At 47.2% G+C, this 70,649-nt stretch overlaps 3 protein-coding genes and 2 long non-coding RNA genes across 12 annotated transcripts in view; 2 read left to right on the forward strand and 3 right to left on the reverse strand.

The window, feature by feature from the left end:
• Positions 1–862: 862 nt before the first annotated feature.
• Positions 863–17,397, reverse strand: LOC103544322 (phospholipase A and acyltransferase 4-like). Of its 3 annotated transcripts, none has more exons than XM_008511164.2 (5): positions 16,839–17,397; positions 13,912–14,020; positions 11,589–11,857; positions 3,308–3,457; positions 863–2,795 (listed from the first exon to the last, which is right to left on the reverse strand). In XM_008511164.2, the coding sequence occupies exons 1-5, from the start codon at positions 16,845–16,847 to the stop codon at positions 2,649–2,651; spliced, it is 684 nt and encodes a 227-aa protein (XP_008509386.2). In that variant the 5' UTR covers positions 16,848–17,397; the 3' UTR covers positions 863–2,648. The 3 variants fall into 3 exon arrangements, with proteins under 3 accessions (XP_008509386.2, XP_070421314.1, XP_070421315.1); XM_070565213.1 differs by having other exon boundaries at positions 3,308–3,541; XM_070565214.1 differs by lacking the exon at positions 3,308–3,457.
• A 12,707-nt stretch (positions 17,398–30,104) lies between these two features.
• Positions 30,105–34,850, forward strand: LOC103544513 (phospholipase A and acyltransferase 2-like). The gene is made up of 2 exons (XM_008511343.2): positions 30,105–30,425; positions 34,743–34,850. Exons 1-2 carry the CDS (start codon positions 30,120–30,122, stop codon positions 34,848–34,850), a joined length of 414 nt encoding a protein of 137 aa, XP_008509565.1. The 5' UTR covers positions 30,105–30,119.
• Positions 34,851–37,202: 2,352 nt separating this feature from the next.
• On the reverse strand, positions 37,203–39,664 carry LOC103544512 (uncharacterized). Its single transcript, XR_011524280.1, has 3 exons — positions 39,609–39,664; positions 38,292–38,330; positions 37,203–37,941 (listed from the first exon to the last, which is right to left on the reverse strand). It is a non-coding gene; the product is annotated as an uncharacterized lncRNA (long non-coding RNA).
• Positions 39,665–61,224: 21,560 nt separating this feature from the next.
• Positions 61,225–70,649, forward strand: part of LOC103544629 (phospholipase A and acyltransferase 4-like) — a 21,535-nt gene continuing 12,110 nt past the window's right edge. For 4 of the 6 annotated variants that reach the window (XM_070565219.1, XM_070565220.1, XM_070565215.1 and 1 more), the window contains exons 1-4: positions 61,225–61,278; positions 64,611–64,719; positions 66,456–66,724; positions 68,979–69,087. In XM_070565219.1, coding sequence (XP_070421320.1) covers positions 61,237–61,278; positions 64,611–64,719; positions 66,456–66,724; positions 68,979–69,087 — 529 coding nt within the window. In that variant the 5' untranslated portion in view covers positions 61,225–61,236. Of the gene's footprint in view, positions 61,279–61,464; positions 61,638–61,974; positions 62,104–64,610; positions 64,720–66,455; positions 66,725–68,978; positions 69,088–70,649 lie in introns of those variants that run through there. The other 2 variants (XM_070565217.1, XM_070565218.1) reach the window with 2 other exon arrangements.
• The window catches only part of LOC139074477 (uncharacterized), an 11,106-nt gene continuing 4,832 nt past the window's right edge, over positions 64,376–70,649 (reverse strand). Inside the window, exons 2-4 of the long non-coding RNA XR_011524114.1 lie at positions 70,146–70,222; positions 65,728–65,804; positions 64,376–65,026 (exon numbers count right to left, since the gene is read on the reverse strand). This is a non-coding gene — a long non-coding RNA (uncharacterized lncRNA). The remainder of the gene's footprint in view (positions 65,027–65,727; positions 65,805–70,145; positions 70,223–70,649) is intronic.

Below are 70,649 nucleotides of genomic sequence, written 5' to 3' on the forward strand. Positions count from 1 at the left end.
AGGCATCGAGGGAAGAGGTAGTGCCAGTCATCGAGGTTGCACTGTTCCCCAGGTGAGCAAGTGCCGGGGGTTGTCAGGGGGTCTAACTCTGAGATGACCACCTGATGCAATACCCAGCACTTGGTGGAGCCTCACCTTGGACCTTTATTCACCGGGTATCGACTGAGTGCCTACTGCATGCCAAGCACTGTTGTAGGCACTTGGGGATGCACCTGTGAAGAAGGCTGATAAGAATAGGTGCCATTGTGGATCTTATCTTCTTGTCCAGGAGACCGACAAAAATATAGTGAGATGGACACTATATGAGATGGTCAAAGCTGTGAAAAATGGAGAAGGGAATGGGGATGCGGGTGGTGGGGAGGTGCAGGTTCAGATAGTGTGTTTGGAGATGGCCTCACTGAGTAGGTGACTTTTGGGTAATGAACTCAAGGAGGCAGGGAATGAACCCTTGGCAAATATGTAGAAAGGTGTCCTGGGCAGGGAAGCAGCTATTGTCATGGCCCTGAGGCTGCACGTGTCTGCCAGGGTATCTGGAGCCGGGGAGTGGGTCACAGGAGATGACAGCCGAGAGCTGACAAGAACCTGATGTACATGGGGCTACAGGCCATTGTAATGGTGTTGATTTTTACTCTGAATTAAGTGGGAGCCACTGGAGGGTTGGAGCACAGCAGTGACATGATCTGACTTATGTAGTTTTTGTAGACTCACCGGTTCCCGTGTTGAGAATAGTCTGCGGGGTCAAGGGTCGAGGCGGGAAAAGCAGTTTGCAGTCTTCCAGGCAACAAGAAATGATTCGATTCTTGACACATTTTGAAGGTAGAGTGTATTGCTATGGCTTCTGTAACAAATACCGCAGACAAGGTGGCTTAACCAAAAGAATTTTATTTGGTCATGATTCTAGAGGCTAGAAATTCTAGAGGGATGGGTTGTTCTGAGGCCTCTCTCCTTGGCTTGTAGATGACTGCCTTCTCCCTATGTCTTCACAAGATTGGTCCTCTGTGTGTGTCTGTGTCCTAATCTCTTCTTCTTTTAAGGACACCAGTTGGATTAGGACCCATCCATGTGACCTCATTTTAACTTAATTACCTCTTAGGGACCCTGTCTCCAAATACAGTCATATTCTGAGGTACTGGGGGTTAGGACTTCAATATATGAATGGGGGGCACAATTCAACCTATAACACTTCCTTTATGTTGTAGCAGTATAATCCAGGTTTGTCTTGTCCATTGATCCTACTGGTAGGTATTAAACCTAGAGAAATGGAAAGCTATGTTCATACAGAGACTTGTACATAAATGTTTTTAATAGCTCTATTCATAATTGGCAGAAACTGGGAACACACTGAATGTTCTTCAGTGGGTCAATACATAAACAAATTGTGGGACAATGGAACACCATTGATTAATAAACAGGAACGGGTCACTGATACACACAGCAACTTAGATGAATCTCAAAAGAATAATGCTGAGTGAAAGAAACCAGTTTCAGAAGGCCACGTTCTATATGACGTCATTTACACACCATTCCCAAACAGACAGAACTGGAGTAATGGAGAAGAGATTGGTGGGTCACCTGGGCTCAGGGAGGGGGTGGAGGAGGTGTGACAACAAGGGATGACTAAGGGCGTTTTTGGGGTGAAGGAGTTCTTACACATCCTGATAGTGGTGGTGGTTACACAAATCTACATATATGTTAAAAGTAGAATTTTACCCACTCCAAAAGGTCAATTTTATTGTGTTAATAAAAAAACAAAATATACAGTAAGGATAACCACCAGAGGTGTAAAACCCTATCTATAACTTACAAATCAGTCTAAAAAAAAAAAAGCGAGGATGATAAAGAGATCTCATCAATCCAACAGCAAGCAAGAAAGCTGAAAATATAAGCTGAAAAAATAGCATGGTAAATAGAAAATACACAATAAGACGGTGTAAATAAACCTAAAGATACCAGGAATCGCAGTAATACAACTGTGACTGGGCACCCGCCCTCCCCCCAGGGAACATTGCCAGCGTCCCTTGCACACAGTGTGGCTGTGCGACTGCGTGCTCACCCCTGAGAGCGAGTGTAAACAGTGTGTGTCAATCCCAGGCCCAGGCTTAGGAAATCAGGGGCCTTGTCCACATTCCCTGTTTGCATTCCAGTGGCTGAAACCTAGACATGGCTGCCACTGAGCATCAGCCTGGGAGATGATGCTGATGCTCTGGGAGTGGCGGGACGATGACCAGGATGACCCTGAATGTCCATGGGGAGCAGAGCTGCCTCACAGACCTGGACCATTTTCTCCCAAACTGTTAGATGAGAGTGAAATAAATGTCTAAATTCTTTAGGCCACTGTATTTTGAGTGTCTTTGTTGGACTACAAAACCAGCCTCCTGCTCCAGGTCCTGAAGGGACATGAGACACATCTCAGGCTCCTGGTGGAGGGAGGGGCAGAGTTTGAGGAGCCTTCACATTCTGGTGCCTCCCTTCTGCTGTGGGGCCCAAAGCCCCTGCAGACACAGGCTCATGGCCCCAGAAGCGAGCCAGGCGTGACATGGTGGTGACAGGTGGACAGTCTAATGAGAGGAGGAGAGGCAGGCCATACTGTGTAGCTCCAGGCATAGGCTGGCCTTCTTCTTCCCTGGTCAGGCCCTCTGGATCCCTCCTCAATGGTGGACACAGTAGAGCTGCACGCTGCCACTGATCCGGAGCTCCCGCAGCCGCTCCAGGGTTGGCTGGTCCAGGCTGGTGGTCCCTATGCCCTGTCCCTTGAGCGCCAGCTTCAGCCCTCCCTCCTGGCACAGGAGCAGCACCTGGAAAACGAGGCCATGACGCGCTGCAGGCTTCCAGATAGACCCTCTATCACCTGCCTGATGCCCCACCCAGCGAGCCCCTCCTTCCCTCAGAGGACACAAGGACTGGACCCATGTGGTGCAAAAGAGCAGGACTAGAGGCCCAGCTTGTCACCAGCCCACTGGGACCTTTCACAAGGATCTTCCCAGCCCTGGGCCTCAGTTTCACCATCTGTGACAGGGGTTGCTTCCCCTGGAGGAGTGATTCTCAACCCTGGCTGCACGTTGGAGTCATCAGAGAGCTTTTTAATAATGCTGTTGCCAGGGCCACCTGTTTAATTAAATCTGGGTTTCTGGGTGTGGACTCCCTGGTGCCACCATGGAGGGTTGAGAGCCATGGCATGGGTGTTCTCTCCCCCAGTGGGTTCTGGCTTCCCCACCTCCCCAGTGACTCCCAGTATCCTGGATAGGAATGCTGCTTTGCACTCCACCCCTGAGGGGCGAAGGGACGAGGCCACTTGGTTCTGACCGACCTCGAAGAATCGCTGGGGGTAGAAGAGGAAGGGGGCCGAGATGAGCTCCTCCGTCCCCAGGGCGAGATCCAGGCCCAAGTCCTGTCTGCGAAGGAAGCCCTGAGTGTCACAGGAACATGGGCGGCCTTGTCCCACAGGCTCAGTGTGAAACTGTGGAAGGGCCGAGAAGGGACTCAGCTTCCATAGCCGCCAGGCCATGTCTCCCGGACTCCACTGGGCTGTGGCTGCTGGGCCCTGACGGAAGGATGGAGGTGGGACAAGGGCTGGAAGATTTGGCAGATTCCCTCGCAGAAACAGGCAAGCGCTTGGACACCTAACCGCTCAGAGGGGTGGCAACCGCTGATGGAGTCTTAGGATGAATCCCCATGTTATCACTTCTGGCTGGAGGACCACTGGGGAGCAAATTACCTTGCCTGAGCCTCAGTTTCCACTCCTCAAAATAGCGATAATTATGATAATAGTACTAGCTAACATCTGTTGAGTGCTAACTTTGTGCCAGGTATTGTCTTAAGTATTTTGCAAATAGTCTAAATGTTAGAGCAAGTCTGCCTGCGTTCAACCTGGCTCTGCTACTTTCCAGTCCTTTGACCTGGAGCAAGTCACTTACTGTTTCTGTGCCTCAGTTTCCTCATCTGTAATATGGGGATAACAACAGTACTGTACCTACCTTGTGGGGTTGCTGTGAGAATTAAATGAGTTAACAGGAGTAAGAGACTTAGAACAGCACCTGGGATATAGTAAGCACTCAAATCAAATCATACCTACTTTAAAATATATATTACTATAGGAAGAAAAAGAAATAAAAGGGATCCAAATTGGAAAGGTAGAAGTGTAACTCTCATTATTTGTGGATGATATGATTCTATATATAGAAAACCCTAAAGAATCCACCAAAAAACTATTAGACATAATCAACAAATAGAGTAAAGTAAACAAGATACAAAATCAACATACAATAATCAGTGGCATTTCTATACACTAATAACGAACTAGCAAAAAGAGAATTCAAGAACATACTCCTATTTACAATCACAACAAAAAGAATAAAATGCTTAGGAATAAACTGAGGAGGTGAAAGACCTATACATTGGAAACTATAGACATTAATGAAAGAAATGGAAGAAGTCATAAAGAAATGGAGAGATATTCCATGCTCGTGATTTGGAAGAATAAGCACAGTTAAAATGATCATATTACCTAAAGCCATCTACAAATTCGATGCAATCTCAATCAGAATCCCATCAGCATTCTTCATAGAAATAGAACAAAGAATCCTAAAATTCATATGGAACAACAAAAGACCCCGAAGAGCCAAAACAATCCTAACGAAAAAAGAACAAAGCTGGAGGCATCACAATCCCTGAATTCAAATTATACTACAAAGCTATAGTGACCAAAACAGCATGGTACTGGCACAAGAACAGACATACAGATCGATGGAACAGAATTGAGAGACCACAAATAAAATCACACATCTATGGACAGCTAATCTTTGACAAAGGAGCCAAGAATATGAAACAAGAAAGGAAAGTCTCTTCAATAAATGGTGTTGGGAAAACTGGACAGCTACATGGCAAAGAACAAAAGTAGACCATTATCTTACATCACACACAAAAATTAGCTAAAATAGATTAAAGAGTTGAGTTAGGCTTGAAAGCCTAAAACTCCTAGAAGAAAAGCTAGGGAGTACACTCTTTGACATCAGTCTTAGCCGTATCTTTTCGAATATCACATCTACTCAGGCAAGGGAAACGAAAGAAAAAGTAAACAAATGGGACTATATCAGATTAAAAAGCTTCTGTAAAGCAAAGAAAACCATCAATGAAAGACAGCCCACCAACTGGGAGAAAATATTTGCAAATCATATATCTGATGAGGAGTTAATTTCCAAAATATATAAAGAATTCGTACAACTCAACAATGAAAAAATAACCCAATCAAAATATGCTCTGCATATGAATAGACATTTTTCCAGAGAACATATTCAGATGGCCAACATGCACACAAAAACATATCCAACATCACTAATTGTCAGGGAAATACAAACCAAAAACTGCTGTGAGGTATCACCTCACAACCTTTAGGATGGCTATAATTACCAAGACAAGAAATAACAAATGTTGGAGAGATTATGGAGAAAAGGGAACGCTCATACACTGCTGGTGGGAACGCAAACTGGTGCAGCCACTGTGGAAAACAGTATGGAGAGTCCTCAAAAAACTAAAAATAGAAATACTAGACAATCCAGCTTTTAGGTGCTGTGACTAAATCTTGCATGAAAGGTTCACTCAGAGCAGGATTCTGTTGCAGGAACAGTCAGCCTCAGGTAACCAGAAATGCAGACCAGAGGGTGGGCACCGGCACATTTAGGGATCAAGCTTCAGGTGCCGCCCCTAAAGAACATTCTGCAGGCTTCTCTCTCACACTCTGCTCCTATACGGGTGGGGAGGGTCTAAGATATTTTAGCCTCCCGTGAACAGCACCCACTTCACCAACAAGAGATCATTTCTAGCCCTGGTTATGCTGGTCATCAAGTCCTTAATTTTTCCAAGGACAAACTATCTTCAACATTCAGTGTGCTAATCTGAAAAACATCCAGTGATCAGAGATACAGAGATTGTGGTAACTGCCTCTTTCAGACACAGTGCCAGCCTGCTGTCCTGGGTATGGTTTCCTGAGTAGAAGCTGGCCATACCTGGGAGTCTTTGGGGGAACCCAGCCTCTATCCCTCTTGTTTCTGAGGCAGCAGGAGAATGTGCCTAGGGACTGAGCATGACTCCTTTCTGGAAAAGTCTAAAGGAAAGAGGCCGACTAGGGCTGCCCACAGAAAGCAAAGCAGACAGGGAGGGTGTAGAGAGCAGTCTGATGGTGCCAACATCTGCCTTGAGGGGTGGGCATGGAAGAAAGGCAGAGGGGATCTTCCACCTCCAATCCCATCCAGCCCCTCCCCGAGGCGTGCATGGAGCCCTCTGCCTCCCTGATCACCATGAAGCTCCCAGAGAAGGACTGACGCTCCTGCTGTGTAGGATGGAGGGGGCTCCCAGGAAAACTGGGGAGGGCTACGTCTTCATGTTCCCCACCTCCCACTTCAACATTCCTCTTTCCTGACCCCTGAAGTTTCCCCCATTCCCACCCTGACCACTTATTTCAAAGAACCAACCCACCACAGTCACACCCACCTCCCCACCACACACACCCTCACACACAAACACACACCAAGACTTACCCGTCCAAAGTCCCATTTCTTCCATGTCCTACCAGTGATCTAAAAGCCATGATAGGACTCATTTTTACTAAAATTCCAGTACCTTAAGAAGCGATTGAATGCAAATGTTGTCTGGGAAGGCAAATGTTAAAACCTGAATTCAATACGGCAAATTTCAGGCACCAGGTGGGCAGATAGAAACAGACTGGGGTTAGGAGGCCGTCCCCCCAAAACCTGCAGAGAGACTGATGGGAGTGGCCGGTGCTGACTGTGGCAGGTCTCCAGGTGACTCGGCCACAAGGAGCTTGGACACTGGCCCTTTCTCTGCCTCAGGAGGGACTGCTGAGGGGTACAACTGCTCTCAGCACTGCTGTCACCCTGGTAGATGGCTCCCCAAGCACCTGACCCCCACCCAGGGCAGCACAAGGGCGCTCCCCTGGAGGACATCTCCATGGGGTCTCCAGTCAGCTGGCAGCCTGAGAGCTCATTTGTATCGTTCATGTCCCTGTGGTCCCAGATCCCAACCATCTTCAGAACATGGTGATTCTGCTGGATGCACACAGAGGAAAATGCCTAGCCATTCATGAGGGCAGCATTGGGGACTTCCCTGTGTCCTGCCAGCTGTCCTACAGCTCCAAGATGGGGACCGAGATGCTGTCCTAGAAAAGTAACAGAATGATGTTGAAAGAGGAATCAGAGTCATACTATACAGGCCTCAGGATTCTTGCTTCTCCAGCACCAGTCACAGTTTTCTTAAACTTTTTTGAGCTGAAATACAGTCTGTGGAATATATGCATGTTCTCTAAAGCAATTTACAGTCCTAAAAAAAAGGTTTTGCTGACACCAAGGGATGTCCAGTTGTAGCGCAACCATTTTCTGAGCTTATCACAAGAAAGTAAAGTATGCTTTTATTAATTATATATATTTTTCACATTTTAGAGAAATCCTGTTCACAGAAGTCAGTGCAGACAGCAGGGGCCTGCAACTGGCCCCGTGTATTTGTAAACTTCACAGCAGCACACTTCTGGCGGGTATTCACATTCACAGGGAAGGTCACAACTTTTTTTTCATATGCAAGTTTTTCTCCCAATCACAGAGAGTTGTATTTTCTATGTATTAGATAATGAAATTGTTAATTAAGTAAACAACTTTTTATTGAGCACTATGGTAAGCCAGGCATTGTGAATAATGGGGTCCCAGTGTAACAAATTCCAACAGTGCCAGCTCTTGGGGTCCCTGCAGGTCTAATGGGGAGAGGGAGATTTTTAAAGAACCACATGGTCAGTGTTCAATGGCAGCTGTGAGAATTGCCATGAAGGGCAGGTACGTGGACACCCGAGAATCATAAGGGGGATGTGACCTGGTAGCATAGGCCAAGCTCCCCCTGGGAGGGCCTGGACACTTCCCCTGTCTATCGCGCTGGAGCAATTGATCCTGGACAGGTCATGAGGCCCAGGAGGCGAGCCTTAGACAGCAGGAAGGGAGAAAGGCTCTCTCTCAGCTTTCTGCTTACTGGGCCTGGACTCTGCACAGAGCAGCGGGGCCCTCTGACCAAAGGTAGCCCTGGGGCAAGGCAGGCATGGACCTTCTGGAACTTCAATATGGAGGCAGACATTTCAACCTGGGGATTTGAGCAAGGTCCCCTTTGGTAGAAGCAATTTCAAGTTACTCTCTTTGTTCTTCAACCTTCTGAAAGCCCTGAACCTCCAGGGGAGTCTTGTGAATAGTTCCAGCCTCGTCTCTACTGTGCTGGGGGCATTAAGGGGCCCACCAGCACTGCATGCTTGGGAAGGTACCGCTCAGGGGAGGGTGAATCTGTAATCCTCAAGGCAGAGTGGTAGGGGCTGTGGTGACCACGGGGGAGGATGCCCAGAGGGAGTGGCCATTCAGTAGGGTCACTGGTGGCAAAGGCTGGGTGAAGACGCACAAGAATATGTGGACCCAACACTTCTGAGACCACACCCGGGGCATGCTGGGAAGTAGCAGAGGGACATTTTGAGGTGGCCAATTTTTTTTGGAAAGACTTTATTGTTTAGAGCAGTTTTATATTCTTAGCAAAATTGAAAGAAAGTTACAGAGATTTCCCATAGGCCTCCTGCCCCCCTACATGCATCACCTCCCCCATGATCAACATCCTACAGCAGAGGATGCATTTTTGTTACAAATGGTGAACTAATAATGACTCAGCATAGTCACCCAAAGGCCATAGTTGACCTTAGGGTTCACTCTGGGTGCTGTACCTTCTGTGGGTTGGGACAGATGTATGATGACATGTAGCCCCCACTTTGCATAATACAGAGTATTCACAGCCCGAAAGACCGAGGGGGCTAATTTTCAGCATTCAACCCAGGGGCAGCTTGAGCCGTGGCCATCTGCTCATGGAAAGCTACATAATTGCATCTGGTAGTCACAGCTGGGTAAGGATTAGACATTCGAGCTAAAAAAGAAAAACACTATCTAAAAACAGGGCTGAGGGAAGGAGGTCAGTGGAAACGTGCTGGGAGATGTTTATGTGTTGTCAGGGGATTCGAGCACCACGTGTTGTGACAAACCGGGACATAATTAAGCTTTTTTCACCCCGAGAGTAAAATGAAAGCTTTATAGTTACAACAATGGTCAGTGTGCACGGAATGATATAGACAATCCACTGAGTACCTGCCAGGTACCAGACATCGTGCAGGGGTCTGCTACACATCATCTTATTTGATCCTCACAATGTCACCATGAAGTGGATCATGACCCACATCTCAAAGAAGGAAGAACTGAGGCTCTGAGAGTCAAGAGCTCCCCTCAAGGTCACACAGCTAGACATTGCTGGAAGTACCAACAGGCGCTGAGTCAATGTTACGCTCTTCCTTTCTGGGTCAGAAGTCTACAAAAACACAGTGAAAGTCCTTTCTGAAGGGACAGATAGATACATGTATCAATTCTTCAGTCTTGGTACAATTAGCCCATCCTCCAGCCAGTGAGAGAGGAAAAGCGAGGGAGGGAACTACATGCTGCCCAAGTGTGAGGGTCAGGCAGACAGAGTTGCTGTGGGAGGCCCTCTCCTCTGGCCTCCACAGCGGCTTCTAATGCAGGATTCTGTGGCTCCTTCAGGCTGTCATTGGTTTTGATATCGTTTCTTCAAAAGAGAATATCCAATGACACCCAGGATTCCCAGTCCCAGGGTCACCTCTCCTCCAATCACCACCTGTTCCACCTGGAAGTGAGCAGCCCGTGTTCAGAGTCCACAGCAAGTCCAGGCACTTCTCCCTCCCTCCCCAGGGCCTGGAATCCACGCTCATTCTCCCGTCCTCCCTCGGGCCTGGCCTCTCAGCTTCCGTCTGAGCTGGCCAGCCCGGAGTCCTCTCCCAGGGAGGGAGCCGGCTGTGTCCCAGAGGCCCCATTTCCTGGGCAACGGGAAGTCGTGACCACTTAGTGGTGGGCTTGTCTGGGCTTGTTCTGACAGCCTGCAGGATGGGCTGATGGACTCCTTTTGTGTTAGCTTCTGGGTGAGGACATTCGTCCCTGACTTGGGATGGGTAGGGAGCAGGCTTTGTTCTTGGTTTTCTGGAGCCACTGCTCCGGGGGTGAGACTGGGGACTTGTTTGTGGTCTGGGTTCTGCCTGGGCTACTCCCCTGCGAGGGAGGGGCTGTGGGGGAAGCTGAGGGGAGGTTTCGGGAAGCCGTGGCACTTTAGTTCACTGTGCACTCTGTACTGTCCACAAGTGCAGCCTGGAAACTTCCATCTCCAGCCCCACCTCAGCCCTGAACTCCAGACTCAAGTGTCCAACTGCTACACTATCTGCACCTAGATGTCTAACTGGGGATAAATAAATGATGAGCAATAAGATATGCTGGAGTCTATGAGGAAGCCATTCAGTGTAAAACTAGTCAGTCCTGACCTTGTTTTTCCAGAAAGGGCTGACATGGACAGTCAAGCATGCATTGTACACCTGCTTTAAACAGTTATAATGTCCCCAAGCCAAGAATGATGCCCTTAAAGATAGCAATGTTGCCTCCTCCATATCAACATTTCTTTATAGATAAGCATTTCTTCCCAGAAACTAAGGATTAGTTACTGACCTGTCATGCTCATCTCATGACCCCAGACCTGCTGACCACTGACCTGCTGTGCCAGCAAAGCATCTTGTGCTGGTAGTAAAAGGCATCTTCCTGTCATATTTGATGTATGTTCCTTGTCCCAAGATGGCATATAACCACTCTGTACACCCCATTGCTTCGGAGTGCTTCCTTCCTTGGTGAAGGTTGCTTTCTCCCAGGTCATCATCCTCCAAACTGGCTCATGTCATAAACTCACTCCAGCTTTGTTTTATACATTGATTATGAATTATTTGCTCTGGCCTCCTCAAACATCCCATTACTGTGTCCAAACTCTTGATTTCTCCCCCTAAACCTGCTCCTCCCGCCCTCATGCTCATCTCTTGCAGGGTCGCCCATCTACCCAACCACTTGGGCCAGGAGCCCTGGAGGTGCTGTAGTGTGGCAGGAACGAACAAAGACTCTAGACAGGGATGGCTGGGGTTTGAATCCTGCTGCTGCCACTTATTAGCTATGTGTTTTGGGATAATGAATCTGGAAGACTATGAAAGTGTCGAGAGTAGAAGCTGTGCTCCAGATCTGACATAAAAATGTTCCTGAGCTCTTACATAGGCCCCCTGACCTTGAGTATCCATTGCCTGAGTGCTTTTGGGGGACTTAGGAGACCCGCCGTGGTCCTGGGTTGGCCCAGACAACTCTGGGGGCTTCAGTAGCTGCCTGTCAGGGTGGACCTTAGAGCTGAAGGGTCCCAGAAGGTCAGAGGTGGCCAGGACTCCAGAGACCCTCCAACTAACTCTTCCTTCTGCACTTGCGGAAACTGAGGCCCAGAGAGGAAGTAAGCTGTCCAGAAACACTCTGGCTTAGAAGCAGATCCCAGATTTGAGCTCAGACATCCTTGCTCCCAGCCAGCGGGTCCCTGAGAGCCCATTTTGCATCCTTCACAGTGATTCTCCCCTCTGGCTGCACAGCCGCTGACCCCCACCCCAAGCAGACTTCCAGGAGGGACAGGGACCACCCCAAAGAGGGCCTTACCTGCCTGCTGCTGGCTGCGCCGTATCTCAGATTGGTGACAAAGTGCTCACAGTTCCTGCTCAGAACACTGTACTCTATCTCCTCACCAACCATCTCCTTCGCAGCACCGATGATCTTGTTCACAGGCTGTGGTCTGTATTTGTGGTCCAAGTAGTTATTGACCCGATAGCGGCAGCCCCCGGCTACATCCCTCAGCGGCTCCTGTTTCACCACCGCCCTGCTGCTCAGAATGGAGAAGATGCTGGAGGAGCCAGCCCCAGGGTACTCACCTGGAATCAGAGAGAGTGTCACCCAGAGCTGTAAGTGAAGGTTAGGCAGTGAGAGAGAGGGGGGCAGGACGAGAAAGAAAGATGAAGGGAATCCACTATTGAGCTTTCCATGTTTGTCGTTTCACAAATGTGACTGGAGGAGTCACAGATTTTTCTCTTTTAACTCAACGAGCTTTGAGTATTTTTCAACTCAATGACTGATGGGATTGTCATGGCTGCCGTCGCATTCCATTAAATGAATGTACATCTACTTGACCAATCCCCTGTTACTGAACATTCAGGTTGTTCACAAAATTAGCCATTATTCTCAATGACAGTAAATCATATTTGTTCTTTGTTTACCTTTATGTACTTGCGAATTTCAGAAAAACATCACTTTTGTGTCAGTACCCACTGTGTTTCAGACACTATGCTGGGAAACTTTTCACATATTACCTAATGTCATTTCCTTTTTCACTTTCAAAATAAATATTATCATCTCCATTTTACGAACAATATTGGACCCAGACAGACATTTTCAGACTTTTCTGTGCTGTGGAAAGTCCCAGAACCTGAGTGTGAAGCTGCCTCTCTCAAGCTCCAAAGGGCAGGCTCCTTCCACGGCGCTGAGCTGAGCCTTAGGGAATCCCTCACATGAGTGTCTTCTCTCCTAGGACCGGGCATCGCTCTGGGCACATGGAGAGGGCCACAGAAGAGCCATCAGTTCATGGAATCCAAATTCCATCCTAGGGTGAGTTCAGGTTTTATTTTTTTTTTATTTTTATTTTTTTTATAGATTTTATTTTTTCCTTTTTCTCCCCAAAGCCCCCCGGTATATAGTTGTATATTCTTTGTTGTGGGTCCTTCTAGTTGTGGCATGTGGGATGCTGCCTCAGCGTGGCCTGACGAGCAGTGTCATGTCCGCGCCCAGGATTCGAACCAACGAAACACTGGGCCGCCTGCAGCGGAGCGCACGAACTTAACCGCTCGGCCACGGGGCCAGCCCCCAGGTTTTATTTTTTTAAGAGGGAGAGTCACTAATGAGGTCACTAATTAAGCATGTTTATTTTAAGTTTCTAATCTAAAGTCTGATATTTGCACTTAGAAGCAATGTCCTTAAAAAACAACTGTCCACACCCTGGAAGTTAGACACAAAAAGGATCAAACATCCTCCCTGTGATGCTTTCTCTGGCAGGCCCCCCTCAGGGTCATCTGGATGAAGTGGACTTGTTTTACCATTTACCATCAATTCAGATATTTTTACAATTCTACCAAGGTAGATGACAACCTGTAGAAAACCGATAAGAGGCAAATATATTATTCAGATCATCACGACAATGATTTTTGTCCAGTTAGAATGCAGACACTTAGTGGAGAAGAGAACATCAAAGTTTGTGGTACCACTGCTCTGTAGGACACAAACAATTTGCATCTAATTTGACAGGCTTATTCCAGCTTTTTTTTTCTTTCATTGACTATACATACATCTGTTCCCTGCATTCTCCTTCCAACTGACTTTATCATCTTTCTGCTTCCGTTATCAATGAGTTAAATAAATAGTTCAATGTACTCACTATGTGCTTGTATGAGAAATTTTTTTTATGTGTAAACCTCTGAGAGCTGCTTCTCTTCAGGAATGTTAAGTAAATACTCTCAAGACACCTTGTCTGTGAAACCAGATGAGTACAAATGACACAGCACTGAGAAACATGCCTCTTTCTTTAAGACCATAGACCTTAAAGTTTCTTTAAGAGAAACTTTAAGACCATGGACCTTCAGAAACTTTGCTGGTTAAAGTCATATGAGAGTCTGCATACCAAAGAAAACTGGTCAGCTGGACAGATCCGAAGGCTGAAGGCCCCCAGCTTCACTGGATGAGTCCACAAACCTCTTTTCCTGCTTCTGTCAGGACCTATGGGACCCCCTGTGATGACTCAACAGGACATGGATGTGGGGTCTGCTCAAGTGCTGCTCAGGGAAAATCCAACTCAGGGTTCCCCTGCTCAGCTCTTTCTTCCCATTGATCTCGTGACATTAACAAATATTTTGAAAGTTATATTTTCAACAGTCCTTACTTGGAGGAGCTAGATGGATCACATCACCACCTCCCACGTAAATGGCCCAGTGCTCGTAGCCAATGCGGAAAATCTCAATCAGGTCTCCAGGTTCAGGTTCCACACAAAACTGCAACAGAAAAACCCGAGATGGTGTTGACAGGCATCTAGGCAACAGCAGATTCCTCACTGGTGAGCTGCAGCTCAGACCAGGGACGTTCTTGCTGTTATTCATCACCTGGTGAGAGCCTAGGGTGGCGGGAGGAGCTCCTGGTCCCTCTGAGGTCCTCAGCCTGCTGTCAATTTTAGAGGTTCCCCCACAACCAGGAACTGGAAGCCTGGAAAAAATGACCTTGTGAAGTGGGAGAGTGGGGATCTGTCCAGTGTGTGTATATTATGCATGTGTGTCTTGTGCGATGTGTGTGTGTGTGTGCACACACACTTATATATGTGCATGTAATGCCTATATGTAGGTTTGTTGTGTGTATGTGTGTGGTGTATGTGTGTGTTATGTGTGCATGTTAGCATACTGAGGATGCAGACATGTACATGCAGGTACATTGTAACTGTGCTCCTGAGAGTGTTGACATGACAGTCTGCATGTGGCAGCCCCAAGCACATCCCCAGCAAAGTCGGGCAGGTGAGTCCTCAGTTTCCCTATCCTTCCCAGATGGACCCTCAAGTCCTCATCGTGCCTCCTGTCCCTGGCTGTGCATGGCTGCACCAGGCACCTCCTTCTCCTCAGACTCCGTTTCCTTCATCCTCAGGACACCCATCATTGGAGATACCCACCTGAGAGACACCAACTGACATCATCCTAACGGGACCTGAGCCTTTGGGGGGACCGTGAGGGGCCACCCAGCTTCCAGCACTGAGGGGGCTGCTGCACGCACACAGCCGGCCTCTGTGGGCCCTTCTCCTACAGTAACTGCAACATCCACCACTCCTCCAAGGGAAACTGAGGATCAGAGAGGTGAAGGGACTTGTGTGAGAACAGTCAGCTGGGAAGCAGCCGAGCTGGGTCTTCTCCGCCGCGTCTCCCCCGGGTCTGACTCATCCCTGCCTTCCTCCCCTTCCACAGCCCTTCCCCTCCTCACTGTCCTGGCCCAGGGCACTGCAGCTTCGTGACTGGAGAATTTTTTAGGTTCTCTCCCTCTCTGTGCCTGATCTCAGGGAATGACAAAACTCCTGCATCCCTCATTGCAGGCTGCCCCATCTGAGACCAGGGGTCAGCTGACCTTGATGTCTTCCTCACGCCAATACCAACAACCAACGCTGACCCGGGAGGTTTCTCCTGAACTCACTTCCTCGTCCACCTTCCACCCACTGACGTGGTTCAGTGCAGCCCTGTCCCTGCCTCTGGGGAACTCTGGGAATTGCCCAGATTCTAGGTACTGGGAACTCTAGGAATTCAGGGAACTCCCCCACAGTTATCCAGACTGGCCCCTCTCCCCCTGTCCCTCCCTGCCACTCCACATCCGGTCTCCCCAGGACCCACTGTGGCCCTCCCAGAGGGCCCATCTGGCCACGACTTTCCACTGGCCCCAGGGCACAGGGCACGACTTTGGGCAGCTCCCAGCCCCTTCATGACCAGCGCCCCCTCATCCCTCCTCACCCTCCCTGTGATCTGTGCTCCCCCCAGGCTGACTGAGTCACTTCCTGTCCCTCACCCCAGAGCTTGCTCTTGTCTCTGATGCTCTGCAAATGAGGTATTTCTGTCCCCAAACACCTCCCCCACCCCCACCCACCCGCCCCTGCACTGAACGTCTCTCCTCCCATCAGACATCAGTCTTCTGGGAAACTACCCAGAAAACCCCAGCCTGGCTTGGCGGCCGCTCTCTGGGTCCCCGGCCCCGGCACCTCCACCCCTCGCTGTATGGACTGTGCGCCTGTCTGCACACCCTCTAAGCTTTGAGCTCCATTCAAGCCGGATCCTGTATACTTGTCATTTCCCGCCTCCCTGCATCTCTGGGATCCAGCGATGGGTCTGGCTTGGAATGGGGGCCAAGGAAATGTATGTGGAAGAGGCCTGGAGGGTCACTGGGACAGGTCTCCCGCCCAGCACCTCCTCCATCTCAGCCAGGCGGGACAGGTCCAGAGACCGTCTTCAGTTTGGAATCACAAAGAGATTTTTCACTCTGAAGCTAACTGGCTAAGGCAAGGCCCGGGCTCCGTCCACAGCAGCTGGTGGGAGATGAACTGTGAGCTTGGGCCCTGCCTGTAGGGAGACGGGTTCCCAGGCAACAGAGCCCTGATTCTGTTCTGGCAGCAAGAAAGCCCTTCCTCAGAGCCCGGTTATACCCAGGGTGGTCTGCCCTCTAGAGTGTTCAGTGTGACCTCCAAGATTTCCCCCGTTTCTAATAATAGCCTGAGTCAGCTGGTTCCTTTTCAGCTGCACACCACTGAGCTCTGCCTGCCCCTCCCTGGAATTTTCCTCAATCTGGACATAAGGGCTGATAAGAAGGGAGGTTTCAGACTCGACATGCTAAAATTAGAATGCAGTTAACAAGGGAGGACAAATTCCATGGAGGAAAGAGGCGAGAGAAAGGACTGGAGCTGAGAAGGCCCCACACTCCAGCCAGCAGCTGAGCAGACAAGGTGGGAGGTTCACTCACTTCCCAGTTCCAAGGTCCCCTTATGGCCAACACCCCCCAACTCAGGCAGCCACAGCTCCCAGACACCCACAGCTCCTCCTACACAGGGCTCCCAGCTGCCCACACACACTGTGCCAGACACAGAGGAGAGGCTTACAGTGCTAGAAGGCTTCTCAGTCCACAGGAAAAGGGACTTTTAAATCACAAATACAATTTTGCACAAAAGCCTTCTAAAGCATTTCCGAGCTCTGGAGTTAACTCTGCCCAAGGCCAGGAACCCAGACTGAGCTCTTTGCAGCAGCAGAGTGGCCCCCCGGCAGTAGAGCCATGGATGGAAATGTCCCAGGGACTTACCTGAGCCATGGTGTCCCGGGGCTCTGGGGTTCTGCTGCTCCTGCATCAGCTTTTATACCAAAGTCGAGACTTTCACTTTCGCTTTCCTTCTGACACTCTTTAAAAACAACTCCACACTAAACATTTTTAAACAGACACTAAGTATTTGCTCTAAAGGGAAAGGCCAAAGATTACTTATATGAAAACATGGAATCACTGGTTCTTTAAAGGCACCTGGAAGCAGTCAGAGCAGGATGATATCGAACCTGAATGAGTCTGCTCACCCATTGCACAGCAAGCCAATCTCTGACACCGGTTGTAGTGGAAGAAAGCAGGAATTTTACTATTGCACAGCGCTGAGCAAGGAGAAAGAGCAGCTAACGCTGAAATCCCAAACTCCTCAAAAAGCTAAAAGGAAAGGTTTTTACTGGGGGTTTTAGGTAGGGGAGGGGGAGTATATGGCCTTGCTGGTCAGCAGCTTTCCCACCAGCCTGTAGCTCCTTGCAGAAAGGAGATAGCGAATCCAGGTGCTTGTCCTTGGCTGTGACTGTCTCCATGGAGGACAGTGGATTCTGGAACCAGGAAGCCAGGGAGTAAGCAGGGAATGAGTGCTTTGGTTTTAACCCCATATATGCTGGGTTTAATGTAGGGAAACTGATATTAGGGTTGGTATCAGGAGGGGAGCCTGATAATCTGCCCCTGCTTGAGAGACCCCAGGTCTCTTCCAACAGAAACCCTGGGCAAGTGTTCCTGCTGCACGAAGGGGTGGCATTTAGCGGCACGGAAGTGTCAATCCCCCGTGGACCCCATAGGCCATTGTATGGTAACTACTCCAGAAAATATTGGGTCAGGAGCCAAAAGGCAGGCGAGATGGGTGCTGTGTTCCATGGGTAAAGCCTTCAGATGGTGTGTGCCTTGGACCATGTGGGGCCCAGGAGCTCATTGTCCCCACTGGATGCATGTGGCTGCAAGAAACAGAAGAGGGGTTTCAACAGCCTGGATGTTCACTGTCTGTGTAATAGGAAGCCAGGAGGCGGGTGACTCAGGTTCAGTTCAGCAGCTCAAAGGTCACTGAGGGCCCAGGCTTTTCCATCACACTGGACCTGTGTCTGTGGTCACACCCTGCACAGTCCACGATGGCTGCAGCAGCCTCAAGTGGCACAGTTTCACCTGGCAATATCCAAAAGCAGTAGGGAGAGATGTTTCTCATCAGCTGTCCCTTTTTTTCAGGGAGTAAAATCTTTTCCATAGTCCCCTGGCTGTCTTGCTCCCACCTTTCACTGTCCAGATCTGGGTCACATTTCTACTCCAAAACCAATCATGGGCAAGGGGGAAGGGACTTTCTGGCAGCTCAGACCACTCGTGGTGCCTCGGTTGGATCTGTGGAGGGGCTCCTGCTGCCTTGTGAACAGCAGGGCTTTGTGAGCCTGGGAGAAGGTGAGTGACAGTGATGTGTATGGAGGGGGGTGGCTAATGACTAGGCAACCAGCACATGAGATGAACTCACCTACTTCCATCCACCATAACAAACAGCTTTATTATGACATTACAATGAGGCTGGAACCAGTTCTCAATAATCACCTGATTCCCTATAGGATCTGGCATGAAAGTGGGGGCGGTTGACTCACTGGAGACTGGAAGAGTACGCAGCAGGCTTGTGGATGTCGGCAGAGCCTCCATCAGAAAGAGCTTGCGCCCAGGGCACTCAGGAAGGGAACGGCCTCTCCCAGCATCAGCCCCCGCCCCAGGTTCCTTTGACCAGACAGAGCTCCAGACACAGTGGTCCAAAGTCCCTTGGCTCCTGTGTTCTTGTCCCCAGGCCTGGCACTGCCCGTTCTGTTTCCAAAAGAGCTTTATGTGTAAAAGAAGTAAAAGATTCACTGACTGTTCACCTCCTTGCATTAAAGTCATGTTCAAAACGGAAAAAGTAATAAAAAAGCAGCCAGGCCTTGTCTCTTTCAAGTAGTGTCACTTTGGGTGGTCGCCTCACCTATCCTGGTCTCAGTTGTCTCCTCTTTAAAGTGGGGGCTTCATCCTTGTCAGCAGAGAGGCAGTGAGCCTGTGGACCTGGATCTCCAGAAGGTGGCGACTTGGGTCATTGCTGGCCCAGCTGGAGCCACCTCTGTCACTGGGCTTCAGTTACCGAGGCCCGTCTTCAGGGTAGAAGCCGTCAGGAGGATTCTGCCGCTGAGCTCTGTGCCTCTCCCCTCAGCTGCTCCTCTCCTGCTTCCACATCTGGGATGTGACTCTTGCCTCACCTTCCAGCCTTCTTTCCTCCTCAGCAGCTCTGCTGTCAGGTTGGCTCAGCTCTTGAGCAGTTTGTGGCATCGATCCTCCCTGAGAAATATTCAGCCGGCTCTGGGATTTATCCCCACAGATATTTCTAGGGTCCTCCCTCATGTCACAACATAACCTCCCATGTCTACCAGAAGAGCAGGGAGGACGAGGCATCTGAGGGCAGAGGTAGTGCCAGTCATCGAGGGTGCATTGCTCCCTAGGTGAGCAAGAGCCAGTGGCAGTCGAGGGTCTAACTCTGAGATGACGATCTCATGCAATACCCAGCACACGGTAGGACCTCACCTTGGACCTTTAATCAACAAGTATCGACTGAGCACCTACTGTGTCCCAAGCACCGTTGTGGGCACTTGGGGATCCATCAGTGAAGAAGACTGATAAAAATCGGTGCCATTGTGGTTCTCACCTTCCTGTTGGGGAGATAGATTTAGTAAGTTAGTAAGATAGATATGATGTGAGATGGCCAAATGCTGAGAAAAATGGAGAAGGAAGGGGAATAGGGATGATGGGGAGGTGAGATTTCAGATAGTGTGGTTGGGGACGGCCTCACTGAGGAGATGACCTTTGAGTCATGAACACAAGGAGGTGGGAGGGAGCCCTTCACATACCCATAGAGAGAGTGTCCCAGGCAGGGAAGCAGCCATTGCAGAGGCCCTGAGCCTGCAGGTGTCGGCCAGGGTATCGGGAGCCAGGGAGCAGGTCATAGGAGGTGACAGCTGAGAGGTAACAAGAGCCCGATGTACATGGGCTGCAGGCTGTTGTCCCCGTGTTGATGTTTACTCTGAATTAGATGGGAGCCAGGGGAGGGTTGGGGCACAGCGGTGACGTGCTCTGACTCATGCAGTTTTCACAGGCTACGTCTGGCTCCCGTGTTGAGTATAGTCTGTGGAGTCGAGGGTGGAGGCAGAAGAGCAGTTTGTAGTCTTCCAGACAACAGAACAGCTAGAAGTGATTCGATTTTTCATAAATTTTGAAGATAGAGTGTATTAGTTTGCTAGGGCTGCTGTAACAAATACCACAGACTTAAACAAGAGAAATTTATCTTCTCATGATTCTGGAGGCTAGAAATCCAAGATCAAGGTGTCAGCAGGTTTGGCTTCTTCTGAGGCCTCTCTCCTCGGCTTGTAGATGGCCACCTTTCTCCTATGTCTTCATATGGTCGGCCTTCTGTGTTTGTCCTAATCTTTTCTTCTATAAGAACACCAGTTTGATTAGCACCCATCCATGTGACCTCATTTAACTTATTTACCTCTTAGAGACCCTATCTGCAAATACAGTCATATTCTGTGGCACAAAGGGTTAGGACCTCAACATCTGAATTGGGGGGGGGGGGACAAAATTCAACCTATAACATTGACTTTCTGGCATAGCAGTATAATCCGGGTTTGTCTTGTACTTTCCCTGTCCCTACTCGGGAATCAGTCATTTCTCCAAAGAGTCTGGTTCCTTTCAGTGGATAATGGTATGTAGAACGCAAAATCGGATCATTTAATGAACTTCTAATTAACTTCTATACCTTGGAGCCAAAAATATTCCGATAGGGACATTGAGCCTTTCTCTCTAAAACACTGTAACACACCCCACCGACAGGATTTTCCTTTGGGAGTGCAGGGTCCCCTCCAATTTACAGCCTTTCCCCTACTGCCCAACATCTGGAAATTGCAGTTACCTGATGGAGAGAGGGAGAGAAGCTCCTTCTGGCGGTGGTTGTGGGAGACCAGCAGTACGTTCCCATTAATTTTTGTCTCTCTGGGTGTCAGCTCCTAGGGATGGGTGTGCCGGGGCTGGAGAGGGAATCTGAGGAAGGAATCCTTGTGTCATGTGGCCACGGACGCAGTGGGCAGGAGGAACATGGTCTGGCCCTGGGGTCAGTCTGAAAAGAGGGAAGGGGAAACAGCAAACTCCCAGGTCTCCTGGGTTGTGCGTGGTGCTCACACTGAATGTGCTTGCTCATGGGGCACATGTGTCCACCTGCACAGAAACAGAAAACACCTCACACACGCACACAAAGTGAGTGCACACACAATACACTCATGCACGTACAAACCTCCCTGGACAAACCCTCGTCTTCCACATCTCTCAGAAGGCATTTCCCTGGGCTCCAGTCCCCGAACCCCTACAAAGGGCAGCCCCACATGAGTGACAGCAAGGCTGGGGCACCCTCCATGTGACACGAGTTCACCCCTTGCTGGATTTACCCAGGAATAGCGGAACCTGGTCAGGGAAGCTGCAGCTTAGTCTACACACTTTCCTTTCTGTTTGTCTCATGGTTTCTCTGTGGCAGAAAACCCCAAAATCTGGGCAAGTGATGGCAATTTTCACCCTGGCTGTGATCACTGGAGGATGGTCATTGGTTGATGTGGCTTCTCCAATTAGGGACACTTAGTAAATAAGCTCTAGTTCATCCAGGTGGGACCAACAAGGAGCTCAGGGACACCCTGCAGGTGTCCGCTCACATCTGTGCTGGTGGACGTTGCACATCCACTCAGACACACATGGACACAGTCACTCAAAACACATACTCTAGACATATGGTCATCCCAGGGCCACAACGGGTTACACATCCAGAAAACCCCTTCACTCCCTCTGTCCCCGAGGGGATCTTTTCCAGTCTCAGCCATTAGTGGGCACTAACTGGGACAGTGGGGAACGATCTGTCCTGCGAGGAGCATTTTCTCCTTCCTGTCACTGAGCCACAGATCCACTTCAGCCAGGGGAGCTGACATTTCCAGAGACTCCTCAGATTTATCTATACCCATTTTTTCACATAATCAACAGCGTACCAGAGCCAAATTCTAGAGAGCTGATTGAAATTTTATGTTCTGACAAAGGGCACTGGGTCATGAATGTGGGAAATGAGAATGTGGTCTGTGTTCCTTATTCGGATAAGGCAGAGCCAGCTCTCCATGTCACTGTCCACTCAGGAACACATTGGGTATTTCAAACAGTGGAATTTAATACAGGGAATGGTTACATAGGTGTTGGAAGCAGAGAGGGTAAAAATGGGGACACCGAGGTAACATTGTATGATCAGGAAGCATCCTCGGTTATTCTTATTAATGCTTTGGGTCTTGATTACTATTTTGTCTGATATTCTAGAAACTCAGTGCAATAACACTAACACATCCACACAGGCACGTGCATGTGAACACACAATGGAATGAAAGCGTACTCAGCAGGCACACTCCCTGCACCCTTCCTCCTTCCCCTCATCTTGGGTGGTGGGGGAGGAGGGGTGAGCGGGTGGGTCCTTGGGCTCAGGTCTCCAGGGCCTCCACAAAGGGGCTGCCATGAGGGTGACAGGGGGACCTGGCTTCCCTCATGTGACAAGTGCTCCCATCTCCCTGATTTCCCATGAGATGAAGCTGCAGCATCACCACTTCACCAAAAGAAGCTACTCTCTTAGAGGGGCTGGGGCTCCAGTTCATGTACATCTGGTAGTTCTGTCACAGGCAAGCCAAACGCCACACCTGGAGAGCTGGTTGACACTTTTTGGAGTGGGTATGAGCACTGGACCATCTACATGGGAGATGAGAATGAGGTCCATCTGGCCCCTGCAAATAGGAAAGGATTTTCAGTTTAACTATCAGCCCTTGAGTTTAGAAGCATGAACATGTGCGCACTGAACTGTAATACTGTATTGTTTCCTACCAAGAACCTTGGATTCCTTGGAAATAGAAAAGACTCTGGACCTTTATTCCCTATAGGATGGAATTTTTTGTACATCACTTGTGTTGCTTTTTTTTTTGGTAAAACCTCTCATGTGTCCCAAACACAACTTGTTTTCAAAAGGTCCGCACAGTGTCAGCCTGGCTCCATGGAGAGAGCAGGCCCTTCAGAGTTTGTGAGTCCTGGTTCCAAATCCTGGCTCCATAACATCTAAGCAGAGACCTGGGTGTGCTGCTCCATCTCCCTGAGGCTCAAGAGACAGTTTGATAAAGGGAAGATAACACTTACCCCTTTGCGATGAGGAAGGGATGAAATGAGATAGCATGTCAACCACCAGCATGGGGCCTGGCACAAAGGAGGTAGTTAAGAAGAGCTGCCTCCTTCAGAATAATCAAATGAAAAGAGCAGGATTCATTGAATCGTTGAATCCCATACATAGTGAGAGAGAAAGACAACGTGTGGCAGTGGAGCACCTGAAAGGTGAGCCTGGAGCTCCCTGTCCTGCTCCTTTCCCTCCTCTGTCTGCCCTGCACCCTGATACTGTCTGGAGCTGAGAGTCTCACAGTCTGTGATTCCCAGGTGAGTTCTTCATCTTTAAGCAACCAGGTCAACAAGGCCCTGGACTACGTATAATACAGACCCTGGCCCGCGGATGTGAGCATCAGTTCTGTAAAAGAGAAATTTGGTAAACGAATGGAGTACGCCCCTGTGTGGAAAGCAAGGTGAGCCCTTCCTCACTGATCTGTGCTAGGTCCCACAGGTGAGACACCTTTGGCAAGAGGCCTCATTTTCCAGGGTTCTGCTCGTGCTGGGGGAGGGAGCGCTGACAACATCAGTGGAGCCAACAAATTATTTCTCACAATACTAGTAAGAGCCATCATTTATTGGGTTCTGACTCAGTATGAGTCATTTTTAGTGATTTTGACTCATAGGTTCTCACAAGCACCCTGCTAGGTTGATGTAATTCCATACCTTTCCATGTGCTCTCCTGAATTCACCTAAACCCATGAAATTTAAGCTTGTTGAGGCATCAGAATTTGAACGCAGGGTGCTGTTTTTCCTCCTGGGACATCACTGCTCACTTGGGGAACTGTGTTCACGAGGATGGCCAATGGAGAACTCTGGGAACGCGCACTGGCCAAGACATAAGAGCTGGTTCTGACTCTGGTGCCCAATAGACCAGCTGTGTGACTTCTGACCAGTTATTAGCCAGTCTGCTGTTCTTCACCCCTCTATCCTGTCTACATTCCAGAGTTCTCATAGGAATGAAGCATTTGTGGATGACATCAGCAACATGGCGGAGTGAGCTGTTCCCTTTGTCTGTCCCCCTTTTGAACTACAACTAAATGGACATCCACTGACCAATGGAGGAAGCCCACACAGCACCACAGGATGCCTGAGAGACACACACAGCTATACATCAACTGGATGGACTGGACCCCAGGGAAGTGGCAGAGGTAAGTGAGCATGCTCTGCTCTCCCCTGGCAGCCATGTGCACACACACGAATGCTTTCCAACCTGGCATGCAAACGTGCTGAAAGTGGGAACATGCCAAGGGCAACTGTAGGAGGAGGCAGTGGTAATCCTTGCCCGTGCCTGTGATCACTCTCACTCTCCCAGGGAGGAGGGGGAGCCCACCATGCCCCTGTGCCGCCTAGGAGCAGCCCTAGCCTGGGTTCCAGGGAGTGAGCCCTGCCTGCCAAGCAGTGGCCCCTAAGACCTCAGGCAGAGACTGCAGCAGGTCTACACACTGGGGTAAACACAGCCCAGGCCCCACGCGCCTGTGCGCTCACAGTGCTGCTGAGCCCCCAAAGAGGGAACACGTAAAGTCTATCTCATCGCAAATATCTTTCATACGATCCTCACAGTTAACCACTAACAAAATATCAGAGCACAGCCACAATTCACAAAAAAAAAAGAGAAAACTGAGAAATCTCCCTCAGGAAACCACCAAAGTGAAATGGCAGTCAGAAATACAAAGGAAGAGAAACAGCGGAAACATAGAACAACCAGAAAACAAGAGATAAAATGGCAGTATTAAGCCCTCGATATCAGTAATCACCCTAAATGTAAATGGATTCAATTCTCCAATAAAGACACAGAGTAGCTGGGTGGATTAAAAAACAAGACCCAACAATATGCTGCTTCCAGGAAACGCATCTCAGCTCCAAAGACAAACATAGGCTTAGAGTGAAGGGATGGAGGACAATACTCCAAGCTAATGGCCAACAAAATAAAGCAGGAATTACCATACTTTTATCAGCCAAAGCAGACTTCAAGTTTAAAAAGACAATGAGAGACAAAGAGGGGCACTATATAACGAGAAAAGGGACATTCCACCAAGAGAACGTAACACTTATTAATATACATGCCCCTAACACAGGGGCACCAAAGTACATAAAGCAATTATTAACAGACCTAAAGGGAAAAATTAAGAGCAACATAATAATAGTAGGGGACCTCAGCAGCACCCCACTCACATCAATGAACAGATCGTCCAGAAAAAAAGTCAACAAGGAAATAGTAGATTTAAATGAAACACTTGATGAGATGGACTTAATAGATATATATAGAACATTCCATCCAAAAAGAGCAGAATATATGTTCTTCTCAAGTGCACATGGATCATTCTCAAAGATAGACCATCTGGTGCGAAACATGGCAAGCCTCAATAAATTTAAGAAGATTGAAATCCTGTTGCCGTTAAAGGAATTAAATCTGTAATGAACATTTTCCCCACAAAGAAATGGCATGCCCAGATGGTTTTATAGGCAGGTTTTACCAAACATTCAAGCAGCCCATGCGTGAGGTCTCTATGGAGAAAATATTGAAGGAGATTGAAGAAAATCTAACAAATGGTTAGAGATACATTATTCATGGATAGGAAACCTCAATATCATGAGTATGTCAGTTTCTTCCCAAATTCACCTGTAGATTCAATGCAATTCCAAACCTAATCCCAATAGGGTCTTTCCTGGCATTTGCAACCAGATTCTAAAATGAATATGGAAAAAGTAAAGAGAGAGGGTTATCTTTTTTGATCACCACGAAGGAACACCAGGCAGGGAGACTTGTGCTCTGAAACATTAAGATTTATTATCCATGATCACTGTGATGAGATAGTGCATTTTTGGTGCAGGGAGAGTTAAGCTGAGAGAGGAAGAGAGTGCAGCCACCAAAACAGACCCGCAAATATATGAGCCCTTAATTCACAACAGAGGTGGCTCTGCAGATCTGTGGGGAAGGAGAATTACTCAGGGGCTGGCAACTGTGTGTGTAAAGAGCCAGGGAGTAAACATCTTAGGCTTTGTGGGCCTCAAGGCGTCCAATGCAGCAATTCAACTCTGCTGTTGTAGCGTGAAAGCAGCCCAAGGCAATACTCGTCTATGTATTGTAATACACGGCTGTGTATCCAATAAAACTTTATTTATAAAAAAGCCAAAAACATAACTTTATGTGCGCCAAGATTTAAATTTCATGCACTTTTCATGTGTCATGAATTACTATTAGCCTTTTTGGGATTTTTTTTTTTTCAAACATCTAATAATGCAAAACCATTCTTAGCTACCAGGCTGTATGGAAACAGGTGGAGGGCTGGATTTGGTCTGTGGGCCATGGTTTGCTGATCCTCAACCAATAAATGGGACTCAAGCAACTGGGTAGCCATATGGACTCTGCACTGTACAGAAACAGTCAGTTTGGGGAGGATTTCAGACTTATATGTGAAAGGCAATGTGTTAGTCAGGGTTCCCCAAAGAAACAGAACCAATAGGAGATATGAGGAGATGTATTGTAGGAATTGGCTCACACTGTATGGAGGCCAAGAAGTCCAATGATCTGCCATCTGCAAGGAGAGAACCAAGAAAGCTGGTGGTGTAATTCAGTCTGAGTCCAAAGGCCCAAGAACCAGGGGAGCGGATGGTTGAAGCCCTGGAGTCCAAAGGCTGGAGAACCAGGAGCTCCCATGTCTGAGGGCAGGAGAAGATGGCAATCCCAGCTCAAGATGAAAGCATTTGTCCTTCCTCCGCCTTCCTTGTTCTATTTGGGGCCCTCAGTAGATTGGATGATGCCTGCCCACACTGGTGAGGGTGATCTTCTGTCCTCAGCCTACTAGTTCAAATGTTTGTTCTCTTCCAGAAACACCCTCACAGGCACACCCAGAAATAATGTGTTACCCCAGGCTAGAGGACATCCCTTAGGCCAGTCAAATTGACTCATAAAATTAACCATCACAGGCAAAAATAAAAAATTTTTAGAAGGGAAGATCTTTATGACATTGCTGTAGTTCATAAGCACACACCCCCCAAAAAAGGACAAAAAGAAAGTAAAGCACAAAAAGATAAATCTGATTCCATCGAATAAGAATATCTGTTTATCAAAATACACCATAAAAGTAAATGAGAAGGCAAGGGAACACTAGATGTTTGTAACACAAAAACTGACAAAGGATTAGTATTCCTAACATATAAATAACACGCAAATCGATAAGAAAAAAGACAAACAACCCAACAGAAAAGTAGACAAATATGTTAATGGCCCCTCCACAGAGGAGTAAATACAAACCTTCAATAAACTTGTGACAAAGTGGGGCACTTCATAAGCAATTATAGAAATGTGAATTAAAAGATCCTGTGCTACAGCTACCATGCTGACAAATATTGAAAAAGATGTTGAGCAATTGCCATTCTGGTCTGCTGCCGGTAGGAAGCTTCATGTTGCATCCTTTCTCTAATGAAGCTGGAGACAGCCGTACCGTTCCGCCCAGCAACTCTGGTTTGGGACCCTTGAGTGATAATGTCAATTTAGTGAGTAACAGTCAATATTACTAAAAACATTAAATGAAACAGAATGATAGAGAATAGAATTTATCAGAGTGTATCTCATCTAGTTTTTTGGTAAATTTTTGGTAAGACTTTTGTTTACATCCTTCAAGTCTATGTATATCCTGACGCATTGTGAAATGTATTTCTCTGTGGGTCTTGGTCACAAGAGTGTGAAAGCGTCTGCCTAGAGAAGAGCCTCCAGGTGCACCAGGAGGCTTGCGCGAGGATGCTCCTGGCAGTTTGGTCAGTAATGGCGGGCACGCTGGGAGAACCCGCGCTGCTCATTGACAGGACGCAGGATAATTAAACTGTGCTGCATTCTACAGCGGGAATATCGGGAACACGAATGAACAGTGGCTACAGACCATCAACATGGAACTTAATCTGGAGCAAAAATAATGTGGAATGCGTGATTTTTGATTCTGTTTTTACCAAATCAGAAAATGCAACCTAACATATATTGTAAAGGGATACATTTACATGTGTAAATGTTTTCAAAAAGCAAGACAGTAAAGGACACAAAATTCAGGAGAGTGGTTACAACCATATTAGGAGGCAGAGGAACATGGGGCCAATGTTTGTTTATAACAGCTTTCTGGAGAAATGATTCACACAACATACAGTTCACACATTCAAAGTGTACAATTCAGTGGTTTTTAGTATCTTCAGAGTTGTGAAACCATCACTGCAATGAAGTTTAGAACATTTCGTCACCTCAAAAACAAATCCATACCCCTTACCTATCATCCCCCAGCCTCGCTAACCCCCTCAGCCCTAAACAATCACTAATCTGTGTTTTGTCTCTATATATTTGCCCATTGTAGTATCTGGACATTACATATAAATAGAATCTTGTAATATGCGGCTTTGGGAACTGGTTTCTTGCACTAGCATGCTTTCGAGAATCTTCCATGTTGTAGAATGAATCTTCCTTCCTTTTTATGGCCACATAATATTCCATTGTATCAACACACCCCATTTTGTTTATCATCAGTCGATGGACGATTGGGTTCTGTCCACCTTTCTATAATTATAAACAATGCTGTTATGAACATCTGTGTACAGATTTTCTTGTGTCATGGGACTTATTTAGATCCTGAATATTTTCTATTTCTGCAACTAGGTTGTTGCTACATGGTGTTTCATTGTTATTTCTTACATCTTACACTTACAGATATTCTCCTATATAGATATAAGATTTAACAAAGCTCATTTAAAAGTATGCATAGTCTAAGATATTTGGAAGGATACCAAGAAACTGATGTTTTCCTCTAAAGGGGGGAAATGGGTGGTTGGGGGTTGGAAGTGGGGGATATGGAGGCTGACCTTTCCCTTTATGGCCTTTTACAATTAAATATATACAACTTAGTGCTATCTCGTCAAGATGGTGGCATAGGCATGCTCTGAACTCATCTCCTCCCATTGAACACAACACAGGGCAGAGAATTTTTTTTTTCAGGAAGATTAGCCCTTAGCTAACTGCTGTCAATCCTCCTCTTTTCACTGAGGAAGACTGGCCCTGAGCTAACATCCATACGCACCTTCCTCTGCTTTATATGCGGGACACCTACCACAGCATGGTGTGCCAAGCAGTGCCATGTCGGCACCTGGGATCCAAACCACCGAACCCCAGGCTGCTGAAGAGGAATGTGCGCACTTAACCACTGTGCCACTGGGCAGCCCTGAGGCATTTTTTAAAATGCCCTTTGAAAAGAAAAGAAAATCCAGTGAACTAAAGTGTCAACACACACACACAAGTGTACTTAGAAGCTGGTCATTAGATGAATTGGCTGTTCAGAGACTGACGTTACACCAACAGGCTTTCTGTGAGCCACACTGCATCCAGCAGGTCTACAGCCCCAACCTGAGGGTTCTGGGGGCCATCACTTCGCCGTGTCATTCCAGCTTCCCTGGGTGAGGCAGCAGGCCAGGGTCCCCTTTAGAAGTGAATCGGAGAATTTAGATCTAGGACAGTGTGCACCTCCTGATTTAATTTGTAGATGGTAAAAGTGGGTGAGAAGAGAAGGGACTTGCCTGAGCCACAGAGCGGTGAGCCAGGGCTGACCCTGGGCCCTGGATTCCCAGGTCAGGCCTCCATCCTGCTCTGCGGCTTCCTTTCTTAATATTTCTAAATGCCACCCTCGCCTGCGGGCCCCACGGCTCTGGCTCAGGGAGGCCCAGTGACGGTTTCCAGGCCACAGGCTAGCGAGGGGAAGCTGGGATGAGGACCTGCGTGTCTTCTGCCTCCTCTCTTTGCCCTGCACGGCTCTGCCTTGACCTGACTCTGTCGGGGACGTCACGTGGTCCTTCAGAACAACTCATGTCCTTTGCTTTAGAAATGAGGAAACCAGTGCCCAGGGACTTCTGGTGACTTCTCCAGAGTCACCCAGGCTGGAGTCTGACTCGTTCTTGAGGCCAGGCTGGCCAGACCCTTCCTCAGCTCATCCTTATTGATGGTGCCAAGGGCATTGGGGCAGCCTGCTGGGCCCGCTCTGAGCCCCTGTGGGCCTGCCCATGTCGGACTCCCTGTTTCCTCTGTGTGAATCCACAGATGACATCGCGGGAGCTGCTGCCTCCAGCATCATGTGCACCCTGACTGAGAAGGCCATAGTGAAGAAGGAACCGCTGTGTGTCGTGGCCGGGAGGGACAAGTACCAGGTCAATAACAAACACGATGACAAGTACCGGCCGCTGCCTTCCAACAAAATCATCCAGCGGGCGGAGGAGCTGGTGGGGCAGGTGTGGCCCTACTCGCTCACCAGCGAGAACTGCGAGCACTTTGTGAACGAGCTGCGCTACGGAGTCTCCCGCAGCGACCAGGTGCGTCCTCAGCCCGTGTCCCGTCCCCTGGACCCAGACCATTCCCTCAGCTGACAGTGGCTGGGTGTCAGCCTGGGCTGGGCTGGGGTGGAGACAGGGGCATGAACAACACAAAACAGCAGAGACAGAACCCTGTCCTTGAGAACGTCACTGTCAGGGTGGGGACGAGGGTGGGAAGGCACAGCAGACTAGTGCAGTTAGGGGGCGATGGCCCAGGACGTGAGTCGCAGAATGATGGTCAGCCCCGTTGCCGAGCCCTGCCTGGCCGCCTGGCCCTGAGGTGAACCCTTCCCACAGCCCCAGAGGCAGGTGTTATTATGCCCGCTTTAGAGATGGGGAAACTGAGTCTCACAGCACTTGAGTAGCTTGTCCAAACTCACTCGACAATTAGGTATTGAGTCTCTAGGACGCGACTGCCACTGTGCAGAGGTGGGATTTGAACCCAGGTCTGCCCTGCTCCCAAGGCCTTGAGCAAGGAAGGCTTCACAGAGGAGGTGACACCTGAGCTGAGTCTGACTTCATTCTTTTGATTAATCTGAAACTGGAAAATGAGCTGGAGATTACCAGGGAATAGGGGCAGTGAGAAGTGTAGACAGAGGGAACAGTGTGAGCCGGGAGGAAGAACAGCCCAGGTTATGTCAGGCAAACTTTTTCTGTGAAAGGCCGGATGGTAAATCTGTGAGGCTTTGTGGCCCACATGGTCTCGCCGCTCCACTCTGCCGTGGTAGCTTTGTAGCACAAAAGCGGCCTCGGACAATATGTAACTGAAGGGGCCAGACCGTGCTCCAGTAAAAGCATTTTTACAAAGACAAACGCCAGGCTGGATTCGACCCACATGCCGTAGTTTGCCGACTCCTGGTCTAAATTAATGTGAAAAACCACGTACCCCTGCACACATGTTTAGGTGATGTCAAGCATTTTAAAAAGTCATAAATACAAAATATTTCAAAGGATGGAATTTCTGATACATTGAACATGGTGTACATGCTTTAAGTACATATTTTCCTCATATCCTTGGAGTTGCACGTTTAGCTCATTCAATTAATGAAAACTGTTGCGTGTAATTTAAATAGCCAAGCCAGGCATTATTGTCAAACCAATCAGCCAAGTCAGAATTAATTTCTTTTAGAAAAAAAGGTGGCAAATTTTCATGTCAAACAGACATGTTAAAGTACATTTTTCTGACAACTGTCTCACTTCAGAATTTGAATCTAAAACACTAGATGGATAAGAGGGAGCTTCCCTGGAGGTGGGTTTGTGGTGACATATTTCTCCCTGAAGTCCTGTCTGTTTGGGAGCAGAGCATTCCCGAATCATCCCTACTGGCATCCAGGAAGGCTTACACCTTAGGCCATGCACTGTAGATGCAGGATGGCTGAAGGTTAGGCTTCTTTTGTAAGTCAGGAGAAGGGCTCTGGTGAAAGGGGAGGTGGGCAAAGAGAACCACACCTGCTGGAAATGAGGACCCCAGGATGGAGCCCGGGCTATTAGCTGAGGCACCGTTCCTGGCCCCGGGGCCCAGTGGGAACTGCTCCAGGGTGCCGGGCAGTCACCCTGCTGATGGGGTCCCCCTCCTTTTAGCTGAGGAGGGTAGACCTGCCTCTGGTTGGCAGGGGTGGCAGGCTGTGGGGTGGGGCTGAGCTGCCGTATCATGCATCTAAAAGCTTGCCCAAAGGCTGTGCTGAAGCCCCCAGGATCAACGTGGGAGACCCCAGCTTTTCGAGGGTGGTTGGCCCTCTGCTGTGCTTCTGAGGGGTTAGAAGTCGAGACAGCAGGAAGGACTCGGGGGAGGCGGGTCTTTTCATCTAGTTAATGTGCCCCTTGCCCCGCCACCCCTCTTTCTGAACTCCTTCCACTGCCGGTAACTCATTAGCTTACCTTTCTTTCTCCCTCTCACTGCTTTGTCAATTTAGAAAGAAAATTTGCCTGTTATTTTATCTCAAAATGACTTTACTCGGGAAAAGCCAAAAGAACTGTAACTCACGACGTGCATGCTACGGCAGAGCACAGGCAAATGTGGAAAAGAAAGGAGAGGAGCTGCTTTTATAGAGAAAAGGTGGGGGGGGGGGTGCGTGGGGAGGGGCCTGTCTAAAGGAAAGTCCATGGGGGGAAAGTAAGACTGCAGGGCAGCAACAGCTTCCCATTGGCTGAGCTGTGGTGTTTCTCATTGGCTGAGCTGTGGCGTTTCTCATTGGCTGAGCTGTGGTGTTTCTCATTGGCTGAGCTGTGGCGTTTCTCATTGGCTGAGCTGTGGCGTTTCTCATTGGCTGAGCTGTGGAATTTCTCATTGGCTGAGCTACAGAATTTCTCACTGGCTGGGCTGTTGCGCTTCCTTCAGTAGTTACGTAGCTTTACTTCCCGTCCACCTTTTCCCTCATTTGGTCTAATTGACGATGCATGACAGGGCATGAGAGCTCCCCCTACAGGCCTTCCTGACTCCAATTTAGTTAAGATTTTTTGACATTAATTTCCACTCCTCTTCTGACTCTGTCTCTCCAGAAAGACACTCCTCTGTCCATCTCCTTCTCTGTAAGAAAGTGGACTTGTGACAAGGGCAGAGCTCTCAGCACAGAAGACTCCATCCAAACTTCTGCACTAGAGATGACCACACTCTAGCAGGGCTTCCAGCAACAGGAGGCCACGTCCCTAGGGTGACCCCAGCTCCCCTTAAATGCCTGCCTGGAAAAGCTCCCGCTGCCAGGAGAACTTACTGCTCCTTCCAGCCAACGTCTGAGGATGGGGCCATGACCTCCCTGTCTTAGAGCCTTTACTTAAAAGGGGCTTACAGTTATAAATCCCATCTCTGCCCCTGTGAGGTGTATGTGTATCTCGTATATCCTACAACTCAGAAGCTCTCCCTCCGGGACCTGGAAGCCATTCCCTTGAATGCAGTCATTAGGAAGGACCAGCCCGTCCCCTGTCTCGTGGGAGGGTAGAATCCTAACTTCCGTATTTGCCAACTAGCAGACACAACTGGCCTAATCCCACTTACCCTGACCAATTCTTTACAGTTTTTCACTTTTCTGACTCTCCTGAGCCCCCGCTCTCCCAACTCCCTCATTCTCTCTTTAAAACACCCGGTTGCCTCTGTGCAAATCAGAATGGATCTCAGCTCTTTTCCCGACTGGCAATACTTGTGAACAAAATCTGTTTTCACTGCTTTAGCTAATATCCAGCTTTGTTTATTTTTGACACTTGGAGAGGTTTCTGGGTGCCTTTGAATGAAACAGCATTTTTTGTTTGTCTTTTCCCCAGCCACGCACACAGCTCAAATTCATCTATGAGCCGCAGAAATCTGCTCTTTGGCCGCTATTTGGAGTATTTGTTCACTCCCTGTGAAGGGCTTAAGTGTGTCTGCTAGGATGTCAAGCAGCTCTGGGCCCTGTCACTTGCCAGCTGTGTGGCTTTGTGTGAGTTCCTTCCACTGTCCATCCTCAGTCTTCTCCTTTGTAAAGTGGGAATATACTATGGTTATAAATAGGGTTGTTGGGCAGATTAAGAAAAATACGGTGCCTGTTAAGTTCCCAGCTCAGCGCTGACAGCTGGAAAGCAGCCATTCTCGTGGCCTTTGCTGGTCCCCCGACACAGTGATGTGGGCAGGGTGGGGCCCACAGGCTCTCACCAGCTGTGCTGAGAACAACGATGCTCAGGGGTCAACCTTATGTCTCTACTGCATCGTGTGTTTTTTTCAGAGTAGTCACTTCCTTTAGCAGAGCCCTTTTCCTATCAGATCACAAGTGAAGTCATCTTATTTCATAAAAGCACAGACTCAGTGCTACTCATAGTGAAGACATTTGTTCAGCAGACGGATCGTGAGTGCCTCCTCTGCCTGGAGGTGGGCTGAGTGAACACCTGGGACTCTGAGGACAATCCAGGCGCTTTCTCTGCCCTCAAGCCCTGAGTAGTGAGAGTTCACAGGGCGGGTTTCCCAACTTCACACTTGCTTCAAGGTGCCCAGTTGGCCAGCCCTGACCTGGAACATCCGGGCACTGTCCCTCTGTCATTTCCACAGCCATTCCTCGAAGGGTTATTATGCCTTAAATCCCCACAGGGGGATCGAGTCTCTATTCGAGTCTCTATTTCACACCTACAGCTCCTTCCTCCTCTCATTCTTTCCCCACCGGGCACCTCCTCCGCTCTTTCCTGGGTGGCTTGCCCTCTTGGGATCTGCCCTCCTTGCCCATATTTGTTCCCTCTGTGGTTCCACTAAAGAGAACAAGGGCCAGAGAGATCGTTCCTGAGATGAAGGTTCTTGGTGTATGTATCTGTCGTCAGATGCCTGATGCTGAGTGTGACCCCTCCTCTCTTCTGCTGCAGGTCACTGATGTGGTCAGGACAGCAGGCGTGACAGCAGGCGTCCTAGGGGTGGGCCTGGCTGCCACAGTCCTCATCGGGATGGCCAGAAGCAAGCGGGAAAAGCAATAAGGACAAGGAATTGCCCCGAGAGCAGCCCGTTTTATGGAGAAACCTGGTTTAGCCAGCAGGCATGGAGTTTGGTTTATTGATTTCGCTCTTTGTGGTCATTTAGATTTATTTTAATGGAGCTAAATAAAAGCACTGGAAGGTTTTATTTGGGGAAATGCAGGCTAGCGTGAACTCTATTAAAGACACAGTTGGGCTCTGTTATGGACTGAACGTTTGTGTCCCCCCAAATTTATGTTGAAGCCCCAACCCCCAATTGGATGGGACCTGGAGGCGGGGCCTTTGGGGGATAATTACCATTAGGTCATGAGGATGGGGCCCCCATGACGGGATTAGTGTCCTTACAAGAAGACAGAGAGAGACCAGAGCTCTGTCCCTTTCTCTCTCTCTCTCTCTTTCTCTCTCTCTCTCTCCCCCCTCCATGTGAGGACACAGGGAGAAGGCAGCCATCCGCAAGCCAGGAAGAGGGTCTTCACAGGAACCAAATCTTGATCTTGGAATTTTCTGCTTCCAGAACTGTGAGAAATAAACGTCTGTTGTTTAAGTGACCAAGTCTGTGGTATGCTGTTATGGCAGCCTCCAATTCTGATACCAAATTCTAGTGTCTGTGTGTGTGTGTGTGTTTTCCGCACACCATCGAGCAATTCTCTAACACCAGCTGGGTGACCTATAATTCAACTCAGTTCTGACTCCAGCTGCTGGGAGATAGGTCAATTCCACAGCTTCAGGGTTCAGTCTTACAAGATGATATAGGGCAGATGCATAGGGCAGGGTACGTGGGAAGGGGCACGGAGCTTCCATGTTCTCTGAGCGTGTCGCTCTCCCCAAATCTCCACAGCTCATCCACCTGGAAGATCTCTGGACCCTGGATTTGGGGTTTCTAAGGAGGCTTCAGTACATAAGCTTATTGGTTAAATCATTGGCCATTGGTGATTGAACTCAATCTCCAGCCCTTCTCCCCTCCTTGTCCATCACAGTTCTGTCTCTCCTGCCCCTCGTGTATCCTCCACCATATAAAGCTTAGGGAGGTTAGGGAGTAGGACCAAAAGTTCCAACCCTCCAATCACATGGTTGGCTCCACTGGCAACCAGTTCAATCCTTAGGTGACCTAGGGGCTTTCCAAAAGTCACCTCATTAACATAAAAGACACCTTTATCATTCTCACCGCTTATGAAATTCCAAGGGTTTTAGGAACTCAGAATCCGGGATAAAGACTAAGTATATATTTCTTATATAAGTCACAATATCACACAGCTGGAGCTGACTGATACAGGCTCCTTCCCAGCTACACGGAGGTGGGTCCCAGCTGGTCACTGCTTTTCTTAGTTTTCTCTTGGTGGGGCTGTGTTCTTTATGTGATGTGAGGATACGCGAGGGGCAGGGAGAGACAGAACTGTGATGGACAGAACAAGGACCATTGGCCTGCCAGGGACTGGGGCCTCATCACCTGGAATTGTGTGGAAGATTCCCGGCCATGAATGTGACTCAGCCACCCCCAAGTCTCTGATCCCACATCCCCTCCTGTGGTTTCTCTTCCTGCATCAGCTCAGCTCCATCTCTCCAGCTGCCTCTGGTTCTCCCAGGTCCAGTTCCTGCTGCCTGTGGGCAAGAGAATCCAATTGGCTTGACTCACCACATCCTAGCTAAGCCTACGGATTTGCTGCTGTTGGGTCAGGTGACCCCCACTAGGCCAATCAGCTCTGCCCAGTGGGGTGGGGTCACATGGTTCCAACCTGTCCCAGAGGCACTTTCACTTGGAGGGGACTGTGGGTGAGCCCAGTGTGAGTGACACACCCACTACAGGGGCTCAGGGGAGGGGCCAGAGCCAGCACCAGTCTTTGGCCCCTCAAGAGCTGCTGGGAGCCTGGGTCTTGTCCCAGGGCAGATTCAATGGCTGGAATTACAGGGTGGAACTCACATCGCTCATAAGGCCTCATTCCCCAACCTACCACTACTATTTGGATAATAAACTGTTTGATTCCAAACCTTTTATTTATCTTTTCGTGTCTCAAATGCCCATTTCATTAGGAGGCATCAGGAGCAGTGAGAAGGAAGACAGCTCTGTCCCCTCTGTTCCTACCCCTCACCTGGCCAGACCTTCTGTCTCCGCTGAGGACCAAAGGTGTGAAGTGGAAGAGGGCCAGCACCTGTGAGGGCCACTGTAGGTACAGAACTGGTTCTCTGAGCCAGAGCCTGTCACCCACTGCAGCAAAGGCGGCTGAACTCTCACCAGCACGCACAGCTCCTGGGTTCCCATTTGGGAATAATGGTCACCACTGAAACATTTGCCTGAGCTCACCTTAGCTCTTCCCCAAGCCTCACCTGCAGCTTATAATGAAAGTAAATCTCACCAAATTACGTCACTCACACAGGCATTTATTAAACATGTTCACCACAGAGGCACAGAGCTGTCATCCATCCTGTTCTGAAAGCTGAATGAAGACACAAGCCTCTGTCCTTTTAGGTGCTGTGACCCCATCTTGCATGAAAGGTTCACCCAGCGCAGGATTCTGTTGTCCGAACTGTCAGCCTTAGGTAACCAGAAATCATCCCGCAGGGAGGGCACGGGCATAGCCAGAGATCAGCTTCGGGTGTCGCCCCTAAAGAACGGTCTGCAGTCTCCTCTCTCACACTCTGCTCCCACAAGGTGAGGAGGGTCTGAGATGCGGTAGCCAGTCCACCTCCCGTGAACAGCGCCCACTTCGCCAGTGAGAGGTCCTTTCTACCCCTGTTACGCTGATCATCGAGTCCTTAATTTGTCCAAGGAAAAACCATTTTGAATATTCACTGTGCTGATTCAAAACACATCCGGTGATCAGAGATAAAGACATTGTGGTAACTGCCTCTTTCAGACACAGTGCCAGCCTGCTGCCCTGGGTGTGGTTTCCTGAGTAGAAGCTGGCCACACCTGGGAGTCCTTGGGGGAACCCAGCCTCTATCCTTCTTGTTTCTGAGGCAGCAGGAGAATGCGCCTAGGGACTGAGCATGACTTCTATCCAGAAAAGTCTAAAGGGAGGAGGTCAGCTAGAGCTGCCCAGAGAGCAAAGCAGACAGGGAGGGCGTAGAGAGCAGTCTGATGGGGCCAACACGTGCCCTGCGGAGGAAAGGCAGAGGGGATCCCCACAAACCTGGCCTCCTGCCTTCACTCCTCACCAGCCCTCCCGAGGAAATCCACAGAGCCCTCCGCCCCCCTCATCTCCTGAAGCTCCCAGAGCAGGACTCACCCTCATGCTGTGTAGGATGCAGGGGGCTCCTGGGAAATCTGTAGTGGGCTTCGTCTTCACGTCCCCCACCTCCCACTTCAGCGTCCCTCCTTCCTGACCCCTTGTTGCTTCCCCTACTCCCACCCTGATCACTTATTTCAAAGAATCCACCCGCCACAGCCACACTCACCTCCCCACCACCCTGGTTCCAGGCCACACACAAACACACACCAAGACTTACCCGTCCGAAGTCCCATTTCTTCCATGTCCTACCAGTGATCTGAAAGCCATGATAGGACTCATTTTTACTAAAATTCCAGTGGCTTAAAAAGAGATTGAATGCAAATGTCACGTGGGAAGGCAAATGCTAAAACCTGAATTCAATATGGCAAATTTCAGGCAGAGGTGGGCAGATAGAAACAGACTGGGGTTAGGAGGCCGTCCCCCCAAAACCTACAGAGGGACTGATGGGAGTGGCCAGTGATGACCCTGGCAGCTCTCCAGGTGACCCAGCCATGAGGAGCTGGGACACTGGCCCTTTCTCTGCAGCGAGAGGGGCTGCTGAGGGGTCCTGTGCTCTCCGCACTGCTGTCACCCTGGCAGGTGGCTCCCCTGAGCACCTGTCCCCTCACCCAGGGCAGCACAGGGTCTCTCGCCTGGAGGACGTCTCCATGGCGCATCCAGTCGGCTGGCAGCCCTGAGAGCTCACTTGTTTCTCTCACAACCCTGTTGTCCCAGATCCCAACCACCTTCAGAACATGGTGATTCTGGTGGATGCACACGGAGGAAAACACCTAGCCATCCACAAGGCAGGAGGTCAACACTGGAGACTTCCCTGTGTCCTGCCAGCTGTCCCACAGCTCTAAGATGGGGACAGAGATGCTGTCTTACAAAAGTAACAGAATGACATTAAAAGAGGAACCTGCATCATACTACACAGGCCTCAGGATTCTTGTTTCTCCAGCAACAGTCTGGATTAACTTTTCCTGAGCTGAAACACAGTCTGTGGAAGATATGCATGCTCTCTAAAGCAAGTTATAGTCCTAAAACAAAGTTTTCTTGAGACCAAGGATTGTCCAGAGGCAGCACAACCATTTTATGAGCTTATCAGGAGAAAGTACAGAGAGTGACATCAGCATTGTGGCAGAGTGAGGTCTCTCAAACATCCTTCCCCTAGAATACACAATGGAAAAAACATCCATACTCCAAGAGAGGACACCCAAACACAACACAAAAACATCAGATATATCCACACAGCTGTACAACAGAGGGCGGAGAGGCTGGAGCCCCTCTCAGAGGAGGTGTAACAGGGCATGAGAAATCTTCACTCCCTCCCCTAAAGACCGTAATCTGGGACCCCAGGAGGGGGAGGGGACGTTCATTCTCGGAAACGTCAGGGACTCCCAAGGGCCCTTGCAGCCTAGAGGGAAGCCCTCTGCCAGGGTGAAAGCTTTCCCCGGGGGATGGCCTCGTCAAGCCAACATCCCAGGAGAGTAGATAACAAGAGCAGAGGGAGAAAACCCTGAGAGCTCACAGGAGGAAGCACTCCTCCCCTCACCTGCCCAGCACCCGGCTCCAGCCTCTGGGATCTTGGCTGAAGGCAGAGGGCTCAGCATACACGGCTCTTGACCCCCACCTAGTGGCAACAGGCTGTAACTGTGACCAAATAATGCCGGATGCAAAAGAACAGAGCCACTCCCTCTAGCAATATCAAAAACTACATTAGACCTCCAGACCAGAAAGAAAATGACAAGTACCCAGAAATCACTCCCGAGGACGCAGAAATATGTAATATAAATGACAAAGAATTCAGAACAGGTATCATCAAAAAACTCAACGAGGTAAAAGAGAAGGTAAGGAAACAATTTAATGAGTTCTGGAGCCACTTCACAAAAGACACTGAAACTATAAAGAAGAATCAATTAGAAATATTAGAGATGAAAGACACAATGGAAGAAATAAAACAAAATATGGATTCCCTGAATGCTTGAGCAGACACCATAAAGGAGCGTATCAGCATAATTGAAGATAGACATGTTGAAATGCTCCAGATAGAGGAGGAGAGAGAGCTAAGGCTGAAAAGAAATGAAGAAAGTCTCCGAGAAATATCTGACTTAATTAGGAAATGTAACATAAGAATTATAGGTGTTCAAGAAGGAGAAGAGAAGGAGAATGGAGCAGAAAGCATGTTCAAAGAAATAATAGCAGAGAACTTCCCAAACCTAGGGAAGGAAATTCATGTGGAAGAGGCTGCCAGATCTCCTAAATATGTCAATGTAAAAAGACGTACTGTAGGGCATATAGTAGTGAAACTGGAAAAACTGAATGACAAAGAAAGAATACTAGGGGCAGCAAGGCAGAAGAAAATAACCTACAAAGGAACCTGCATCAGGCTTTCAGTGGATTTCTCTGCTGAAACTTTACAGGGAAGGAGAGACTGGAATGACATATTCAAATCATTGAGGGACAAAAACTTTCAGCCAAGAATACTCTATCCAGCAAAAATATCCTTCAGATATGATGGAGAAATAAAAACTTTTGCAGACAGACATAAGCTAAGGGAGTTAGTAGCCATGAGATGCCTCGCCCCACAAGAAATCCTCAAGAAGGCCCTCATACCTGAAAAAGAGAAGGGAGAAAGGGGTTACAAAGCACGGAGTAAGGAGTTAAATAGGTAGACAGAGTCATAGCAGGATAGCAAATACTCAAGTATAGCATTAAAGAAAAAGGGAAGGAAAATACCAAAAACAAAGATAATCTTGTCATTTTAACCACAAACTCATAACACAAGATGGAATAAGATGTGAGAAAAACAACTTAGGAGGGGAGGAGGAAAGGGTTTAGTCTAAGGAAATTAGAGGCCATCAGAAAAGGGACTATCTTATCCACAAGATTTGGAAGCCAAACCTCAGGGTAATAACTAAGCAAAAAAGCAGAACAGAGACACAAATAATAAATAAGGAGAAAACAAAGGAACACGATGCAAAAAACTACATAACTTGATTGGTATACCAAAATACACAGGATGAGAAACAGAGGAAATGCAGGAGAACCAGAAAATGAGTGATAAAATGGCAACATTAAGCCCTCATATATTAATAATCACCCTAAACACAAATGGATTGAATCCTCCAACAAAAAGACACAGAGTGGCGAGACGGATTAAAGAACAAGATCCAACAATATGCTGCCTCCAGGAAACACATCTCAGCTCCGACGACAAACACAGGCTCAGAGTGAAGGGGTGGAACATGATACTCCAAGCTAATGGTAAACAAAAGAAAGCAGGTGTTGCAATACTTATATCAGACAAAGGAGAATTCAAGATAAGGTAGGTAAAGAGAGACAAAGAGGGGCAATATGTAATGATCAAAGGGACACTCCATCAAGAAGAAATAACGCTTATAAATATCTAGGCACCCAACACAGGAGCACCAAAGTTCATAAACCAACTATTAACAAACCTAAAAGAAGATATTAAAAACAACCCAATAATAGCATGGGACCTCAATACCCCACTCACATCATTGAACAGATCATCCAGACAGAAAATCAACAAGGAAACACTGGAATTAAATGAAAAGCTAAACCAGTTGGACTTAATAGACATATATAGAGCACTCCATCCATAAACAGCAGAATACACATTCTTCTCAAGTGCACATGGAACATTCTCAAGGATACACCATATCTTGGGAAACAAGGCAAGTCTCTATAAATTTAAAAAAATTGAAATAATAACAAGCATCTTCTCTGATCATAATGCTATAAAGCTAGAAATTAATTACAAGAAAAATGCGGAGAGAGGGACAAAGATATGGAGACTAAACAATATGCTATTGAACAAGCAGTGGATCATTGGAGAAATTAAAGGTGAAATAAAAAAATATCTGAGACAAGTGAAAATGATAACATGCCATACCAACTCATATGGGATGAAGCAAAAGCCATATTAAGAGGGAAATTCATCCCAATATAGGCACACCTTAACAAACAAGAAAAATCCCAAATAAGCAATCTCAAATTACACCTAACTGAATTAGAAAAGAAAAACAAACAAAGCCCAAAGCAGAAGAGGGAGTGAAATAACAAAAATCAGAGCAGAAATAAATGCTATTGAAACAAAAAAGGCAGTAGAAAGGATCAATGAAATAAAGAGCTGTTTCTCTGAGAAGATAAATAAAATCGACAAACCCCTGGACAGACTTACAAAGAAAAAAAGAGAGAAAGCTCAAATAAACAAAATCAGAAATGAAAGAGGAGAAATAACAACAGACTCCACAGAAATACAATGGATTATAAGAGAATACTATGAAAAGTTATATGCCAACAAAATGGATAACCTAGAGGAAGTGGATAAATTCTTAGACTCTTACAATCTCCCAAAGCTGAGTCAAGAAGAAGCAGACAATCTGAATAGACCAATCACAAGGAAGGAGATTGTAACAGCAATCAAAAGCACCCAAAGAATAAAACCCCAGGTCAGACGGCTTTCCTGGGGAATTCTACCAAACTTTCAGAGAGGATTTAATACCATCCTTTTCAAGCTATTCCAAAAAATTAGGGAAGATAGATTGCTGCCTAATACATTCTACAAGGCCAACATCACTCTGGTACCAAAGCCTGACAAGGACAGCATGAAAAAAGAGAACTACAGGCCAATATCGCTGATGAACATAGATGCAAAAATTCTCAACAAAATTTTGGCAACCCGAATTCAGCAATACATCAAAAGGATCATACATCATGATCAAGTGGGATTCATACCAGGGGCACAGGGTTGGTTCAACATCCACAAATCAATCAATGTGATACACCACATCAACAAACTGAGGAATAAAAACCACATGATCATCTCAATAGATGCAGAGAAAGCATTGGACAAGATCCAACATCCATTTATGATAAAAACTCTGAATAAAATGGGGGTAGAAGGAAATTACCTCAACATAACAAAGGCCATATATGACAAACCCACAGGCAACATCATACTCAATGGGCAAAAACTGAGCACCATCCCCCTGAGAACAGGAACAAGACAAGGATGCCCACTATCACCACTCTTATTCCACATAGTACTGGAGGTTTTGGCCAGAGCAAACAGGCAAAAGAAAGGAATAAAAGGAATCCAAATAGGGAATGAAGAAGAGAAACTTTCGCTGTTTGTAGACGACATGATCTTATACATAGAAAATCAAAAAAAAATCCATTGGAAAAGTAATAGAAATAATTAACAACCACAGTAAAGTTGCAGGGTACAGAGTCCATTTACAAAAATCAGTTGCTTTTCTATACTCCAATAATGAACTTACAGAAAGAGAACTCAAGAATATAATTCCATTTGCAATCGCAACTGAAAAAATAAAGTACCTAGGAATAAATTTAACCAAGGAGATAAGGAATTATACAATGAAAACTATAAGACATTACTGAGAGAAATTGATATGACTTAAAGAGATGGAAAGAGATTCCTTGCTCATGGATTGGAAGAACAAACATAGTTAAATTGTCCATACTACCCAAAGCAATCTACAGATTCAGTGCAATCCCTATCAGAATCCCAAGGACATTCTTCATGGGAATAGAGCAAAGAATCCGAAAACTCATATGGGGCAATCAAAGACCCCGAATTGCTAAAGCAATCCTGAGAAAAAAGAACAAAGCTGGAGGTATCACAATCCCTGACTTCAAAATGTACTACAAAGCCATCATGACCAAAATGGCATGGTACTGGCACAAAAACAGGCACACAGATGAATGGAACAGAACTGAAAGCCCAGAAATAAAACCACACATCTACGGACAGCTAATCTTCGACAAAGGTGCCAAGAACATACAGTGGAGAAAAGATAGTCTCATCAATAAATGATGTTAGGAAAACTGGACAGCCACATGCAAAAGAATGAAGGTAGACCACTGTCTCACACCATACACAAAAATAAACTCAAAATGGATCAAAGACTTGAAGATATGACCTGAAACTATAAAACCCCTGGAAGATAATACTGGTGGGACACTCTTTGACATTGAACTAAAAAGGATCTTTTCAGATGCAACTTGTCCTCTCAGACAAGGGAAACAAAAGAAAAAGTAAACAAGTGGGGAGTTCATCAGACTAAAGATCTTCTGCAACACAAAAGAAACTAGGATCAAAACAAAGAGACAACCCACCAATTGGGAGAAAATATTTGCAAATCATATATCTGACAAGGGGTTAATCTCCATAATATATAAGGAACTCACACAGCTGAACAATAAGAAAGCAAACAACCTGATCAAAAAGTGGGCAGAGGAGATGAACATTTTTCAAAAGAAGATATACAGATGGCCAAAAGGCACATGAAAAGATGTTCAACATCACTAATCACCAGGGAAATGCAAATCAAAACTACCCGAAGATACCAACTTATGCATGTTAAAATGGCCATAATCACTAAGACTAAAAATAACAAATGTTGGAGAGGGTGTGGAGAGAAGGGAACCCTCACACAGTGCTGGGGGGAATGCAAACTGGTGCAGCCACCATGGAAAACAGTATGGAGATTCCTCAAAACACTAAAAATAGACCTACCCTATGACCCAGCTATCCCACTACTGGGTATCTACCCAATTTGAAATCAACAACCCAAAGTAACATATGCACCCCTGTGTTCATTGCAGCACTATTCACAACAGCCAAGACATGGAAACAATCCAAGTGCCCATCTACCAATCATTGGATAAAGAAGATGTGGTATATATAGACAATGGAATACTACTCAGCTAGAAAAAAAGACTAATTCATCCCATTTGCAATAACATGGAAGGACCTAGAGGGAATTATGCTCAGCAAAATAAGCCAGACTGAGAAAGACAAACGCCAGATGATTTCACTCATATGTGGAATATAAACAAGTACTGGGACAATGAAAACAGTTCAGTGGTTACCGGGGCGGGGCACAGGGAGTGAAGGGGAGCACTGATGTGGTGACAGTCAAGAAATAATGTACAACTGAAATCTCACATTGATGTAAATTGTTATGAACTCAATTTAAAAAAACTCATTTAATTCTCACAACAACCCATGAGGTAGGCACATACTGTTGTTATCCTCACATTACAGATGAGGAAACTGAGGCACAGAGACAGGCGGTCACAGGACTAGAAAGCAGCAGAGCAGGGTTGATCCCAGACAGCTTCACTCTAATCTCTCTTATTTGTTCTAATTCACTGTTGGAAAAATACTTAAGACAATACCTGGCACAAAGTTAGCAGGCAACAAATGTTAGCTGTTAGTATTATAATTATCCCCATTTCAGGGAGGGGAAACTGAGGCTCAGGCAAGGTAATTGGCTCCTCTGGTCCTCCAACCAGTGGGAGTTAATCTCAGGTCACCTCAGGTGTGCCTAAGACTCCATGAGCAGTTGCCCCCCCTCTGAGTTGTTAGGTGTCCAAGCGCTTGCCTGTTTCTGGGATGGAACCTGCTGAATCTTCCAGCTCTTCTCCCACCTCCGTCCTCCCCTCAGGGCCCAGGAGCCACAGCCCAGTGGACCCGGGAGCTGTGGGCTGGCGGCTATGGAAGCTGAGCCCCGTCTCGGCCCTTCTGCAGTCTCACACTCAGCCTGCGGGACGAGGCCGCCCGCGTCCCCCAGATGCTCAGGGCTTCCCTCACAGACAGGACTCTGGCCTGGATCTCGCCCTGGGGACGGAAGACGCTGATCTCGGCCCCTTCCTCTTGTACCCCCAGCAAGTCTTCAAGTTGGTCAGAGCGAAGGGGCCTGTCCCTCCGACCCTCCAGTGGGGGAGCAGAGAGCAGGCTTCCCATCCCAGAGACTGGGGGGGTTACGTCCCGGGACGTGGAACCCAGAGCCTGCTAGGGGAGAGAACATCATGCCGTGGCTCTCAGCCCTCTGCGGTGGCGCCAGCGATCCCACAGCCAGAAACCCAGATCTAATTAATCAGGCAGGCCATGGCAACAGCATTATTAAAAAGCACCGTAATGACGCCAATCTGCAGCCTGGGTTGAAAACCACTCCTCCAGGGGAAGCAGCCCAAGTTAAAGATGGTGAGACGGAGGCCCAGGGCTGGGAAGATCCTTGTGGAAGGTCACAGTGGGCTTGTGACAAGCTGGGCCTCTAGTCCTGGTCTTTTGCACCACATGGGTCCAGTCCTTGTGTCCTCTGAGGGGAGGAGGGACTCGCTGGGCAGGGCATCAGGCAGGTGATGGAGGGTCTATCTGGAAGCCTGCAGCGCGTCATGACCTCGTTTTCCGGGTGCTGCTCCTGTGCCAGGAGGGAGGGCTGAAGCTGGCGCCACAAGCCTGGACCAGCCGGCCCTGGAGCGGTTGCAGGAGCTCCAGATCAGTGGCGGCGTCCAGCTCTACTGTGTCCACTACTGAGGAAGGATCCAGGGTCCCAACCAGAGAATGACCATCCTACCCCCGGGGCCCCCAGTATGGCCTGGCTCTCCTCCTCTCATTGGACTGTCCACCTGTCACCACCATGTCAGGCCTGGCTCAGTTCTGGAGCCATGAGCCTGTGTCTGCAGGAGTGTTGGGCCCCACAGCAGAGAGAAGGCACCAGGGTGCGAAGCCTCCTCAAACTCTGCCCCTCCCTCCACCAGGAGCCTGAGATGTGTCTCATGTCCCTTCAGGACCTAGAGCAGGAGGCTGGTTTTGTAGCCCAACAAAGACACTCAAAATACAGTGGCCTAAAGAATTTAGACGTTTATTTCATTCTCATCTAACAGTTTAGGAGAAAATGGTCCAGGTCAGTGAGGCAGCTCTGCTCCCCATGGACCTTCAGGGTCATCTTGGTCATCGTCCCGCCACTCCCAGAGCATCAGCATCGTCTCCCAGGCTGATGCTCAGTGGCAGCCATGTCTAGGTTTCAGCCACTGAGAAGGCAAACAGGGAATGTGGACAAGGCCCCTGATTTCCTAAGCCCAGGGCCTGGGATTGGCACACACTGTTTACACTCGCTCTCAGGGGCGAGCACGCAGTCACAGAGCCACGCTGTCTGCAAGGGACGCTGGCAATGTTCCCTGGGGGGAGGGCGTGTGCCCAGTCACGGTTCTATTACTGCGATTCCTGGTATCTTTGGGTTTATTTACACCGTCTGATTGTGTGTTTTCTATTTACCCTGCCTATATTTTCAGCTTTGTTACTTGCTATTGGATTGATGAAATCTCTTTATCATCCTCCCTTCTTTTTAGACTGACTTGGAAGTTATAGATATGGTTTTACGCCTCTAGTGGTTATCCTTACTTTTTATTTTATTTTTTTATTAACACAATAAAATTGACCTTTTGGAGTGGGTAAAATTCTAGTTTTAACATATATATAGATTTGTGTAACCACCACCACTATCAGGATGTGTAAGAACTCCTTCACCCCAAATACGCCCTTAATCACCCCTTGTCGTCACACCTCCTCCACCCCCTCCCTGAGCCCCGGTGACCCACCAATCTCTTCTCCATTACTCCAGTTCTGTCTGTTTGGGAATGGTGTGTAAATGACGTCATATAGAACGTGGGCTTCTGAAACTGGTTTATTTCACTCAGCATTATCCTTTTGACATTAATCTAAGTTGCCGTGTGTATCAGTGACCCATTCCTGTTTATTGCTCACTGGTGTTCCATGGTCCCACAATTTGTTTATGTATTGACCCATTGAAGAACATTCGGATTTTCCCAGTTTTTGTCAATTATGAATAGAGCTATTAAAAACATTTGTGTACAAGTGTCTGTATGAACATAACTTTTCATTTCTCTAGGGTTAATACCTAGGAATAGGATTGATGGATCATATGGTAAATGCCTGTCTAACTTTATAGAAAGCTTCCAAACTAATCTCAGAGTTGTTTCAGAGTGGCTGTACCACTTTGCATCCCCACCAACAATGTATGAGATTTCCAGTTGTTCTGCATCCTCGTCAGCACTTGTTGTTGTCAGTGTTTGTTATTTTAGCCATCTCCTTGGTGTGTAAGGGTATCTCATGGTGGTTTTCATCTGTATTTCCCTAATGGCTAAGGATGTTGAGCATCTTTTCATGTGCTCATCTGCCATTCGTGTATTCTCTCTGGTGTAGCATCTATTCAGATCTTTCTTCATTTTTTTTATTGAGTTTGTAATAGTTTACATCAATATGAGATTTCAGTTGTACTTTACTTCATGTCTGTCACCACATAAGTGCTCCACTTCACCTCCTGTGCCCACTCCCACTCCCACCCCCTCGTCCCTTGGTAATGACTGAACTGTTTTCTTTGTCCATCTGCCTGTTTATCTTCCACATATGAGTGAAATCATATGGTGTTTGTCTTTCTCAGTCTGGCTTATTTCCCTTAACATGATTCCCTCCAGGTCCATCCATGTTGTTGCAAATGGGACGATTTTGTCTTTTTTTCTGGCTGAGTAGTATTCCATTGTATATATACACCACATCTTCTTTATCTCATCATCAGTCGATGGGCACTTGGACAGTTTCCACATCTTGGCTATTGTGAATAGTGCTGCAATGAACATAGGGGTGCATATGTTACTTTGGATTGTTGATTTCAAGTTGTTTGGGTAGATACCCACTAGTGGGATAGCTGGGTCATATGGTATTTTTAGTTTTAGTTTTTTGAGGAATCTCCATACTGTTTTCCATAGTGACTGCACCAGTTTGCAACATTTTTTATTTTTAGTCTTAGTGATTACAGCCATTTTAACAGCTGGAGGGTGATGTCTTAGTGTAGTTTTTATTTGCATCTCCCTGATGATTAGTGATGTTGAACATCTTTTCATGTTTCTATTGGCCATCTGTATATCATCTTTGGAATAATGTCTGTTCATATCCTCTGCCCATTGTTTGATCAGGTTGTTTGTTTTTTGTTGTTCAGTTGTGTGAGTTCCTTATATATCGTGGAGATTAACCTCTTGTCGGATATATGATTTGCAAATATTTTCTCCCAATTGGTGGGTTGTCTTTTTGTTTTGATCCTGGTTTCCTTTGCCTTGCAGAAGCTCTTTAGTGTGATGAACTCCCCACTTGTTTATTTTTTCTTTTGTTTCCTTTGTCTGAGAAGACATGGTATTCGAAAAGATCCTTTTAGGTTCGATGTCAAAGAGTGTATCACCTATATTCTCTTCCAGGAGCTTTATGGTTTCAGGACTTATCTTGGAGTCTTTGATTCATTTTGAGTTTATTTTTGTGTATGGTGTGAGATACTGATCTACTTTCATTCTTTTGCATGTGGCTGTCCAGTTTTCCCAACACCATTTATTGAAGAGACTTTCTTTTCTCCATTGCATGTTCTCAGCTCCTTTGTTGAAGATTAGCTGTCCGTAGATGTGTGACTTTATTTCTGGGCTTTCAGTTCTGTTTCATTGGTCTGTGTGCCTGTTTTTGTACCAGTACCATGCCGTTTTGGTTACTGTAGCTTTGTAGTACATTTTGAAGTCAGAGATTGTGATGCCTCCAGCTTTGTTCTTTTTTCTCAGAATTGCTTTAGCAATTCAGGGTCTATGGTAGCCCCATATGAATTTTAGGATTTTTTGTTCTATTTCTGTGAAGAATGTCATTGGGCTTCTGATTAGGATTGCATTGAATCTAGAGATGCTTTGAGTGGTATGGACATTTTAACTGTGTTTATTTTTCCAATCCATATACATGGAATCTCTTTCCATCTCTTATATCATCATCTCTTTCTTTCAGTAATGTCTTATAGTTTTCAGTGTATAAGTCCTTCACCTCCTTGGTTAAATTTATTCCTAGATACTTTATTCTTTTGTTGCGATTGTAAACGGAATTGTATTCTTGAGTTCTCTTTTTGTAACTTCTTTATTAGAGCATAGAAATACAACTGATTTTTGTAAGTTGATTTTGTACCCTGCAACTTTACTGTAGCTGTTAATTATTTCTAACAGTTTTCCAGTGGATTCTTTAGGGTTTTCTATATATAAGATCATATCATCTGCAAACAGCGAGAGTTTCACTTCTTCACTCCCTATTTGGATTCCTTTTATTCCTTTCTCTTGCCTAATTGCTCTGGCCAAAACCTCCAGTACTATGTGGAATAAGAGTGGTGATAGTGGGCATCCTTGTCTTGTTCCTGTTCTCAGGGGGATGGCGCTCAGTTTTTGCCCATTGAGTATGATGTTGCCTGTGGGTTTGTCATATATGGCCTTTATTATGTTGAGGTAATTTCCTTCTATCCCCATTTTAAGAGTTTTTAATGTAAATGGCTGTTGGATCTTGTCAAATGCTTTCTCTGCATCTGTTGAGATGATCATGTGGTTTTTATTCCTGAATTTATTGATGTGGTGTATCACGTTGATTGATTTGTGGATGTTGAACCATCCCCGTGTCCCTGGCATAAATCCCACTTGATCATGACGTATGATCCTTTTGATGAATTGCTGTATACGGGTTGCCAAAATTCTGTTGAGGATTTTGGCATCTATGTTCATCAGCCATATTGGCCCGTAGGTTTCGTTTTTTGTGTTGTCCTTGTCAGGCTTTGGTATCAGAGTGATGTTGGCCTTGAAGAACGTGTTAAGAAGCAATCCATCTTTCCTAATTTTTTGGAATATCTTGAGAAGGATAGGTATTAAATCCTCTCTGCAAGTTACCTAGAATTCCCCAGGGAAGCCGTCTGGTTTTGGGCTTATTTTGGGGGAGGCTTTTGATTACTGTTTCAATCTCTTTCCTTGTGATTTGTCTATTCAGATTATCTATTTCTTCTTAATTCAGCTTTGCGAGGTTGTAAGAGCCTAAGAATTTATCCATTTCCTCTAGATTGTCCATTTTGTTGGCATATAACTTTTCATAGTATTCTCTTATAATCTATTGTATTTCTGTAGTATCTGTCGTTATTTCTCCTCTTTCATTTCTAATGTTATTTACGTGAACTTTCTCTCTGTTTTTCTTTGTAGATCTGGCCAGGGGTTTGTCAATTTTGTTTATCTTCTCAAAGGACCAGCTCTTTGTTTCCTTGATTCTTTCTACTGCCTTTATGTTTCAATAGCATTTATTTCTGTTCTGATTTTTATTATTTCTCTCCTTCTGCTGACTTTGAGCTTTGTTTGTTCTTCTTTTACTAATTCATTTAGGTGTAATTTGAAATTGCTTATTTGGGATGTTTCTTGTTTGTTAAAGTGTGCCTGTATTGTGATGAATTTCCCTCTTAATATGACTTTTGCTGCATCCCATGTGAATTGGTATGGTGTGTTTTCATTTGCATTTGTCTCCAGATGTTTTTTGATTTCTCCTTTAATTTCTTCAATGATCCATTGCTTGTTCAATAGCATGTTGTTTAGTCTCCACATCTTTGTCCTTTTCTCAGCTTTTTTCTTGAAATTAATTTCTAGCTTCATAGCATTGTGGTCAGAAAAGATGCATGTTATTATTTCAACCTTAAATTTATTGAGGCTTGCCTTGTTTCCCAACATATGGTCTATCCTTGAGGATGTTCCATGTGCACTGGAGAAGAATGTGTATTCTGGTGTTTTGGGATGGATTGTTCTATATATGTCTATTAAGTCCAACTGGTCCAGCTTCTCATTTAATTCCAATGTTTCCCTGTTGATTTTCTGTCTAGATGATCAATCCATTGATGTGAGCTGAGTGTTGATGTCCCCTAATATTATTGTGTTATTCTTAATGCCTTCTTTTAGGTTTGTTAATAGTTGTTTTATGTATTTTTGTGCTCCTGTGTTGGGTGCATAAATATTTATGTGCTATGTCTTCTTGGAGGAGTGTCTCTTTAATTATTATATACTGCCCCTTTTGTCTCTCTTTACCTGTCTTATCTTGAAGTCTACTTTGTCTGATGTAAGTATTGAGACACTTACTTTCTTTTGTTTACCATTAGCTTGGAGTATCGTCTTGTATCCCTTCACTTTGAGCCTGTGCTTGTCATCAAAGCTGAGATGTGTTTCCTGGAGGCAGCATGTTGTTGGGTCTTGTTTAATCTGCCTCGCCACTCTGTGTCTTTTTACTGGTGAATTAAATCCATTTACGTTTAGGGTGATTATCGATATATGAGGGCTTAATGCTGCCATTTTATCACTCATTTTCCAGTTCTCCTGCATTTCCTCTGTTTCCTGTCCTGTGTATTTTGGTCTACCAATTGAGTTATGTATTTCTTTGTTTTCTCCTTATTTATTATTTGTGTCTCTGTTCTGCTTTTTTGTTTAGTGATTACCATGAGGTTTGTATTCCAAATCTCATACATAAGATAGTCCATTTTTTGATGGCCTCTTATTTTTTAGACTAAATCAATGGAGTACCTTCCCTCTTCCCCTCCTAAGTTGTTTTTCTCACATCTTATTCCATCTTGTGTTGTGAGCTTGTGGCTAAAATGACAAGATTATCTTTGCTTTTGGTGTTTTTCTTCCCTTTATCTTTAATACTATACTTGAGTGTTTGCTAACCTGTTCTGATGTATAGGTACAACTTTCTAATTTTGTCTACTTATTTATCTCCTTACTCCATGCTTTGTAACCCCTTTCTCCCTTTCAGGTGTGAGGGCCTTCTTGAAGATTTCTTGTGGGGGTGGAGTGTCTTGTGGCTACAAACTCCCTTAGCTTTGTTTACCTGGGGAAGTTTTTATTTCTCCCTCATATCTGAAGGATCTTTTCACTGGATTGAGTATTCTTGGTGGAAAGGTTTCGTCTTTCAAAGACTGGAATATGTCATTTCAGTCTCTCCTAGCCATTGTTGAGGTGCCTGCAGTGTAATCTGCTGAACGTCTAATAGGGGTTCCTTTGTAGGTTATTTTCTTCCTTGCTGCCCTTAGTATTTTTTCTTTGTGATTCACTTTTACCAGTCTCACTACTATATGCCTTGCAGTAGGTCTTTTTACACTGACATATTTAGGAGATCTGATATCCTCTTCTATATGGATTTCCAACTCCTTCCCTAGGTTTGGGAGGTTGTCTGCTATTATTTCTTTGAACAAGCTTTCTACTCCATTCTCTTTCTCTTCTCCTTCTTGAATGCCTATAATTCTTACATTGCATTTCCTAATTGAGTCGGATATTTCTCAGAGACTTTCTTCATTATTTTTTAGTCTTTGTTCTCTCTCCTCCTCTATCTGGAGCATTTCAACATGTCTATCCTTGATTATGCTGATTCCCTCCTCTATGATGTCCACTCAAGCATTCAGGGAATCCATATTTTGTTTCATCTCTTCCATTGTGTCATTCATCTCCAATATTTCTGATTGATTCTTCTTTATAGTTTCAATCTCTTTTGTGAAGTAGCTCCTGAACTCATTGAATTGTTTCTCTACATTCTCTTTTAACTCATTGAGTTTTTTGATGATAGCTATTTTCAATTCTCTGTCATTTTGAGTACATATTTCTGTGTCCTCAGGACTGATTTCTGGGTACTTGTCATTTTCTGTCTGGTCTGGTCATTTAATATAATTTTTTTATCCTGCTGGAGGGTGTGGCTCTGTTTTTGTGCATGAGAGTATTATTTGCCCGTAGTTACCGCCTATCGCCACTGGGTGGTAGTCAAGAGCCACGTATCTGAGCCTTCTGCGTTCCACCAAGATCCCAGGCACTGGAGCCAGCACTGGGCAGGTGGGGAGGAGGGGCACTTTCTTCTGCGTGCTCCATGGGCTGACTTGCTCTCTTCTCACTATCTGCTCTCCTGGGGTGTTGGCTTGATGAGGTCAGTCCTGCATTAGCTTCCACCTCGGTAGAGGGCTGCCCTCCAGGCTGCAGGGGCCCTCCGGGATATTTGACATTCCCGTAAACGAATGTCCACTCCCCTGTTCCTTCCCACTTGGAGGCTGCCCGCTGTCCTGGATCACGGTCTTTTGGGGAGGGAGCAAAGTTTTCTCTTACCTCGTTCCACCTCCTCTGAGGGGGCCTCCCAGCCTGTCCGCTCTCTGTTGTATGGCTGCGTGGGTCTCTCAGACATCTTTTGTGTTGTGTTTGGATGTCCTCTATTGGTGTATGAATGTCTTTTTCATTGTGCTGTGGAGGGCAGAGATTACCAGGAAAGCTCACTCTGCCATGATGCTGAAATCACTCCTTTCTCTAGTTTTTAATTGAGTTGTTTGTTTTCTTATCATTGACTTTTACACGTGATTTTTTTTCTTTGTGTTATTTTGTTTTTAAAAAAGATTGGGACTTGACCTAACATCTATTTCCAATCTTTTTTTTCCTTCTTGTCCCAAAGCCCCCCAGTACACAACTGTATATTCTAGTTGTAAGTCCTTCTGGTTGTGCTATGTGGGACACCACCTCAGTGTGGCTTGATGAGAGGTGCAATCTGCAGTCCCAGGATCCAAACTGGGGAAACCCAGGGCCACCAAAGCAGAGTGTGCGGACTTAAGCACTCGGCCTTGGGGCTGGCCCCATCATTGACTTTTAAGAGTTCTTTATATATGCAAGATAAAAGTCCTTTGTCAAATATGTGATTTGTAAATAATTTCAACCAGTCTTAGCTTGTCTTCCTACACTCGAAACACTTTCTTTCACAGCGCAAAAGTGTCTAATTTTGATGAAGTCCAGTTCATCAAGTTTTTTCTTTTCTGGATTGTATTTTTGGTGTCATGTCTAAGAATCCTTTGCCTAACGAAGATTTTCTCCTTTGTTTTCTTGTAAAAGTTTTGTACTTTATAGTTATTTAGATCCATTCTGAGTTAATTGTTAATTATGATGTGCAGTTTGGGCTGAAGGGTTTGTGTTTATTTTTTGCTTTCGCATGTGGATGTCCAATTCTTCCAGTAACATTTTTTTTTTTTTGAAAGACTATCTTTCTCCATTGAAGCAAGTGCTCTTACAACTTTCTCAAAAATCAACTGGCTATATTTGTATAGCCATATTTCTGGACTCACTATTCTTTTCTGTTAGTCTGTGTATCCATCTTTTTGCCAATACCACACTGTCTTGACTACTGTATCTTTATAGTCAATCTTGATGTTGGGTAATGTAATTCCTTCAACTTTCCTTTTCAAAATTATTTGTGCTATTGGTGTTCCTTTGCCTATTCATATAAATTTTAGAATCAGCTTGTCCATACCCACCAAAGATCCTCAGGATTGTGATTGGAATGGAATTAAATTTATAGAACAACTTGGGAAGAATTGGCCTTTCTATGACGTGGAATCTTTGAATCCATTGGCACCATATGTCTTTCCATTTACTCACAGCTTTGATTGATTTCATCAGCATATTGTAGTTTTTAGTATACAGATCCTGTACAGTGTTGCTAGATTTATAGCTGAGTATCTCATTTTCTTAGGGTTATTGGAAATGGTATTTTTTAACTCCAGTTTGAAATTGTTTACTGCATATGTAGAAATTTGATTGATTTCTGTGTGCTGACTTTGTATCCTGTTACCTGTGCATTCCAACGGCAGGAGGGAGACTAGAGAACAGCCGGACTCAGAGTGGCAGGATCTGTGCTGGTGAACCTTAGGTAGATCATGTGACCTCTCTGAGTCTCAGTTCCCTCCACTGTAGAACAGAGATGATAAGTCATTCTCTGATCACCCCCAGGGCTGTGGGGACAACAAGCCGTTCATAAGAGTGGCCCACACATGAGCAGCACTCTCAGTTTTCTGGCACTTCCCATACACTGCATTCTTGTGAGAACCCTGGGATGTAGACGGGATAGAGGGATGAAGGATGGCAGACTGGCTAATAACTGGTCAGAAGTCACACAGCTGGGCCGTGGGGCGCCAGAGTCAGAACCAGCTCTTCTGCTTGGTCAGTGCCCGCTCTCAGGGTTCCCGACTGACCATGCTCGTGAGCACAGTTCCCCAAGCAAGCAGTGCTGTCCCAGGGGGAAAAACACCACCATCACACCTCAACGGGCTTAGATTTCATCCGTTTGGGCGAATTCAGTGTGTTCACATGAAAAGGTAGGAAATGACATCAACCTAGTGGGGTGGTTGTAAGAACTCATGAGTCGAAATTATGTAAAATGCCTCATACTGAGTTGAAACTCAGTAAATGGTGGCTCTCACTTGCATTCTGAGAAATAATGTGTTGACCCCATTGATGTTGCCAGTGCCCCCTCATGAGCAGAACTCTAGGAAATGAGGCCTCCTGCCAAATGTGTCTCACCTGTGGGCACCTATGGCAGATCAGTGAGGAAGGGCTCATGTTGCTTTCCACATGGGGGTGTACTCCATCCATTCAACAAACTTCTCCTTTGCAGGACTGATGCTGGCATCCGTGGCGCAGGGTCTGTATTGTATGTAGTCCAGGGGGTTGTTGACCTCGTTGCTTAAGGAGGAAGAACTCACCTGGGAATCACAGACTGAGAGTCTCTCAGCTCCAGACAGTATCAGGGTGCAGGGCAGAAAGAGGGGGGAAAGGAGCAGGACAGGGAGCTCCAGGCTCACCTTTCACAGTGACCATCTGCCACACGTTCTCTTTCTCTCTCACTGTGTGTCAGATTCAATGATTCAATGAATCCTGCTCTTTTCACTTGATTATTCAGAAGGAGACAGCTTTTCTTAGCTACCTCTCTTGTGCCAGGCCCCATGCTGGTGTTTGACATGCTATCTCATTTCATCCCTTCCCCATCCCAAAGGGGTAAGTGTTATCATCCACCCTTCGTGAAACTGTCTCCAGAGCCACAGGGGGATGGAGCAGCACTGCCAGGTCTCTGCTGAGATGCTGTGGAGCCAGGATTTGGAACCAGAACTCGCAAACTCTGAAGAGCCTGCCCTCTCCATAGAGCCAGGCTGACATATGTGGACCTTTTGCAAACAAGTTGTGTTCAGGACATATGAGAGGGTTTACCAAAAACATGCAACACGAGTGATGTACAACAAATTCCATCCTATAGGGAACAAAGGTCCAGAGTCTTTTATTGCCACAGAACCCAAGGTGCTCAGTAGGATGCAACGATATTACAGTTCACTGCACACACGCTCATGATGCTAAACTCATGCTCTGATAGTTAAACTGAAAATCCTTGCCTGCTTGCAGAGGCCAGCTGGGCCACATTCTAGTCTCCCATGTAGATGGCCCGGTGCTCATAGCCACTCCAGACTCACCACCAGGTCTGCAGGTATGGCGTTTGGCCTGCCTGTGATAGAACAACCAGGGGTGCATCCATTTGACCCCCCATCCACCCGAGATAGTGGCATCTCTTTTGGAAGGGGCGATGCTGCAGCTTCATCCCCTCATGGGAAACCAGGGAGATGGGAGCACTTGTCGCAAGTGGGAAGCCAGGCCCTGCGTCACTCTCACATCGTCCCCTTTGTGCAGGTGCTGGGAACTGGAGCCTGGGGAAGCCTCCTTCCAGCCTCCACCCCCACCACCCAAGACGTGGGAGAGGAAGGAGGGTGCAGGGAGTGTGTCTGCTCAGTAGTCATTCACTCAGCTGTGTGTTCACATGCACGTGCCTGTGGGGTGTGTTCATCATTATTGCATTGAATTTCTTGAATATCATGTAAAATAATAATCAAGACCCAAAACATTAATAGGGATAACCAAGGATATTTCATCATCATAAGTGTTACCTTGGTGTCCCCGCTCTCAGCTTCCAACACCTATGTAGCCATTCCCTGTGTTAAATTCCACTATTTGAAATATTGTGTGTTTTCCTGAGTGGACAGTGACATGGAGAGCTGGCTCAGCCTTATATGAATAAGGAACACAGAGCGCATTCTCATTTCCCACATGTAGGACCCAGTGCCCTTTGTCAGGACATAAAATTTCAATCAGCTCTCTGGAATGTGGCTCTGGTACGCTGTCTGTAATGTGACAAAATGGATAAAGATAAATCTGAGAAGTCTCTGGAAATGCCAGCTCCCTGGCTGGGGTGGATCTGTGGCTCAGTGACAGGAAGGAGAAAGTGCTCCTCACAGATGGGATCCCTTCCCCGCTGTCCCTGTCACTGCCCACTAATGGCTGACGGTGCTGAGACTGGCAAAGGTCCCCTTGGGGACAGAGGGAGTGAAGGGGTTATCTGGGTGTGTGACCTGTTGTGTCCCTGGATGAGCACATGTCTCGAGCACATGTTTTGAGTGACTGTGTCCATTGTGTGTCCGAGTGGATGTGCACGTCCACCTGCGCAGATGTGAGCGGACACCTGCAGAGAGCGTTGCCGAGCTCCTCGTCGATCCCACCTGGATGAACTAGAGCTTATCTGACCAGTTCGTAATTTGAACATTTAGGTTGTTTCTGATTTTCTTTCTTATTAAAATGATGTTGTGAATAACTTTGTACCTTTGTCTTATGAGGAAAGAGAACACCACTTTCTCGGTATTTCCTTTCTGCCAGGCACTTATGCTGGGTGACATTTTATACATTATCTCACTTAATCACCTCCATCACCTCACAGGGTAACTTTTATCATCCCCATTTTATCAGTCTATCTCTTGAGCCTCAAAGAGATTAAGCAGCGTATTCAAGGTCTCTGCTGAGCTGTTGTGCAGCCAGGATTTGGACCCAGGCTCACAAGCTCTGAAGGCCTAACCCTCCCTGTTGACAGGCTGATACAGGGTGGATCATTTAGAAACAGGTTCTGTTCCTCACATTTCTCTTACATCCTATCACCTGGCACGTGGGAGACACACAAGAGCATTTATGGAAAAAGTACAACTCAACTGATGTAGAATAAGTTCCATTGGACAGTGAATAAAAGTCTTTAGTATTTTATTTCCACCAAGACAAGCTATTCGGCTCCTTAGACCATCATACTGACCTTAGTTTACTAAAGGTTCCTACTTCTAAACTCAAGGCTGATGTTTAAATAGAAAAACATGTTCCTACCTGGAGAAGCCATGTGGACCAATGACCATCCTCCAGTGATCACAGCCGGGGTAAAAATTGCCATCACATCCCCAGGCTTTGGGACTGTCTGCCATAGAGAAACCAGGAGACGAACAGAGAGGAAGGTGTGTAGACTAAGATCCGACTTCCCCAACCAGGCTCTGGTTTCCTGGGTGAATCCAGCTGGGGTAAGCTCCTATCACAGGTAGGCTGCCCCAGTATTGCTGTCGCTCATTGGGGGGTCCCCTTTGTGGGGGTGCCAGGGACTGGAGCCCAGGGAAATGCCCTCTGAGAGATGTAGAAGGGGAGAGTTGTCCAGGTGTATGTGTGTGTGCACAAGTATATTGTATGTGTGCTCAGTTGACCGTGTGTGTGCGCGAGTTGTTTTATGAGTCTGTGCAGGTGGACACAAGTGCCTCATGGACAGGCACGTTCAGTGTGTCAGAGCACCAGGCACAGCCCAGGAGAACTGGGGGTTAGCTGTTTCCCCTTCCCTCCTTTTTCAGACTGACCCTCAGAGCCCGACCATGTTCCTCCCACCCACTGTGTCCCTGGCACGTGACACAGGATTCCCTCTTCAGATTCCCTCCCCAGCCCAGGACATGCATTCCTAGGAGCTGACACCCCAGAGAGATAAAAATTAATGGGACCTTAGTGCTGGGCTCCCACAACCACTGCCAGAAGGAGCCTCTCTCCCTCTCTCCATCAGGTAGCTGCAAATCCCAGAATGTGTTGGGCAGTAGGTGCAGATCGGAGGGGGCCCTCACCCACAAAGGAAAATCCTGTCAGTGGGGTGTGTTATAGTGTTTTAGAGAGAAAGGCTCAATGTCCCCATCGGAATATTTTTGGCTCCAAGGTATAGAACTAAGTTAGAAGTTCCTGAAATGATCTGATTTTGCTTTTCATATACCATTATCCACTGAAAGGAACCAGGCTCCTTGGAGAGATGCTGATTCCAGCGTAGGGACAGGGAAAGCACAAGACGACCCTGGATTATACTGCTATGCCAGAAAGTCAATGTTATAGGTGAGTCTGTCCCCCTCCCCCGAGTTCACATGTTGAGGTCCTAACCCCCAGGATCGCAGAATATGACTGCATTTGGAGATAGGGTCTCTAAGAGGTAATTAAGTTAAAATGGAGTCACATGGATGGGTCCTAATCCAACTGGTGTCCTTATAAGAGGAAGAGATTAGGACACACACAGGGGACTGACCATTTGAAGACACGGGGAGAAGGCGGCCATCTACAAGCCACGGAGAGAGGCCTCAGAAGAACCCAACCCTGCTGACACCTTGATCTTGGATTTCTAGGCTCCAGAATCATGAGAAGATAAAACTCTCTTGTTTAAGTCTGAGGTATTTGTTACAGCAGCCCCAGCAAACTAATACACTCTACCTTCAAAACAGATCAAGAATCGAATCACCTCTTCTTGGCCTGTTGCCTGAGAGTTCCAAACTGCTCTTCCACCTCCACCCTCGACTCCATAGAATATACTCAACACGGGAGCCAGACGTAGTCTATGAAAACTGCATGAGTCAGAGCATGTGACCGCTGACCCCAACCTTCCACTGGCTCTCATCTAATTCAGGGTAAACATCAACACCGGGACAACAGCCTGCAGCCCCATGTACATCGGGCTGTTGTTACCTCTCAGCTGTCACCTCCTATGACCTGCTTCCTGGCTCCAGACACCGGCAGACACCTGCAGGCTCAGGGTCTGTGCAATGGCTGCTTCCCTGCCTGGGTCACTCTCCCTGTGGGTATGTGAAGGGCTCCCTCCCACCTCCTTGAGTTCATGACTCAAAAATCACCTGCTCAGTGAGGGCGTCCTCAACCACACTATCTAAAATCACACCTCCCCATTCCGCCATCCCTTCCCCCCACCCCATTTTTCTCAGTCTTTTCCATCTCACATAATATCTATCTCATTAAATTTTGTCGGTCTCCCCAAGAAGAAGATGCGGCCCACAACAGCACTGATTCTTATCAGTCTTGTTGACTGGTGGATCCCTCCATGCCTGCAACAGTGCTTGGCACACAGTGGGCACTCAGATGATTCCTGTTGAATAACACTCCAACGTGAGGTCCCACTGTGTGTTGCGTATTGCATGGGGTAGTCATCTCAGAGTTAGACCCCCGGCAGCCCCTGTCACTTGCTCACTGAGCGAGCAGTGCAACCTCGATGACCAGCACCCTAAAGGCCACCCCTTCGTGCAGCAGGAACACTTGCCCAGGGCTTCTGTTGGGAGGAACCTGGGGTCTCTGAAGCAGGAGCAAATTATCAGCCTCCCCTCCTGCTCTCACTGCTTCCCCGTGGCTTAAGGCACCAATGATGCCGTGTTCTGAGTTAGGTCCTCTCCATTTTGAGCAAATATTTAGTCTCTCTTTAAAAAGTGGTTATGACTGAGCAGAATTGAAAGAGTGTCAGAAGAAAGTGAAAGTGAAACTCTCCACTTTGGTATAAAAGCTGATCCATGAGCAGCAGAAGCCCAGAAGGCCAGAACACCATGGTTCAGGTAAGTCCCTGGGACATTTCCATCAGTGGCTCTATAGCAGGGCGGGTCGTGGGCACTTTGCTGCTCCAAAGAGCTCGGTCTGGGTTCCTGGCCTTGGGCACTGTTAACTCTAGAGCTTGGAAAGGCTTTACATGGCTTTCACAGAAAACTGTATTTGTGGTTTAAAAGTCCCTTTTCCTGCAGGACTGTGCGGTCTTCCAGCAGAGTCAGGCTCCTCTGTGTCTGGCACAGTGTGTGTATGTGGTGGGGGTGGGGCTGGGATCCACGTGTAGGAGGAGCTGTGCGCATCTGGGAGCTGTGGCTCGCTGAGCTGGGAAAGAAGCTGGAGTATGGCCATGGAGGGACCGCGGAACTTGGAAGTGAGTGAACCCCCTCCTTGTCTGCCTCAGCTGCTGGCTGGAGTTTGGGGCCTTCCTGGCTCCAGTCCTTTCTCTCGCCTCTTTCCCCCATGGCATTAGTCCTCCCTTATTAAGCGCATTCAAATTTCAGCGTTCTGACTCTGAAACCTCCCCTCTCATCAGCCCTGATCTCCAGATTTGACGCAAGTTCCAGGGAGGAGCAGGCAGAGCTCAGCGGTGTGCCATGAAAAGGAATCACCTGACTCGGGCTATTATTGGAAATGAGGCAGTTCTGGGAAGACACACTGCACATTCCAGAGGGCAGTCCACCCTGTGCATCACCTGATTCTGAGAAGGGCTTTCTCGCTGCCAAAATGAATCAGGGCTCTGTTGCCTGGGAAACCATCTCCTCATCCAGGCAGGGCCCAAGCTCACAGTTCATCTCCCACCAGCTGCCATGGACGGAGCCCGGGCCTTGCCTTAGACAGTCAGTTTCAGAGTGAAAAAATCCCCTTGATTCCAAAGTGGAGATTGTCTCTGTGCCTGCCCTGCCCTGGCTGAGGGAGAGGGGAGATGGGCAGGCCCTGCTGATCCTCCAGCCCTGGTCCGTGTATATTTCCTTTGCTCCCATCCCAAGCCAGGCCTTTTGCTAAACCCTGGAGATGCAGGGAGGGAGAGAGGCATACGAGATCTTGCCTAAATGGAACGCATAGCTGGGGTGGGGCGGGCGACAGAATGGCAGAGAGAACTGCGGCACATGACCCACGCAGGGAGAGGTGGGGGTCCCAGGGGGCCTGGGGACCCAGGGAGTGGCAGCTGAGCCAGGCTGGGGCCTTCAGGGCTGTTTCTCAGAAGAGTGACATCTGATAGGAGAAGACAGGAAGAGTGGATGTGGGGAAGGTGGTTGGGGACAGAAATAGCTATGTGCAGAGCATCAGAGACAAGAGCAAGCTCTGTGGTGAGGGAAAAGAAGTGATTCAGTCAGCCTGGGGGCAGAGCACAGGGAGGGCAAGGAGGGGTGAGGAAGACCCGGTCATGAGAGCCTGGGAGCTGCCAAGGGGTGTGCCCTGTGCCCTAAGGCCAGAGGAAGCGCATGGCCAGATGTGCCTTTTGAGGAGGCTACAATGGGTCTTGGGGAGACTGGATGTGGAGTGGCAGGGACAGGAGGAGGAGGACTGGTCAGGACCCCGTGGAGGTCACAGAGGCAGGGATGCGGCTGCCCCAAAGCAAGTGGTTGGGAGCTGGACAAGGAAGTGAATTCAGGAGAAACTTCCAGAGTCGGTATTCGTTATTTGGTATTGTCATGAGAAAGAGGACAAAGGTCAGCTGACCCCTGGCCTCAGATTGGACAGCCTGGGACGAGAGATGGAGGAGGTCTGTCATTCACTGAAATCAGGTACAGAGAGAGGGAACAACTGAGGAGCTGTCAAATCACAAAGCTGTGGTGCCCTGGGCCAGGACATTGAGGAGCAGGAGGGAGGTGTGGAAGGGGAGGAAGGCAGGGACGAATCAGGACCAGGGGGAGGAGTGGCAGAGAAGACTCAGGCCAGCCGCTTCCCAGCGGACTGTTCTCAGGAAGTGCCTTCGTTGCTGAGCAAGGGCTCGCTGCCTGATGCCCATGGAAGCCAGCACGATGGCACCAGCTTTTGAGAAAAGAAAGAACTTTATTGGGAAGTTGACCAGCAAGGAGACAGGAGGCGAGTGTCTCAAATCTGTCTCTCCGGTCCAAGGTTCTGGGTAAAATTTAAGGATTTGGGGCTCCTAAGCTGCATCTGGGACCCTATAAGTTGATTGGCTAGTCTCAAATCAGTCCCTATATGGTATTCAAGCTACTTGGGCTACTGGGAGCCAGACTTTCCTTATTGGTGGAGTTCTGGCTTCATAAATTGCTCTGGTGGCAACATTTATGGAGATTCTTGGTTCCAGGGTCATCCTGGGGCCCTGGGTTCCCGCCTGGTACAGTGCAGTGCTGGGTCTGTTGTTGAGAAAGGCTTGATTAAAACAACCTATCTTAAGGAAGCAAAAGCAGTGTAAGCAGGTGAATGTGTTATGTGCTGTATCAACTTCACCTCTCTCATAGTCAGCTTTCTTCCTGAGCAATGGAGTGATGCTTCCTTCCCCGGGGGAGGTGTGAGGGTTGCAGTTATTAAAGAAAAAGAGACAGCAAAGGCCGACTGTGTGAGTGCAGCAGCCCCCTCAGTGCTGGAAGCTGGGGGCCCTACAACTGTCCCCTCAAAGGCTCAGGTCCCGTTAGGATGCTGTCAGTTCGTGTCTTGCAGAGGGGCATCTCCAAGAGTAGGTGTCCTGAGACTGGAGGGAACAGAGTCTGAGGAGGAGAAGGAGCCTGGTGCGGCCATACACAGCAGGGGCATGAGGCATGATGAGGACTTGGGGGTCCCTCTGTGACAGACAGAGAAGCTCAAGACTCACCTACCCGATCTTGCTGGGGATGTGCCTGGGACTGCCACATGCAGGCTGTCATGTCAACACACTCAGCAGCACATGCACAATGTACCTGCATATACGTGTCTGTATGCTCTGTATGTGCACATATACACATAGCACACATACACAAACAAAACACACGTACACGACACACAGATAGATGGTACCCTACTGGACACACACACATACACACAACACACACATATACACTTGCAAAATATGCACATGTATACATGTGAACACATGCACATGCACACCACACAACACACACGCACACACATACACATGCATACTATACACACACTGGACAAATCTCCACTTCACAAGGTCACTTTTTCCAGGCTTCAGCGAGTCGGTCGTGAGGGAATCTCTAAAAGTAACAGCAGCCTGAGGGTCCCACAGGGGTTGTGAGATCTTCCCCCACCCCAGGCTCCTACCGGGTGATGAACATTAGCAACGGGGCCCTCAGGCTGAGCCGCAGCTCCCCAGCCAGGGTCTCTGCTGTTGCCTAACAGCCTGTCAACACCGTTTCTGGCTTTTCTCTTCCAGGGTTATGAAGATCTCGAGGCTGGAGACCTGATGGAGATTTTCCACACTGGCGATGAGCATTGGGCGATCTATGTGGGAGGTGGTGATGTGCTCCATCTGGACCCTATAAGTTAGGACTGTTGAAAATATAATTTTCAAAATATTTCCGAACTTAATGAGCAATTGAAATAGGAGATTAGCAAGGGAACCCTGAGTTGGGTTTTCCCTGTGCAGCACTTGAACAGAATGTACATCCATGTCCCGTTGAGTCATCACAGGGCGTCCCATAGGTCCTGACAGAAGCAGGGAAAGAGGTTGTGGGCTCATCCACTGAAGCCGGGGGGCTTCAGCACTCAGGTCTGTCCAGCTGTCCAGTTTACCCTGGAATGCAGACTCTGAACTGACTTCAAGCAGCAAAGTCTCTGAGGGTCTACAGTCTGAAAGAAAGAAGCATGTTTCTCAGTGCTGTGTCTTTGTACTCATATGATTTCATAGACAACGTGTCTTGAGTATTGACTTCATACTCCCTAACAGAAGCAGCTCTCACAGGTTTCCAGATCTAAAATTCATTCTCATACAAGTGCATAGTGAGTACATATGAATGATTTATTTAGCTCTTTGAAAGAGAAGCAGCAGAATGACAAGCCAGTTTAAGGGAGAATGCAGGAAACAGATGTATGTATAGTCAATGAAAGAAAAAAATGCTGGAGTAAGCCGCCAAATCAGATGTAGATGGATTTGTCCTACAGAGTGATGGTACCATTACTTTTGATGTTTACTTCTCCATCAAGTGTCTGCATTCTCACTGGACAAAAATCAGTGTCATCACGGACAGAATTATATGTTTGCACCTTATCAGTTTTCTGTATGCTATCATCTACCTTGAAAGAGTTGTTAAAATATCTGAATTGCAGAAAATGAAGCCCACTTAATCCAGATGACCCTGAGGGAGGTTGGCAGCATGACAGTGGGGACATGTGGTCCTTTTTGACCTAACTTTCGGGGAGTGGATAGTTTCTATTAAGGAGATAGACTCTAAGTGCAAACATCGGCCTTTAGATTAGAAACATACAATAAGGATGCTTATTAGCGAGCTCATTAGTGACTCTCCCTCTTGGAAAATTAAACCTGGACTCACCCTAGGATGGAATTTGGATTGCATGAGCTGATGGCTCTTCTGTGGGCCTCGCCATGTGCCCAGAGCAGTGCCCGGTCCTAGGAGAGAAGACACTCACGTGAGGGATTCCCTAAGGCTCAGCTCAGCGCCGTGGAAGGAGCCTACCCTTTGGAGCTTGAGAGAGGCAGTTTCACATTCAGGTTCTAGCACTTTCCACAGCACAGAAAAGTCTGAAAATGTCTCTCTGGCTCCAATATTGGTTGTAAAATGGAGATGATAATATTTACCTTGAAAGTTAAAAAGGAGATTAAATTAGGTAATATGTGAAAAGTTTCCCAGCATAGTGTCTGAAACACAGGGGGTACTAAAACAAATGTGATCTCTTTCTGAAATGCACAAGTACACAAGACAAATAACAAATACGATTTATTATCATTGTGTATAACAGCTAAATTTGTGGACAACCTAAATGCTCACTGATAGGGCATTGGTCAAATAGATGATGTACATTCATATAATGGAATGCAGTGGCGTCTACAGATAAGCCCAACACTCATTGACATGAAAAATACTCACAGCTTGTTAAGTTAAAGAAGAAAAGTCTGTGACTCCTCCAATCACATTCACGGAAGGACAAGCACCAAAAGCTCACTGGTGGATTCCCTTCATCCTTCCTTCTTGTCCTGCCCCTTCTCTTTCCCTGCCTCACCTCCCCCTGCAGCTCTGGGTGACAGTGTCTCTGATTCTAGGTGAGTGCCCTAGGGCTGACTCCTCCAGCACCTACTCCAGCGGGAACATCAGGGCGGTGGTGAAACAGGAGCATGTGAGGTACGCAGTGGGAAGCTGCCTCTATCGAGTGAATAACTACTTGGACCAGGTGTACAGACCGCGGCCTGTGAATGAGATCATCAGTTCTGCGAGAGAGATGATTGGGGCGCAGTTGGAGTACTGTGTTAAGGACAGGAAGTATAAGCACTTTGTCACCCATCTGAGATATGGCACAGCCTGCAGCAGGCAGGTAAGGTCCTCTTTGGGGTGATCACTCTCTCTCTTTGAGGTCTGCTTGGGTGGGGGTGACTGGGCTGGAGAGCCAGCAGGGAGACACCCCATGAATGCTGCAAACACAGGCTCTCGGGATGTCTGACAGAGGGAGAGGGGAGGAGTGGGTTGCGCAACTTGGTTGGGGAGAGAGATCCCTGATGTGCAGAGCAGAAGTGACAAGAGCAAGCTCTGTGGAGGCGGGGGGGGGTGGGGAGGGGGCCTTGGGGGCAGAGGGCAGGGAATGCACAGAGTGGGGAGAAAGGCCAGTATGAAGGGGCTGCGAGCTGCCACAGGGGTGTATCCTGTGCCCCGGGGGCAGAGGAAGGTCATGGCCAGATGCGCCCTTTGGGAAGGCCATAGTGGGTCTTGGGGTGATTGGATATGGAGTGGTGGGGACAGGAGGAGGGGGCTGGTCAGGAGCTCAGGGGGGTCACAGAGACAGCGATTGGGCTACTCTGAACCAAATGAGTGGGTGGGAGGAGGACAAGGAAGTGAATTCAAGAGAAACTTCCAAGATCAGTATTGGTTTTGGGGTGTTGGCATGAGAAAGAGGAAAAAGGTAAGCTGACCTCTGGTCTCAGGTTGGACAGCCTGGGTTGGCAGATGGAGGAGTTTTGTCATTTGCTGAAATCAGGTACAGAGAGGGAGAAAAACTGCAAAGTTCTCAAATCACAAAGCTATGGTGCCCCACGCCAGGACATTGAGGAGCATGAAGGAGGCTGGAAGGGGAGGAAGGCAGGGCCGTATCAGTACGAGGGGAGGAGCGGGAGAGAAGACCCAGCCCAGCCGCTTCCTGGCTGACTGTTCTCAGGCAGGTTCCTTTGTTACCGAGCAAGGGCTCACTGCCCGACACCCATAGAAGCCGATACTATGGCACCGGCTTTTGAGAAAAGAAAGAACATTTTTGGAGTCAACTGGACACAAGGCTCTCAAATCTGTCTCTCGAATCCAAGGTCTGCAGTGAAATTTAAGGAGTTAGGGGCTCCTCAGCCGCAGCTGGGCCCATGGAAGCTGATTGGCTAGTCTCGAATCAGTCCCTATATGGTAATCAAGCTACTTGGGCTGCTGGAAGCTGGATTTTCCTTATTGAAGGACCTCTGGCTTCATAAAGTGCCCTGGTGGCCACGTTTCTGAAGATTCTTGGTTCCGGGGTCATCCTGGGGTCATGGGTTCCCGCCTGGCATATGTGCAGTGCCGTGTCTGTGGTTGAGCAAGGCTTGATTAAAACAACCTGTTTTAAGGAAGGAAAACTAGCTTAAGGTGGTCAATATTTTATGTGCTGTTCCACCTACATCTCTCTGATCCTCAGCCTACCATCTGAGCGATGGTGTGATGCTTCCTTCCCCGGGGGATGGTGTGAGGGTTGCAGTTATTGTAGGAAAAGGGCCAGCAGAGGCTGGCTGTGTGAGTGCAGCAGCCCCCACAGTGATGGAAGCTTGGTGGCCCCGCAACGGTCCCCTGAGGGCTCAGGACCCTTTCGAATTCTCTCAGTTCTGTCTCTCTGGTGGCCATCTCCAATGATGGGTGTCTTGAAATTCAAGGAGACAGAGTCTGAGGAGGAGGAGGTGCCTGGTATGGCCATGCACATCCAGGGGCAGGAGGCATGATGAGGACTTGACGGCCTGTCTGGGAAGGGCTGAGAAGCTCAAGACTCACTTTGCTGGTGATGGGCCTGGGGCTGCCACATACAGGCTGTCATGTCAACTCACTCAGGAGCACCTGCAAACACCCGCCTTCATCCTAAGTACGCAAACTTACAAACACAACACACACACACAGCACACACAGGTACACAAAACACATACACACACATATACAACACAACAGAACACACAATGCACATGTGAACACAACACAGACATACACAGAACACACATTTATATGTGTCTAACGTGAACATATATACATGGTTATATATACACACATGCACACCACACAACACATATGTGCACACACAGATATGTGCATAATATGCACATGGAGAAATTTCCCCCTCTCTTATTCCAGGCGTCATTTTTTCCAGGCTTCCAGCCCCTGGTTGTGGAGAAATCACCAGAACTGAAAGCAAGCAGAGGACGCCACATGGGCTTGGTCCTTTCATCCCACCCCCGGCTCTCACCAGCTGATGACATCAGCAAGGAGATCCCCAGCCCGAGCTTCAGCTTCCTAACCAGCATCTCTGCTGTTGCCTGGAAGTCTTTTAACACCATCTCTTGGTTTTTCTCTTGCAGTTTTGTAAAGAACCTGAGCCTGGGGACCTCATTAATATTTACAATATTATCTCTAAGCACTGGGCCATCTACGTGGGAGGTGGCGATGTGATCCATCTGGCTCCTCTAAGTAAGGACTGTTGAAAATATAACTTTTAAAATATTTGTTACCATGATGAGAACAATGGAAAGAAGGAGCTGAGTAAGGGAAACCTGAGTTGGATTTTCCCCGAACAGCACTTGGGCAGAATGTACATCATAGCCCACTGAGTCATCACAGCGGGTCCCAGAGGTCCTGACAGAAGGAGAGAAAGAGGTTCATGGGCTCATCCAGTGAAGCTGGGGGGCTTCAGCTTTCAGATCTGCCCAGCTGACCAGTTTACCCTGGTATGCAGACTCTCGTATGACTTCAACCACAAAAGTTTCTGAAGGTCGACGGAAATAGTTTCTTTAAAGAAACTTTAAGATGTATAGTCTTAAACATCTTAACATGAACGTGTTTCTCAGTGCTGTGTCGTTTGTACTCAGACGATTTCACAGACAAGGTGTCTTGAGAGAATTTACTTAATACTCCTTAACAGAAGCAGCTCTGATAGGCTTACACATCAAAAAAATTCTCATACGACTGCATAGTGAGTATGTATGAAGGATTTATTTAGCTCTTTAATAACAGAAGCAGCAGGATGACAAGCCAGGTAATAGAAGAATGCAGGGAATGGATGTATGATTCAATGAGAGAAAAAACAATGTTGGATTAAGCCTGCCAAGTAAATGGTTTTTGTCCTATAGAGCAATGGTACCGTTACTTTTGAAGTTCTCGTCTCCACAAAGCGTCTGCATTCTCACTGGACAAAAATCATGGTCATCATGGTCAGCATGACATATCTGCATCTTATCATTTTTCTACAAGCTGTCATCTACCCTGACAGAGCTGTAAAAATATCTGAGTTGATGATAAATGAAGCCCAGGTAATCCAAATGACCCTGAGGAAGGGCTTGGAAGAGAAACCATGACAGTGAGGACATGTGGTTTTTTTGTGCCAAGCTTCCAGACTGTGGACGGTTTTTGTTGAGGAAATGGATTCTAAGTACAAACACCAGCCTTTAGATTAGAAACTTAAAATAAGCATGCTTAATTAGCGAGCTCATTAATGACTCTCCCTCTTAGAAAATTAAGCCTGCACTCACCCTAGGATGGAATTTGGATTCCATGAGCTGATGGCTCTTCTGTGGCCCTCTCCATGTGCCCAGAGCGGTGCCCAGTCCTAGGAGAGAAGACACTCACGTGAGGCATTCCCTAAGGCTCAGCTCAGCGCCGTGGAAGGAGCCTGCCCTTTGGAGGTTGAGAGAGGCAGTTTCACACTTGGGTTCTAGCACTTTCCACAGCACAGAAAAGTCTGAAAGTGTCTCTCTGGGTCCAATATTGGTTGTAAAATGGAGATGATAATATTTACCTTGAAAGTTAAAAAGGAGATTAAATTAGGTAATATGTGAAAAGTTTCCCAGCATAGTGTCTGAAACACAGTGGGTACTGACACAAATGTGATCTCTTTCTGAAACACACAAGCGCACAGGGATAAATAAAAAATTATGATTTACTATCATTGTGTATAACAGCTAAATTCGTGGACAACCTAAATGCTCACTAATAGGGGACTGGTCAAATAGATGACGTACATTCATATAATGGAA

The sequence above is a fragment of the Equus przewalskii genome, chromosome 11, assembly GCF_037783145.1.
Source record: "Equus przewalskii isolate Varuska chromosome 11, EquPr2, whole genome shotgun sequence".
Classification (NCBI taxonomy): Eukaryota; Metazoa; Chordata; class Mammalia; order Perissodactyla; family Equidae; genus Equus; species Equus przewalskii.

Bases quoted from the DNA above. Each gene is read 5' to 3' on its own strand.
- LOC103544322 (XM_070565213.1), bottom strand. The intron at 11,858-13,911 runs GTAAGGACTGTT...CTCTGATTCCAG, and splicing joins GATCCATCTAGCTCCTCCAA to GTGAGTACCCTGGGGCTGGC. The intron at 2,796-3,307 runs GTCGGTCAGAAC...CTCGTTTTCCAG, and splicing joins ACCCCCAGCGATTCTTCGAG to GTGCTGCTCCTGTGCCAGGA.
- LOC103544513 (XM_008511343.2), top strand. From the start codon at position 30,120: ATGTCGGACTCCCTGTTTCCTCTGTGTGAATCCACAGATGACATCGCG. The intron at 30,426-34,742 runs GTGCGTCCTCAG...CTTCTGCTGCAG, and splicing joins GAGTCTCCCGCAGCGACCAG to GTCACTGATGTGGTCAGGAC.